The following is a 72,089-nucleotide window of genomic DNA, read 5'->3' as shown; positions in this document are numbered from 1 at the left end:
ATAAACATCATTCAGCTATAGCCAATATCATATTCAAGAGAACAAATTAACAGTAAAACCAAAATTCTTAATGGTCGAATCAACAGTCATAATTGAAATTGAATGTTTATATAATATGGACTTATCTTAAGGGAAGAACATAACTAGACATGTTATAAAAACCAGTTAAATAAGCCCAACAAACATTCAATGTAAAGATTCACGTTACATTAGTAACATACCTGAACAATTGGTTCGCACTATATATACACGAACCCGGAACAACCTTGCGCACCTTGGTCGCGCACGGCCCAGAACAAAAATAGGATGTTGGAACAGGGCATACCTGGATCGAAACGAGGTGGGCTGGACCGGGTAGAAATTTCTCAGGGGAGATTTACTTTCTCTCCTCAGAGTTTTTATTCGCAGACCGACATTTCTCACCCATTAAACATCGTGTACATAGAACAATCATCGAGGACACAAATAAATTAATCTTTGTAAAATTCAGATATGAGCACATACAAATAACAAAACCAGTAGCCATTCTTTGACACACAAACTCATACAGTCTGCCTTCATGATTTAATAATAATTAAAAAATATTTTGACAATAACATATAATATTATAACAAGGTAATGCTCTTGGCAGTATCACGGGTACATGCAAAGGGACAAAACACCAAAACACAGTAATCTATGATAGATGATAATCATAACATACATCATATAATATTATGCTTGAATGAGACAAAACACTAGATAGTACAGTCATATGATAATTATTATTATGGGAAGGCATATCATTATATCACAACATGTCAACACATCATGATTTACCAAAGATATGATTAATGAAAAAGATGATTCAAAACATAGCAGACAAATTCCATTGATCCAAGACATTGCAGCCTTATACAAATTGCAAACAAGTCATAGATTTTATTATTATTAAAATAGATAGATTCGTTCATATAGCAGATCAATATTCAGATTTCAGATCACATATTCCAATCAAGTACAAAAGGCAGGAAAAAAAAGAGGAAGAAATCAATTTAGGTATACCTCGAACGTACTGCCCTTAATCTTGATTGAGAAGAAAAACAACTTGATTGAGAAGCAAAACAGAAATATCGATAAAACAAATTAATGGCTGAGCTCGTGCTTGATAACGTGTTTTAGGAGATTTAAAGGTGAATCATGGAGAGATAAGAGGAACAAGAAGAAGAATCTTATTAGGAGATTAGAATGGAACCATTACATAGTTTCCCTTATATACAACCCTAGGAATCTAGTTGGACCGCACATTCATGGGCCGTAGGCCCTGTAACATTCCACACTATACCAGGTACTTATTGGATAGACTGGTTAACTTGGTTGTTTGAACCTGTAAGGAGTTTGTATGATGATTTAACTGTGAAGGACCTTGTTCTGTTTGGTTCCCAAATGAGAGTATCCTCTCCTTTATGTGGGATGAACATCTTAAGGATTAAGTGAGCTATGTGAGGATCAAATAATTGTGTAACTAAAGGCTCATTCCACCTCGTCGGATTATGTAACAACAAGTCTGAGACATGAACTATTCTGGATGGATCAGGAAAACTGTATTTTGGAGTTGGTGGTATCGGGTAATTATAAATCCATCTATCATACCAAACCATGGCTTTAGTGCCATATTTAATAAACCATTTATAGTGCTGCTGAACTACCCAAGACCCTGCTCTATCCCTTTCCATATCCACGAAGAATTTGAGTTATCTTCTTGCAGACGAAGGAAATCACAGTATGATGCATAATTTGCCTTCAAAATTTTAACCCACAAACGATCAGATTCTGTGTAGAGTCTCCAGGCTAGCTTGATCATTAAAGCATTATTAAACTGTTCCAAATCCCTAAACCCAAGTCCTCCCTCATTTTTGTCTAAGTTGAAAGACTTCCATGCCAAAAAATTTATCCCCTTGTTGGCTTTATGTCCCCACCAGAATTTAAGCTGAATGGAATTCAACTGCTTGATAATGTTTTGAGGAATTTTAAAATTTCCTATATAATGAGAAGGAATTGTATTGAGGACACTCAGTCCTACTTGATTAATTTCATCAGTTTATTGAGGATATAAGTAAATTTTTGTACACTCAGATGAATCCTTCAGTGCTCACCGGGATAGTTGAACTTTTACGGTGGGATTTTTTCCCCTGAAACTTGTTTAACAAAAGTAGGAAAATTTACATTTGCAAAATAGAATCCCAAAAAAAGAACTCATGCCAACAATAATAGAAAGCAAATCCCGGAACTTCGTGCAAGCAATACAGTTAACAAATCTATGATCGACGAGCGTCAATTTATTAAGGATACAAGTCAGTACTAGTAAATCAATACATTCTACAACGCACACCCACATAAAGATATGCCAAACTCGGACAAATTCGGCTTCGCCGTAAATAGAAAAAGAATCTCAATCTGAATCTCGCCGGTTTGGGGTGGACCAAAGCTTGTATTTACCTCGTTGGCTCAGAAAATACCTTAACCCTCTTTTCTCAATCACCACCTTAAATTAATTCCAAGTTCAAATTGGGTTATCAATGAAGCTAGTCGACTTTTCTGTACTGGTATGACCATGGGTATTAGATTGGATTTGAATCCATCAAATTCAAACACTATGCTTCGTAATTTTATTCTAATTGATGGTCCTATCATTAAGCAAATGGATATTATGCATCAGAAAGACAAATATTTTCTAATTATGGAGGAAGATATTGCTTTGAATATCTTGACAGATAAGGATGCAACTGCCTACACACCATTAACGGAGAAAAAAGTATTTTCTCCCCTACATCCCATTGCCTGGTCTTGAAGATTTAAGTATTTTCGAAGACGAAGAAGTGGAAAACTCAACTGATACTCTGATTCATATATCCCCTACATCCCCTATTTCAAATTCATCAACACCTACCTTCCCTCCTGGGTTTGAACCAAATGAGATAAGTAGTGAAGATAGCAAGCTCGAATTTCTCTGGTCAAACATCTCAGCAACCAGTGATTCCAAAGAAATTATTGAAAGAATGTAGAAGGCTTGATATGTCAATAGACGAGGTTGGTGTGCAGAGGACTACTACACCAAATTAAGAGATTATCAACAGTCTATTTCTGTTGCTGAACGGGGTTGCAACAATAGCTAGCTATTGCGAAACACCTTGTTGCAGTTTTTCGCAACAACTTTAGACCTGTTGCGAAATCCAGTCAGCAACTGTTTTTCGTAACTGCTCGCAACAGAATTCAACTGTTACGAATTTTTTTATTCAGTTGCTAATTTCAGGTCAAGTCTTCATTGATTTGATTTTGACCAAAATTTAGCAACACAGCGAGCTGTTGCTAATTTTTTAGCAACAAAAAAAAATATGGTCAGGCCTTCGTTGACCAAGTCAAAATTGATTTCCCCCAAATATTTCCCTGCTATAATCCTGATTTATCCATTTCAACATGCCCACATACATATATTCAACTTCAATGTTTCATAATTCACATCCAAACAACATACAAATATTTCATTGATGAATGTTTAAGTGAATGGTTCCAAACTTACAATCGTGATCTGTTAAACTTATAGATTCATATAAAATCTTTGGTAGTTCAAACCTAATATTTTACTAGTTGCTAAGTTTCTCATCATGTAAGGGATACAAAATTTGGCCTGAGCTCTATGAATAAACTTCATACCTTCACCAACTTTGGTTCCTTGGCATCATTAGTACCTTCATTTGCAGAAGAAAACAAATTTCTTGCTCCATCATTCAACTGATATTATTCTACCTGCATAAGCAGGTTCAAAGCTTCAGTTTACGAGGTTTCAGTAGACAAAACAAGGAAATTCAACTGATATTATTCTACCTGCATAAGCAGCAGTTCAAAGTTTCAGTTTACGAGGTTTCAGAAGACAAGACAAGGAAAAATTGTTCCCGTGAAATGATAAACTCACTTCTTGACATCCTATACAAGTGTTATCTTTGTTCTAGGTAAATTGTTCCTCATTTGTACCTTCACATCATCCTCTGGGATGTTAACACTAGATGCTATGAAAGGTTTAATGAATACAAACTGGCAGTACCATTGCAAGAAAAACCATTACCTTTGCACTCCAAGACTTGTTGTACACCTTCGACGTGTTCTCCGAAACTTAAGAAATGAACCTAACAATAATAAAAACATTGATTACTTTGGTTTCAGATTAAGAGGTACGTGTTAAATCTTCTCAGAACTCAGCAAGAAGTAAATCACACAATTCATAGGTTTCGGAAATGTTCTCAAAGCAGCCGAATTTGACAAACCTGAGGTGTAGTGGCGAACACTTAGGTTTAAGCGACCAACAACCTTGATCTTATTCGTTGCTTCAGTAGAAAATGTTCAACAACAAAAAATTAAATGAAAAGTTCAATAAAATACGACATAACAACAGAACTCAGCAGTGAGCAGTAAATGAAAATCACACAGACTTACCATATAAATGTCACCAACAGTGTAATCATGTACCCATATCATCATTCATCGTAATACCTCAAAAGAAAGTATATTTATGTGGGTTAGTATCCATAAATAAAGCAACGACCAGCGCTAGACTCCAAATAATCTAGGTCTATATATGTCAAGCTAAACCACATTGAAATAGGACGCAGATTATTTGGTGCCTAGCACTGCCTTATTCCCAGGCGATGCTAGACTAATAAAAAATCCATCATGTATCTTCTAATTAAGCTGGACCCAAGAAATAAGCAGTGCAAGGCTCTATATAATTTCATGCGAACGATCCAAGGGTTGTTGGTCCATATATATATAAGCCTTGTTAGAGCATAGCTCGGTCGACCTCGCATGCGTTGCTATATCAAGCATGTTTGTCAATGTTAATTAGTGATCAAAACTATGAGTCTTGATTTCTAGTCTACATAGCTAAGTCTCGGACTAGGATAGAAAAGTTTGGTTGAGCTCAAGGACTTCATGCGATTCATTATACAACGACAAAGATCTACTCAAGGGACCGTGGAACTTCATCAACAAAAAGGTATGTGGAGACGTGAACTTATCTATCACTCAAAAGTTTACCTATTCTATCTCCTACTTCTTATGAGACAAAAATCGTATGCTATATATACTGGATCATACGCATTTGATACTTCGAGCTGAGTATACTCTAATTATCTATATGTGGAAATCATGTGTTGGTAAAGCGTTTCGCTTTGATCAGGTTTCTCTTCACCTAGTGACGAACGTCATAATGTTTCAATCACTTTGAAAATCGCTTTGACGAGAAATAGTGTAACAACTATATAACGTCCTCTAAGAATGTTTCAATGGTTAGAATGAGAGTTTAGGTCTATATAACCAATTATGGATATAAGCATTGTGTGGTAACACATATGTGAATAAGTCTTATTCATTAATCCGAAGTTTGCAAACTTTGTTGATTGAGAGATCGGAGGAATTGTCTTTGCCAAGTCCACGAACTGTCGGAATTTCTTGTACCGAGAGTTTCTGCTGGGATTCCAAATTCATTCGTGATGTACAACTCCGCGAACCTAGTCCGCGAACTGGCGGAAGTCTCTTTGCCGAGATTTTATGCTGAGTTTGGAAAACTCTGTCGGTTGCCTTAAGTCCGCGAACTTGTTTACGAACTTGAGTGAGTTATCATGAGCCGGTTCAATCGAATCGAATCATCTTTGTTTCAATTGTGTCTTGTGTAGTTACATAAGATCTCATAGAAATTGAACAACTCTCTAACTAGTTCATTTGAGTCAATTGAACTAGTTATGGTGAAGAAGAACAAGGTTAATATGAAATGCTCATATGGTTAACCTTTTGGGTTACTATGTTCAACCAACATACACGTACATGTTTGGGCACGGTTTTCACAAACCCAGTAAATGTATATCTCAAGTGTGTGTGACAAGCTAAGTTTTCGATCTAACGGTTGAGAAATATTATCTTGAATTTAAATCAGGTTTTTATCTAACGGTGAATATTGATTGCTTTGTACCTAAGGTAAAACCCTGATTTGAAGATTATATATAGGAGACATCTAGCATTGGGAAAAACTAATCCCCACACGTCTGTGTGATACTAGTGCGCTCGCTAGAGTCGATTCTCCTCTAACCTTTGGTTTTCTTCTATAAAACCAGGTTAACGACTTAAAGACTTCATTGGGATTGTGAAGCCATACGGATAATACTTTTATCGTACTTGTGTGATATGATCTTGCATCTTCTATCGTACGAGTACAATCATATTGATTGGCTTGAGATCGTGAGAGTTCTCCGATAGGCAAGATAAAGAAGTCACAAACATCTTCGTCTCATTGTTTGTGATTCCTCGACGTCCTCTTGTTTATACAAGTAAGACTGTTGTGAGGTGATTGATTAATCTAGGCTGTTCTTCGGGAATATAAGACCGAATTATCAATTGTTTCCTATTCACCTTGATTTCATATCATAAGACGGAACAAAAACCTAGGGTTCTTCTGTGGGAGACAGATTTATCCTTTGATATACTTTTCTGTGTGAGACAGATTTTTTTATTATCAAGTCTGCGATTTTGGGTTGCATCAACTCTTAGTTGTGGGTGAGATCAGCTAAGGGAATCAAGTGCGCAGTGTCCTGTTGGGATCAGAGGCGTAGGGAGTATAACTGTACCTTGAATTAGTGGGAGACTGATTGGGGTTCAACTATAGTCCAGTCTGAAGTTAGCTTGTAGTAGGCTAGTGTATGTAGCGGCTTAATACACTGTGTATTCAATCTGGACTAGGTCCCGGAGTTTTTCTTCATTTGCGGTTTCCTCGTTAACAAAATTTCTGATGTATGTGTTATTTCTTTTCCGCATTATATTTTTTATATAATTGAAATAATATAGGTTGTGCATTAAAGATCATCAATTGGAAATCCGACCTTTGGTTATTGATTGATATTGATTGATCCTTGAACATTGGTCTTTAGTACCGTCCAAGTTATCTCTCTTTGATAAAGACTCGCAGATTATTACACAACATTGTTATAACAGTGTAGTTGTTGAAGATGCATAGCTATAAGAATAAGAAAACAGTTGCTCTCAATCATTGTTATACAGTGGCATAGTATTATTACACAGCATCAAAGTACAATTGTATCACAACTTTGACAATAATACTATGGTGATATGTATCACTCCCCCTTAGTCAATACTTCATCTCACATGAAAACCACTCCCCCTTACATAATGATCCGAAAACCATATGTATTTGTAGTGTGAACTACACTTAAATTATCCCCCCTTTTGTCAATAAAATTGGCAAAGGTACGAAAACTAGTGGGATCCTAATGAAATTTCCATAGAGATACTTCATGACCAAAAGAGAACAACATATCAACTTTGTTTATATGCAATCATATAGACGAAACTAAATGCATTCATCAAGGAGTTTATAAAGATATAAGATGACTCCTACAATATTCCACAACCGCACTCCCCACAAAGATTTGACAGTTAAGTACAAGTTCAAATAACAACTCTCCCCCATAAAATGTCATTCCCGAAAGAACAACAAGAGCGAACTTAATTACTTTCACAAGAAAAGAATGATTTCTTTGGACATCAACAAATTACATGAAACATGAATTTGTATCCAAACTACTCAATTAAATTAACCACAAGAGAACCCCATGATTAATTTAATCGAAAATGCTCACATAAGAAAACTTACGGAGCCGCACAGTATTTACACAATGATGTGGATCAAGGAAAGACCAATATTGCGGAATATTCAAAGATTCATTCTATTTTTCATCAACATTTGCATAGAGACATATAATAGACTTAATCTTTGTAAACGAAAGTTCATCCTATCTTCCATCAATATTTGCAAAATGACATAATAGGATTAACCTTTGACATGTATGGAACAATCATAGTTCACGGACGCAAACACACATATCCCAAAAAAAATTGCAATATATGAAACCATATATAAAGATTAATACTGCAAAATCATCTTCCAAATAAACTTTAGAATTTAAATAAATAAATCAAAAAATATTGCAAGATGAAAATCGTTGGAAATAGCTATATGTACTCAGTTACTCACAATAATGGCTATTCCAAACCCTAGTTATCATTCTTAAAACACGAGAATAAATTCTCATAAGAAGTTTCCTAGACATTAAGGCCTCTAAAAAATTCTTTATCGTCCCCGAACTCCTTTTCGTCAACAGACATGGGAACATAAGGTTCATGAAGAAAGGAGTCAATTCCAACAAACCTTCTAGACTGATGCCGAACCAGGGCCTTCTGAATTTCGAGAGTCCTGGAAACAATAGCCTTTATTTCTTGAATATCCTTTCTTGTTTCCTTAAACTCTTCAAGAACCCCAGAGAACTTTCGTTGATTAGACGGAACAACTCTTGGTTTTCTCACATTCCTCCTTTTTCTTTTCAAAGTTGAAGGTACGGGAGATTTATCTTTTTCCTTCATGATTGATGGCTTAACAATCATATTAACATCTTTTCCATCAGAAGACAAAATGCTTGGATTCTCCATACCAGTATGAGATTACGAGAGGAATTCACAAATCATACTCAACAAGCAATCTTGTGACAAAAAGAAGTTTTCAGACAAGGAAAAAGGAATGTAGGGTTACAAAACCTTTATACACTCAAAAGGATTCACGTACACACACCTCACAACCCTAAAAAAGGCAGAATTGTCGATATTAACCCTTTTTTTTATTGATTAAACAAAGTAAACCCCTTTCAGTATCGATTTAGATATGAAAAGATGGAAGAATTCTAAACCGGCAAAAGCAAGACCAAAAAAGAAGAAACTAATACAAAGGAAACGTTTTCTCTTTTTATAAATCCTGAAGTGTGCAAACTCTTGTCTCTTGAACCAGGCACATGAGACAAGGTGCAAAACCAACACAATTAAGTTGTGCTGGGGTGAACAATAATCTGTCCACCACAACCTTCTTGAACGGAATTCTTAGAACCCTGTTTCTCAGACAATTTAGACCGTACTCTTTTTTCTAGAGGTATAATTATTTATTTGGAACTTAACTTCTTCTGGGAAGAGAAGAGATTACATACCACAGATGACTTCTGAACAAGTTTGATCTTGTTTGCTAATCGATTTGCTCTTCGTTGAAGTTTATTGACATATCTTATCTTATGTTTGTACTTGAAACATTTGGAGAGTTCATGACCCTTGAGAGTACAATAAGAACATGTCATTATGGAGGATGGTTCAGACGCCATAGATGTGCATGCTGTTAGACAAACGGTAGAACCTAAAAAATTAGAAATAGAATTTCCAGTGGACAATGAGAAATCCATTTCATCCTCCAAAGTGGTTGAAGTTTCTCCCGGAAGGATATCGAGGTTGATGAACGTATTGCTACAATTATCAAAATGAATATTTTCACATAGGAGTGCGACACTTGGTTTTCCGTCTTCATTAGAATCATAGTGATCAGACGTTTCATCAAGAGTTTGATGAGCACGCAAGTGTGACGCATTTTCACCCATAAATACATTAACTGGGACTCATTTTATCACTAATAAACTTGTTTGTAGGTGTTTTTGGCAATAAACATTTTTGGAAAAACCAACTCAAAAAGTTGTTAAAGGCACCCCCGGAGGGCATTTATTATTCAGACTCTCACTGTTGGTTAAGGGGCACCTTATTTGATAAGGGGCACCTATTTCTATTCACACTCAGCAGCATGATAAAAGGCACCTTCTTCTCAAATTCAAATTTCATATTTGGCGGGAAAATAGTGCAGACTCAGGCAGAATTAAGGTTGAAGTTTTCATCGTGATTCAAAGAGATTCAAGGGATGAATTTTGTTGGTATGATCATGTTATAGCATAACAGGTCTGGTATGGTCATTATGATCGTTCAGATTTGGCTGCATAATCTTGTTGGAGGAAACAAAGGTGTAAAAAGTTCACGGCGAGCTGCGGTATTTCCTGGATTCGGTTTGCATGTGTCTTACACGGATTTGGTTGCTGCTTGGGATTGGAATAATCCTGTTTCAATTAAACAGGATAATTATATGAGTTGGAATCGAATAATTCACCGAGTTAGAGAAAAAAGAGCAAGCATATAATGTGAGTTATTCTCGAGATTTCAGTTTATGGTTGGAGATTACGTAAGCTATGAGGAGATTTTTCTGCAGATTTTTATTCTCACCATGTACACATGTCTTTCACGTGTTTTGAAGAAGCAAAACTTGGTTATTTTTGATGTTTGATCTAAAACAGGGAAGAGAATAGTACTTGTGAGAGTATCTGCTATATATTCGGAATAATTGCGTGTGGATAGAGCGAGTCTTATTCTAACTGAACGAGAACCCACCGTGTTGAATGAGTTGGATTGTTAGCATACGAGTGGAGGAGATAATAATATGGAAATAAATCACGTATCCTGCATGGAAATAAAGAGAATAGTGTTGATTGATTGCTGGGATCTGATGGTCCTGTTGGATATAAATAGAGTCAGTGGAGATCAGGGAAGGCTATCGAGAGTTTAGGGAGAAAAAAAGAGAGTTGCATAGCAACTTCTCTGCTGCTGCAGAGAAGAAGAAGACGGATAACAACAGACTACACTTCTGGTATGTCGTTTATGAACTGTCGCATGTTCACAGCTTAGTGACAGTTTTTCTACGACAGTTTCCATTTATAGTTTTCTGTAACAGCAACGCCAGCAACAACATTTGAATTTCTATGTAAAGGTGGACTCTGTAACACCAAACAAGAGTTGCAAACTCGTTGTATAATTATTTTTCTCTAATAAAAACACCATTTGAGCTATGAAATATATTTTTGAGTGTGTTTTCATCATGAGCAGCTAGACCCCTACACTGGGTCAACGGAGGAATCCGAATTTCATACATGGGTAAATTTATTTTATTCTTTTTATGACTTTTGCACTTATTTTAAATTTATTTATGATTCGAATTAATTAGTTATTATTTTATTTGATAGGTCATGCTTGCTTAGATGTTTGATGTCCCATGCTTACGATTTATAACTAATATTTTGAGAATCTACCTTGGAAAAATAAGAGTCCATGTTATTGAGCTTTAATTGTTGAGGATAAATAAATTGAAACCTATGTTATGAATTCGGCGAACTCCTAGACCCAGTAACTCTCCCTTTATTATTAAATCTTTAAATTTAATCTTCAAAAGTCTTAGAGTTCGAATCCTATTTACTACAACAAATTAAAAAATCTTATCAGAGTTGCAGCAAAACCTTTGTTTCTAGTGTATTTTCTACGATTTGGACACTCATTCGCAAAATGACCAAAACCTTTACACTTGAAGCATTGTGGCATATCCTCATCATCAGTATCGTCAGCATCCCTGTTTCTAAGATGAATACAAATATGAGGTTTAACTTATGACTTAGGTTTGTCTCTGGTGAACTGTTTACTTCTCTTCCAAAGAAGATATCTAAACTGTCTTTTGATCAAAGAGACTGACTTATCGAGATCTTCATATGATGAATCAGTCTCATATAGATCATCTTCATAGAAGCCAACACTTCTACTTTTATCAAGTAATTTAGTGTTCTTTTGTGCTTGAAAGCAATATCCTTTCCAGATTTTGATACATTCTCATGATCAAAGATCTTTACCTTCCCAACCAAAGTATTTCTGGAAAGCACATCAAGGTTATTTCCTTCAATGATGGCATGTTTCTTAGAATCGTATCTAGATGGCAATGATCTGAGAATTTTCATCACAATGTCTTTTTCAGGAATAGTCTTACCCAATGCAGAAGATGCATTAACAATTTCAGATACTTTGTGATTAAACTCATCAAATGAATCTTTATCTTCCATATGAAGGTTTTCCCAATAAGAATTTAGGTTTCGGAGCCTAGCTTATTTTTAACAGGTATTCCCTTCAAATACGGTTTCTAAGATATCTCAAGCATCTTTAGACCGAGTGCACGCAGTCAAATGGTTCTAAAGATCTGGGGTAATGGCATGGATAATTGCATTCAATCCGTCAGAATTTTGCTTTGCAGCAAGAATCTCGACAACATCATAATCACCAATATCCTTTGGAACAGTTACAGTTCTTATGGTAACAACCAAAGGATTATAGCCATTAACAACGTAAACCCATGATTGAAAATCACGTGCTTGAAGAAAAGCACGCATAGAAATTTTCCACCACAAGTAATTCGTTCCATCGAAGACTGGCGGTACGTTTTTTATAGAGATATCGCCTTTGTCCATATAGTCAGATCGCTACAAACACAATTGAAAAAGCGGGGGTCGAACAACCACACCCAACATTTCTCTTAAAAATATGTATGGACAAATCCAATACAATTCCAAGAGAATCAACTAGACAGTCAGACCCAATCAATGAAAATATATTCAAGAGTTTGTATCTCGATTTCTCAATTCAATCCGTAATCAAACAAATAGGAATTTGCAATCCCGATTGAATAAGAGAAATTACTTGTACGGTATAACAAATCAATATTCAAGTGTCAATCAATTAAATCAAAAAACCAAAGTCGGATTCAAGAACTGATTGAACTTAACGCACAACCTGTGATATTTCTATTATATAACAAAATACAATGCGGAAAAGAAATAACACAAACACCAGAAGTTTTGTTAACGAGGAAACCACAAATGCAGAAAAACCACGGGACCTAGTCCAGATTTGAACACCATATTGTATTAAGCCGCTACGGACATTAACCTACTCCAAGTTAACTTCAGACTGGAATGTACTTGATCCCTAATCAATCTCACATTGATCAAGGTGAAGTCGCGTTCCTTACCCCTGTAGAACCACGACGGATTCTGCGTACTTGATTCTCTTAGACGATCTCACCCACAACTAAGAGTTGTACGATCCAAAGTCATAGACTTGATAAACCAATCTGTCTCACACAGAAAAGTCTATAGAATAGATAAATTTGTCTCCCACAGATAAACCTATGAATTTTTTTCAGTCCTTTGATAAATCAAGGTGAACATGAATCAATTGATATACCAAACTTATATTCCCGAAGAACAGCCTAGAAATATTAATCACCTCACAATAATCTTAATCGTATGGTAGCGAAACAAGATATTGTGGAATCGCAAACGATGAGACGAAGATGTTTGTGATTAATTTTTATCTTTCCTATCGGAGAATCAATCTCGAGCAAATATTATAGAAGATAGTACTCAATACGATAAAACAGGGAAAGATCAGAACACGCAACTACAGAGAAAATAGTTGAGTCTGGCTTCACAATCCCAATGAAGTCTTCAAGTCGCTAACCTACAGGGTTTCCTAAATAACCTAAGGTTAAAGGAGAATCGAATCTAGTTGGAACTAGTATCACACAGGAGGTGTGCGGATCAGGTTTCCAAGTTGCTAGAGTTATCCTTTATATATAGTCTTCAAAATCAGGGTTTCCAATCAATGCTACCTTGGTAACAAAGCATTCAATATTCACCGTTAGATGAAAACCTGATTAGACTCAAGCTAATATCTTTCAACCGTTAGATCGAACTTAGCTTGTTACACACAAATGAAAAGTGACTTCATTTATATATGAGTAACCGCACCTAAAAGTGTGCACCTTGTTGGCTCAACAATAGTTAACCGAAGAAGTTAGCCATATGAATACTTTCATATCAACCTTATTCATCTTAACCACAACTACTTCAAATGAATCAAATGAAACTAGTTATAGTGTTGTTAAATTGTTTATATTCTCATAGAAGTATACAAGAAACAATTGAAGCAAAATCGATATTGATTCACTCGAATCAAGTCGTGAACATTATAGCCACAGTTTGCTAAAGATTGCATTCCTTATTATATAAATGTATTAGTTCATGAACAAATCGATTCTAGAACTTAACCCACTCAAGTATGCAAACGTGTACGCATACTTAAGTAGCCGGACTTGGACTGTGTCCGATAGTATGCGAACGAGTACGCATACTATCACACATCCAAAACAACAATTGAATTATGCATACAAAAGTTCCCGGACTTCAACTGAGTTCGCTAGTATGCGTACGGGTACGCATACCAAGGCTCTCGGACTTTACTGACCTTCCCAGTATGCATACAGGTATGCATACTATAACGGTCTTTGATCAACATATATGCAAGTACGCATGGTATGTCTATAATCCAGTTATGGCTAAGTGTTCTAAACTCTATTTCAATCATTGAAACTTTCTTAGATGATGACAATAGTTTTTTTCAGTAACTATTAGCATTAAAGCGATTTTCAAGATATTTAAATAATTAATATGAAACATTCTCAGTCTACATCAAATGACTGTATCACACAAATCATGTAAGATCTTACCAGAAAATTTTCGCATGATCATCTTTTGACTTTCATCAAGAATATAAGATGAACTTGGTTAAAGAGAAAGCTTTTCAACACATATTTCGACAAATATGTAAGCGAGTTAACCTCAGGTCGAAATATCAAATGTGCATAATCGAATACTATATAGTAATACGACTTTTGTCTCAAGAAGGTAGATAGAGTAGAAATAGACTTTCTAAGTGATGGATGAGTTTCATTCTGCACATACCTTTTGTTGATGAAGTTCCACAAGCTCTCCTTAGTAGTTTTTCGTCTTCAATCGATGGACACCGTGAAGTCTTAGTCTCAACTATACAATCTATCCTAGTCCGAGACATTACTATAAATAGACTAGAAATCAAGACTTATAATTTTGATCACTAAACTTGACAAACAAGCTTGAGATAGCAATGCTTGCGAGTTCGACCGAGCAGTGCTCCAACAATCTGGAATCCAAAAGTCCCCCTAAAGTGTGCTTCTTCATTTGGTGTGCCGTCCTAAGTAAACTCAATATCGTTGATATGTTAATGAAGAAGGGGGTTGATAACACAAACAAATGTGTCATGTGCTCAGAAGAAGAATCCATCGATCACTTTTGCCTACAAGATATGGTTTAATATTCTCCGTAGAAAGAATTGGTCGTGGGTATTTCCGAAGGCAATGCCATATTTATCAAAGTGTTGGTCTTCAAAAGGTTTATCATCTACCAGAAAGGCAGTGTGGCAATTTATCCCTGCGGCTGTCACGTGGTCTATTTGGAACGAAAAAAATAACCGAAAATTCAGATAAAATCACAGATTCAAGGCAGAAGAAGACCTAAGTATAGACATCAAATCTCTTATACTGATTTGGGTTGTAGCTGCAAATATACAACTGCATATCATTTTTTCTGCTATTTTTTTGGATTGGGACTCTCTTTTCTTGTAACTTTTCATTTCTACATTTTTTTGATTTTCTTTTTTTTTTTCGTTTCTACCCCTGGCAGATTTTTGTATATCCTCCTTCTGCTTCTCCTTCTTTCTCAAAAAAGAAAAAATATCGCCGATTTGGGAGACTGACCATTGAAGCTCATCAACAACAGCTTAAGCCTAAAATCACAAGATCTTCATCTCCCTGTAGTAGATATTTTAACAACAGCTTAAACTTTCTCCCTGTTACCTTTTCCGAATCCGCTCATATCAAAGATTAACCATTTTGTTTGTTTTTTTTTCTCCTTTTTTTTTTCTCATTTTTGTCATCTTGAATTGGTGAGAAGAAAACACGATCGGATACAATTGCGCTGTTTTTGATGTTAGCTAAGAAATTTATGAAAATTGAGATATGGGTGTTAGGAAGTCGGAGAAAATTGAATTGAAGGAAGAATTTAAGAATCATTTGTAAGGGGAATTTTGGTAGGTTACAAGTCATTGGACAAATGGGCAGAAGTAAACTTGTTTTTTCACAAAATTGGTCAATTAACTCAATAACGATAATTTCTGGGTGAAAAAGACATGTAAAATTTGATACTGTCTAAATGGACGAGAATGTAAAAATAGTCAGGATGTAACCAGTTTCATCCTACCCATTTTCAAATACTTTTTCTTATTTTTAATTTACATCAGGATGCATCCAATTTCACCCTCGCTATTTTTTAAGTTTAAGCCAGAATGAATCCAGATTTATTCTTGCTATTTTTTTGATGTACACTTCACTCATACTAATTTTTACTCGTCGATTAGAACCATGTTCAAAAATATTTGGACAATTGAACCAATTTTTCTTGCTTTTTTAGTAGTTTTAACTTTCTTGGGAAATGATAAAAATATTGCCATCCAAAAAGGGGCCATCTTCCCCACCATAACTTCCAAGTATTTAGTATTATTTATTTATTTTTGATAGGAAAAATAATTTTACTGTGTAAAAAGAATCACAGATATTCAGGGAGGAAGTTTGGGTTTGGGATAGACTTAAACTATTCATCATTGATTTTGGTTGTTCCCCGGTGTTTTGCTGCAATACCAGCCAATTAAGTAAAGCTTCTGTTTAAGCATTCAAAGAACACTAAAAATAGCGCAGCTGGATTTTGTTACAGTTTAAACAGTGTATAGCCACTTTAGCACCACAAACATTTTCCTTTTCTTTCTCTCTCGTCCAAATTGCAGCCCCTGAAAGTGTAGGGTTACATTTCTAGCTTGCCCAGAAATAATCTTGCATCCAAAAAGATTATTCATGGACACAGAAAGTAGCTAATTGATATTCATAAGAGATGCATCCGTTAAGCTGACCAACATAGAAAAATATTTTACTATACGCACCAAAATATTAACTAGGGGTGCACATACCCTACCCATATCCGCCATTTTTATCCTACCCGTCCCTGTTCTACTCGTATCCTACCCTACCCGCCGTTTGATGGGTAGGGTAATGGTTGAAATTTTTTTCACCCGCCGTCAAACGGGTAGGGTGGCGGGTAAAGCTCGAAATCAACCTACCTACCGCCTACTCGTTAATTTCGAAATGACTTAATTATCATTGCTTTGTTTTTTTCTTCTTTGTATTTTTTCGTTATTTCGAAACATATTAGGCGTAATAAATGAAGTTGTTTGCTTTTCCTTATCTGTTTTATCTTCTTTCTTCTTCTCCCCAAACCATATCTAAGTTCGAACAGAGAATAACCTTCTTCCCAAATCAAACTCAACCCCAAATCTAGAAGTGGAGAACTCATTCAGTTGGGTCTTTTGAAGAAACCCTTTATATTGTTCTTGCTCCATCTCTGTCTAAAGAGGAATTTCAAAAGGTAAATTCAGGTTTGATTATTTTGTGAGGATTTTGATTGATTTCATCCTCTGCATGTTTGATTTTAGGAAAAGGAAGACAAACTAGTCTGAATCATCAAGTCGGTCTCATGATTTTACTCTTTGTGCTATGAAATCAAACCCTAATTCCTAAATAAGCGAGATTTTATGAAAACTTAACATGCATGTTAACTGATTGATGAAAATTCTCAAAGGAATTTAGTTTTTCATATTATTGTTGTAAATGTTGAGGGATGGCTTTCTGGATCTTCTTTTCTTAAAGGTAATGAAAAGAAATTAACAACTGGGTCAAGCAATATGAAAAAAAAAGAGAGTCATAAATTTGCATTGGTGTTGAATTGTACTTCATGATGCTTCTCCATGTTAAACCACCAGCTTCCAGGTAACTACTTCTATTAGTGATGGCTTATAGTGAGAAAATACATATTTGTTGTTAGTGGTGTTTTCTATTATTTGGGTTTCAATTGAATTGCAAATTGTGCATTTTTAATTAGGATGGTTTATTTGAAGTATTCTAGTAAGTGGGTTTCAATTGAATTGCAAATTATTCATCCGTGAATTGCAATGTAGTCAATTAGGATGTATTTATTTGGTGTTCTCAAAAATGGGTTTCAATTGAATTGCAAGTTATTGAATCCACTCTTTATCAATGTCTATACTACTTTGTTTGATTGGTTTAAGCAGTGTTGTTCGCAGCTTAGCAAAATAAGTACTTGGGGATATTTATTGGTATCAATGGTATGCAAAGTGTGTTGTATTGTGTTACTAGTAATTAACTTTGTAATTTATTTGATGATGTAGTAGTTGATGCAGAGGTGAAGATACAAAGTGTTGTTGTAAATGTTGAAGAAAATTGCCATGTCAAATGATGAATTTAGATGAAGATGGTGATCTTGTTCTACCTAGACGTACCAGTAAGTCCTTTTAAGGTTTTCCATGGATTTTCGTATGTATATGTATCTCCTACATTGTCTGATCCCAAACAGTGAATCGGCATATTGCTATAGCTCTAGTTTTAGTGCACGGCTGTCAAATTACTTGGAATGGTATTGATCTTTTCTTTAAAACAAATTTCTTATACGGTACAGTGTGTGCAGAACAGTCGAATATTATTAATTAAGACTATCCAAAATAGTATCACATCATCAATTCCAAGTGTTGGACTGCAGGTAATGCATGAGTTACACTGATTCTTTGTAGTTGATTAATGCTTGGTTCTCTCACATATTTCCTCCTCTTAGGTGTGAAAAGCAGAACTTGTATTGGTTGATTTCTTGTTGCATAATATGTTCTCTTCTTCTGACTTTGACGGAGTTGTTGCTGTAGAACTTGATGCTGGAAATTATTTCTTGTTGCATAGTAATTTAATCAATAATGGATAAAACACTGATTAGTAGATGATAATCATTGAAATTATTTCGTTGGAATACCATGTGATTCATCTGACGGAGCATGTTTAATAAGAATCAGTTGTTATTGTTCCACATTTTTTTAGGCGCTGTAAGTGAGCGCAAGTCGAATGGCTCTCTGCTTATTGCAACCAGTGGAGGACTTAACCAACAAAGAGCGGAGGTAATTAAAGCTTTTCTACAATCGTAGATGATGAATGAAGACCAAGTTTACATGAAGAACATGGAATTATGCTGGGATTCGTCGTAGCGTCAAGCCCCTGCGAAGAGCTTTAAACCTTTGGAGATTTTTTTTTGTATTTTTGTGTTAGTTAGGTTCTGCTTTACCCCTACAGATTTTGAAAAGAACGGAACATTTGTTTCTTGTGACTACAAATGGATTTGTGCCTACCAGGATGTTTTTGTTCATTTTTTCTTAGATTGGCAATACCGTTGGGTACTTATGTAGATACTTACGAAAAAAAGCGGTTATACCCGCCACCCTATCCTACCCGGCCCGCCATTTATTGGGTCGGGTAGGGTCTTACCCGTTTAATGGTGGGTAGGATGGCGGGTAAAAAATTTCTTACCCGCCATTCAGCGGGTAGGGTGGCGAAATAGACCATATCCTACCCACCCTACCCGCTGTGCAGCCCTAAAATTATTAACCATCAACAGTAGTGCTACATTATTATGCATCTATATCTCTTTTGCACGACAAACTAACAATAACATTTTGGTGTCAATTTGCGAGGCAATTCTAATACATTGTTTAAGTTTTTATACTTGTTCGCATCACGATGATTTCTAACCTACTCGAGCATTTTTCAACATAAAAAAAAAAGAAACAAAACCCATCTTTCTGCGTTCTGCCGGAAAGAAAATGTCTTTGAATTTCGTAAACATTAATATGCAAGCAATACAGTTTATTGATGATACAAGTAAATATAAATAAATCCACTCTACAAAGCACACACAGATAATCTTAGCACAAACGTTCCATCATTCTTCGCAAGAACAAAAAAAACTTACACATACAAAACAGACCTATACATTTAATTCTGGCTTCAATTCAGCTTTCTTGTACGACAATCTGGTAGTAATACTATCGCAATTATCCCGAACAGCCGTGAGATTCCAAGGCCAAGTGTCAGTAGCAAGCCACTGTTCAACAGTGAATAGTTGTTTACGACAATTCTTATGTTTACCGGTACTTGTAAGCTCAACATAGTTGACATACCAACCATGACCCCAACCTGTTCCATCCGAAGTAAGAGTCATTCCGCATATATGATGTTCGAAACAATCTCCTCTCCCGCTAAAGATATCGAGGTTACCCCTTTCGAAGTAATCGTGTCCTGGTTCCATTAATCCACCCCATGTCTCAATATTTGGGATCTCAAAAGTCTTGCCATGTTTGTTGTAAAGTGTTACAGATATTTTTGAATCTGTCCCTCCTTTGATGATGTTGCTTGTTCTGATATAAAGTGTGTGTACACATTCATCCTGCAATAACAACAACAAGAACAAATTAGAAATGGAAATTAAGTAGTTCAATTCAAGATTAAGTAAATTAATCAAGCGATGATTAACTGATCATGATTCGAAGGAATTAATGAAGTATTATTTGACTTACATCATCAGATTGGCAGATGATTGCTAAAGAGAGAAGAAGAGAAATAAGGAGAAGATGGTTGACTTTAGATGGAGCCATGTTTTTGGAGTTGGTGTTGTGTGAATGATTTGTAAATTCCGTGGCAGGTGATTTTGGATATGTTTTATAGAAGGCATAGACTTAGAAAGACAAAGAATATTCGAGACACGTGGTGACATGTAACTTGAGAAATTAAATTCTTCATTTTAAGCCGACGCATTAGAGAGGAAGGATAAGCGACTGGACTACCGAACTGTCATTGAATTTCCCCACAGTAAATTTATCATCGCTGATCTGATGCTATATAAAATAGAAGCTCCATCCGCCAGAATCAGTTTTCACATTTATATTTGCTGGCCTCGTAAATTAGCTTATGTTACGGTCAACTGATTTAATTCATGAGCTCTTCTGAACACCTAAAAATTAACTGAATGTAATTAATGAGATCTACCAAAAATGCTTAATTTAGTTACAGAAAACCAATTTTTGCGATATTTTAATAGTCAGTCAAAAAGTCCAGAATGATTTTTTATTTTGATCGGTAAAAAATATGCCGAGTGATTTCAAACCTTACTGAATTGAAATTTGATACCCAGACAAGTAGGCAACTCGCACAAGTTTGATAATGAGTTTGATTTTGAAGCTAATAATACTTAGGCCTATTTTGCGTTTCCTTCCCTCCCAAGATTTCTAATTAGCGTTTCTTCCCTAAATAGATTAAAATTAGTGAATCCTCCCCTTGTTAGGAATTCCGTCCACTACTCGGTTAGCTGAGTCAGTTGCTGTGCACGCGTGGAAAAAATTGTCCACGTGTTTACCGACCTTCCAAAAATGCCCTCGGCTAAAAACACAAGTTAGATACACGTGTAAGATATTTGGTGGATTAAGATCCGACGGTTCTGCATATGTCAGAAAATGAGCGGTGACTAACAACTCACCGTTTCGTACACCTATAGAATTAGAACACGCGTCCCTGTCTCTTCAACTACCACCTATATCAAGAGGGAAAAGACATGAGAGAGTAAAAAACCTAAAACTAGTTGCAGAGAAGAGAAACAAAATCCCCAAATCGAGTTTTGCTCAATTTTAGATTTAGATCGAATAGAAGAAGATGTTGTTGGAATAGAAAGAAGATTACTGATTGGGTTTGTTGAATTTCTTCCGATCTGCTATGAATCACTAGAAATTGTGAGTATACAGTTTTTTTTTTTTTTTTTTTTTTTTTCCCTTATTGATGTGATCTAATCATCTTTTGAGGAATTGGGTATGATATGAGCAACGTTATTGTGTTGCATGATTATATTTTTAGGGTTTGATATAGATTATGTTTTTAGGGTTTGATTCTTATGCATGATTTAAACGATTCAGTCTGTGAAATTAGGGTTTGTTTATGTTTTTCTTTGATTATCAAACTGTGGGTTGTTGATTCAAGATGCGATACTTTTTGGTGTATGATTGAAGGGTTTATGGAATTGTTGCAGATGAAGTTTCTGTTTCCCTGTTTTTTTTCTTTTTTATATTTAATTCAAAGGGAATCGGGTGTTTTACATGTGATTGATTATGTTGTTTGTTTTGTTTTGTGACAGTCCTAGGGTTTTTTATGCTGTCAAAACTCTTTATATACACTATGATGGGAAGTGGCCTGATGAACAACCAAAAGGTGGATTTACTTACATGGATTATATGAATGGGAAGGAATTGCGCTGGCCTAAGTATGATGGAGACTTATTGAACTTGAAGGACTTGTTGGATAGTGTTCATGACTGCATTGATTAATTGGATGGGTCACAATGCCTATTTCACTACTTGCAGGATGGGTTTTTGTATGATATTGACGAAGAGAGTGAGCTGTTGAAGTTTTGGAATGAATCAGACCAAGATGTACCAGAAGAAGTTCATTTGTTTATGAGTTATGATAAAGCTATCAATGTTCTGAAACCTGGTGAACAATTAGTTCCTCCTCCAGTTATTGTGACTGATGAAATTGGTGAAGAAGTAGCTCATGCTAGTGTGGATGATGAAGTTGTTGAGTCACAAACACAGACTCAACAAGAGGGACCAGTTATCAGAGATTCGGAGAGTCTTGATGAAGAATTTTGGCAAACAACTTTTAGTGAAGAAGAAGATATAGTGGCAAATGATCCAAGTCAGCACACATCACAAGTGTCACCATTACGGTAACCAAGTCAGTTTCTAATGGACATACCTAGTCAGCAGATACCTCAGCAGACACCCCAAAAGACACCTTGGAAGAGAGCTGTTTCAAAATCACCTGCAACAAAGAGGAAACTGAAGTACCAACCAACAATTGAACTTGATGAGGAGCATGACACATTGGAAGCATTGTTAGCTGATGAAGAACTTGATGCATTGCCTGGGAGTATAAATTTGAAGCAACATTCAATTCTTGACTTGCCTATTGAAGATGACTATCACAGTGGAAACTCATCAAGCTCTGATGATGATGAAGAATGTGGTGAAACTGATACTGACTTGTAAGAAGAAGAACCTGGAAGATATGAAGAAGGAAAAAGTGATCACCAGAAGTATGATGATTTGTATGATGATGAAGAATGTGAGGAAGTAAAATAATGGACTTGTGACACAGGTGAGGATGTTATTGAAGTAGGTATGACATGGCCCACCATGGATGAATACAAGAAGTGGGTGACAAAGTTATGCATTGCAAACTGTATTGAAGTGAGGAAGATAAAAGATGACCCAAAGAGACTGAGGTGCCAATGCAGAGTTACTACTTGCCCATGCAGGCTTTTTGCTCAAAGGTAAGCCCACTTCTGTTATGTTATTGAATCCTAATGGGCTTTTGATAAGAACTAACAAAACACTTTTTTTATTTCCATGACAGGTAATCAGCAAAAGATGGTCATACTATCAAGATTACCAAGTATATTAATAAACACACTTGTGTTAACATAAGTGGTACTGGAAAGAATAGAATGACAAATTCAAATTGGGTAGCAAGTGTGATTGAAGCTAATATCATAGAGAATGAACATTTACTGTAACCTAAGAAGATCATCAAGAGATTGAAGAACATACATGAAGTAGATATCAGTTATTGGGTAGCTTTGAAAGGTAAAGGAAAGGCATTGAGAAAGATATTTAGGTCATATGTAGATGGTTACAATTAGATACCTGAGGTTTTAGGACAGATAAAGAAGAATAATAGAGGATCCATAGGTGTAGTTCCAACTGATATGGACAAGGATTTCAGTTATTGTTGTCTTTCATTCAAGGAATATTTAGAAGGGTTCAAGAATGGATGCAGGACATTCATTGGTATAGATGGATGTCACCTTAATGGAAAATATGGAGGAGTGTTGCTATCTGCAGTGACACTTGATGGAAATAATGGTATGTATCCCCTTGCCATCTTCATTTGTGATTGTGAGAATAAAGAGAACTGGATATTGTTTCTGAACATTATTAAAGATATGCTATTAGAGCATCCAGCACCATTGACATTTATCTTAGATAGACAAAAGGGATTGATTCCTACTCTTCAAATAGTATTCCCTTCAAATAGAACCAGATATTGTTTCAGACACATGTATGGGAATTTTAAGACTAAACACAAGGGTGTTCATATGAAGACTTTAACATGGGGTGCAGCAAAAGCCTATAGAGACACAGACCACACTAGGTACATGGATCTCATAGAAAAAGATAACAAGAAGGCCCACCAGTGGTTTGAAGATGTACCAACAATCCAATGGGCTAGATCCACTTTTGACCATACTTCAAAGTGTGAACGTGTAACCAATAACTTTACAGAATGTGTCAATAGTTGGTTAGTGGAGTTAAGATGCAAACCCATCCACAGGATTCTTGAAGGGTTCAACTTGAAGATGATGAGTTTGATGTTTGATAGAAAGATGATATCCAAGAAATGGGAAGCTGAAGGTTTGATATTGGTCCCAGAGCTGATAGGATTATGAAGAACATAATAAATTTGTAAAAAAGATACCAGTTGTTTGGGTCAGAAGAATATATTTGGTATGTGATGAACTATCTATCATCCAGAAGATGGGAGGTTAATTTGACAGAAAAAACTTTCACTTGTTGTGTGTGGGAGATTTCTGGGATACCATGTGTTCATGTTGTTGCTGTAGCTTGCCATTTAAGAATGGATCTTAATAGGTCAGTTTGTTCCTGACACTGCTTGGTAGTCCATCACTTCTAGTATTTTTTTGTTTATCCACTAACTTATCTAGTTTATCTACCTCTTCTAGCTTGGTTGAAGAATACCATAAAGTTTCTGCATATAAAAAGGCCTATAATGGAAGGGTGGAACCATGTGCTAGTCAAGACAGATTGATTGAGGTGATTTCTGCAATTTAATTTGCATTGAATTTGAACTGCAATGAAGTTGTACTGAATATGTTGTTGTGATGCATTTAAGTTATACTAAATATGTGTTGATGTGTTACATTTAAGCCTGAAATGGAGGAAAATAGACCAAAGTTCAAATCAAAGGTGGGCAGACCTAGAACTAAGAGGATAAGATCTGATGTTGAAGGACAAGAGTCATATAAGAAGGCAAAGAGGTCCTGCACCCATTTTGGCAGTGAATCCCATAATATCAGGCGCTTCCCAACCAAAAACAATGGTAGTGCACCAAGTACCCTGGGAAAGGGCAGGTAACTATCTACCTAATATGTTGTTTGATTAAGTTTTTCATATAGTTCAGTTCAGAGGCAGGTTTAAATAATGAATTGTGAACTACATGGCAGAGGAAGAGGAACTTCTGCAGCACCACCATCAGCAGGAACTTCTGCAGCACCACCATCAGCATCAGGCAGAAGAAGAAGAAGAGGAGTTGGTGCAGCACCACCAGCAACAGGCAGGGGAAGAGGATCTAATGCATCATCACCACTACCAACAGGAAGGGGTAGGGGAGCTAATACACCACCGCCACCAGCAGGCATAGGAAGGGGAGCTAATGCAGCACAAGGCAGGGGCCGAGGCTTTGAATATTTGTTGTTTGATACAACTACAACTGCACCAACACAAGGCAGAGGTAGGTCTGCACCTCTTTCAGCCACAAGGTCTGCAACAATTGGAAATTACCAACATTTGTATGGATCCCAGCCAGATGGAATGAGAGAACCAAGCAGGCCACAGTCCCAGGTGTTCAAGCCACCAAGATGGAGGAATTAGTTCAGTAAGATTGTCATGTGGTTTAGTTCAGAGAAAAATTTTATACTCTGTTTTTAGGAATTTTGTTTTGGTTGGAAGATTAGTTATGAATGCCTTGCTTTTTATTCCATTAATAGATACTATTACGCAACAGTTTAAGACTTGAAATCCTAGATCTAAGTAATGAAATACATTTTGTTAAACATTGCAGTCTCATTTTTCAGCTTCTTTTCCACCTTTTTCTACAATCACACCTTTGAATCTCACACAAATTTCATTAAATAACTCTTCACTGACTTCTGAATCAAGGATCATTTTCATGTCATGTTTTTCTTCATGTTTTTCATCAGTTGCATATTTCCCTTTTAAAAAAAATCCATCACATCCATCAATAGGTTTCACTTGTTTCTTGGATGCAGGTGAAGCTTCTGGACAGTTTGAAACCCAGTGAGAATCACTACCACACTTGAAACATCCATCTATAGATTGTTGTGTGGATCTTGTTGGTGATTGCACAACCTGATCTAACCATTGAAATTCATTGGAGATTGGTTGATTTAGGCATTTAGGAATCTCCTTCCTTTGTTAGCATCAGTATTCCCATACCCTGCGCATACCATTACATTTTATGCATTTTGAGTATAGGAATGAGCACTTCATGGCATCATGTGAAGGTGACTTGCAAATTTGGCAGCTGCATCTACACCGAAAATGTATAATTTTATTAGTGTTTCCTCCTCACTGTAAATATACTAATTAGCATTACCTCCCCTAATGGCGGATTCACTTACCTTATAGGTGGATCTGGATGATGAATCTGCCATCGAGTCGCGTTTCCTTCTTCACTTAAGCTATTTCTTTCTTCAGATTGTACACTTTCAGAAAAAATAATGGTAGTGTATGGAATGAATCGGTCTTCTTCTTTATAAACAGATGGGAAGAGGAGATGAAGAGAAAGTGACCGTTATGCAACCAACGACACAATTTTGGAAGATTTCCGACCGTACAGATTGCTCCATCTTCGACCATACACATGTGAGATCTAACTTGTTTTTTAGCCGAGGGCATTTTGGGAAGGTCGGTAAACACGTGGACAATTTTTGCCACGCGTGCACAACAGCTGACTCAGCTAACCGAGCAGTGGACGAAATTCCTAACGAGAGCAAGATTCACTAATTTTAATCTATTTGGAGAGGAAACGCTAATTAGCGATCTTGGAAGGGGAGAAATCACAAAATAGGCCTAATACTTGTTACATTTTTCATTAGCGTTGTGGTCAGTTAATTTAATTAATTAATAGACGTGATCACCATTTACATCACAGCTGGACTAAAATATACTACCAGTATAAGAAGTCATGAAACAAAATGGAGAGTCATGGACATGTAGTTTCCTGTTTCAAAAGAACACCGACATCATGACCTGCTTTTGTGAAGAATTTATTATTCAGGGAATCAGGGCAATCAACTGAAGCGAATATGCTATGAGATGTGCATCACATGGATAGACTCAGTAACATATTGTCCAAAATGTACATCAGCTGAAGTTGAATATCTAGCTACCATAAAGTGGAGTTGGTGATATTTTTCTAGGCCACATGTTACATGTTAACTAGACCACTAAGTTATGCCATTATTGCATGTACGACGCCAAAATAGTCTACATCATGGGGACTATTTCTGAGTCGAGTCTCCACACAAAGCTTGTGGTTCATAGTTGATACAAAAAACAGAGCACGAACAAGCAATACAAGTTACAGATCCAAGATCATGTCTGTTTATTAGAGAAAGCAATTCCTTGCTACAACACACACAAATGAAAATTGCCCCATCACTCTTTCACTAGGGTTTACACAATTACATACATGTAAAGCCTATGTGCTAGCTTCTGTCTTTGATTCCAATCTACTGTACGAAAAATTGTCACCATGACAATTGTCTCTAATTGCTGTGAGATTGTAAGGAGAAGTATCAGTAGCAAGCCACTGCTCAACATCAAAATACTGATTCTCACACTTTTCATGTTTACCGGCAGTTGTGACTTCAACATAGTGAACAAACCAACCGTGACCCCAACCTGTACCATCTGATGTAAGGTCCATTTTGCACACCGGATCTTTCAAACAGTATCCTCTCCCACTGAAGATATCAGTGTTGCCTCTTTCGAAATAATCATGTCCTGGTTCCATTAATCCACCCCATAGTTCAATATTTGGAATGTTAATGTACTCGCCTTTTATGGTGTAAAGTGTTATAGATATCTTTGAATCGGTTCCTCCTTTGATGATTGAACCAGTTCTTACGTACAATGTGTAGACACAATCTTCCTGCAATTATACGAAAAAAAAATCAAGAAATTAGAATGGAAGTTATATAAAGTGAGTTAAAATGGTGAGCGCTGATTACTGAGTAGAAACTTACATCAGATTTGGAGATGGTGGCTAAAGAGATAAGAAGAATAGAAAGAAGGAAAAGAGAGATGTGGTTGATTTTAGACGTGGCCATGGAGTTGGTATGGTGAATGATTTGGATGATGTTTGTGAGGATTTTAGAGGGTTTTTATAGTAAAACGAAAATCCAATATTGTGAGACACGTGGTGATATGTATGTTCATAATTTAATTTGTTAATTGTTATACCGACCTATACATGATGACCGATGAGGTTCGTAGATACCACACATAATCGCCAAAAAAAAAGAAAAAAAATAAAAAATATAGATTACCGTGAACGGAGCATGGTTCGACATCGAGGAGAGTACTCGCGGCACACATTGATTCAATAAATAAATATAATAACGAGCTTTAGTGGTTTACCTACCTGTTAACTGGAAAAGAAAAAAAAAAAAAGCACATTTTAGTTGTATAATTCGCAGTTTTGAAATTTTATACTATAGCCTAAAAGTAGTAGAGATGACAAAAGGCCAAAAGTTATCCAGATCTCCTGCGGCTGGTAAATAGATAGCTCACTGGAAACACGTCGAAGCTTTTCAACAGGCCAGAAAAAATCTTTTAGACCCACCTATGATCACCCAAAACAACCATATAATCGAACCTGTAACCACCCATTATTATACTCTCAACGTTCTGTATCATTCGTTAATATCTTTTTTTTTTTTTTTTCAATTTGACCTCTTTCTTCTAGAAACGGGGGTATTATAGCATGAGATAAGATGTGCGTGAGTCACGTGGATGTTCTTTTGTTTGGTGAGCTTAGGTGGGTCTACGTGCTGAGTAGTTGTATAATTCAATACATAAAATATCTTGAGCCAAATAAAATGTCGGTATGCGAGAGTGAATGGACACAAACGTTTCTTAAGTAGCTTGGATACTAAAGGCATTATATACGTTATCCAATTTCACTGGGCTGGCAGTGGCACCTAGATAAAATAACAATGATTGTCACTGTTATCACAACCAATTTTTTTGGTGCTCATACGGTATAGATTGAGATACATCTTGATCGTTCAACCCCTGATTTCATTATGTCTCAGTTACTGTCAGACAATTCACTTTCAAAGTTAATAAAATTTTCCACTTTGCATAAAAAAATAAAAAAAATCTTGATCGTTCAAGCAGGAGAAATAAAAGGACAAAACTTGTAACCTATATTTTCTCGATGTCTTCCTTCCGGCATGATTAACGGGTCGCTGCATATTCATGCTACCCAAAGGTGGAAACATGACTTGCTTTAGAACCACTTTTTGGGGACTACTCAAAAATGGTGGGGACTACTTTGTGATAGAAATGTCTACCCTATATTTATAAGGGGTGTCTTAAAATATGGTAATGACTAATCTACCCTTCACCTATATATAATCACCTTCTCCCAACACCATCACCACCTATATATATAACCACTTCTACCCATCACCACCACCGCCGCTCACCACCATCACCTACCACCACCGAACACTACCACCACCGACCACATCAAATCACCACCACCGCCACCTTTATATATAGCTTAATTTAAATCATTAACAAAACAAAATCAAAATCAAAATTATAATAAACCCATTACTTTTCATTCGTTTTCCTTTGAAAAATGAGAAGTTATCATCAAAATGAATTGAAAATGAAGTTGCAGATAAAAGTTCGGCTAGGAATTATCTGAAGAACTTTGTCGAACTAGCCAAACTCAACTTTAATGGAGGTTTTTTCTTTCAGAGAAAAGTTCGGTTACGTCGCAAATTTTTTTTAATTTGGTTACGTCGCAATTTATTTCTCCTAACCGAACTTTTCTCTGAAAACCTATATATTGAGTTCGGTTACGTCGCAAATTTTTTCGTTTTATTTTCCCAGCTGAACTTTTAGTTCGGTTACGTCGTAATTTTTTTCTCCTAACCGAACTTTTCTCTGAAAGAAAAAACTCCATTAAAGCTGAGTTCGGCTACCTGTGTTTTTAGAAACATTAACTGAACTACACTTGCAGAATGAGTTAGGCTACCTGTTCTTCAAATGTTGTAACCGGACTTTGTTAACGAAACCGAAATCAGTTTGTAAATTGTTCATTTTTAGGAATGTTTTGGCCAATTCAAGCACCATTAACTAAATTTGAAGTATCCGTGAGTACCCAAAACATCATACTCTTGTTGTGCCTCTTAAAGAAAAAGATCTATATTTTTTCTTCCAAAACCCTCATCTTCATTATTATCTTCATCTTCTTCTTCTCCCTCTCTATAATTCTTTTTTTGAAAAAAATCAAATTATTAATTTAATCTCACTAATCATTAATTAACTCACTAATAATTACATTAATTTAATTATCAAGGGCAAGTTTGGTATTAGAAGAAAAGTTAGATAAGGGGTGACTCATTATTACTTCTAATATCCACCCAACACGATACATCACATCACGTCTGAATTTGTGGCACAATCCAACCTATCGCACATCACAACACGATACATCACATCACGTCTGAATTTGTGGCACAATCCAACCTATCGCACGAAACGCATGACTTCCTGGCTGGGCTGTGCCGAGCCAACACATTTTACACCTCCCGCGTATCACATTTTGGTACTGGTGGACAATTTATTTATTTTTAGCTCAATCACAAGAGTAGAGCGGCCACATGAGAGTGTCGTCTAGCTAGAAAAAAATGCGGCTAACACAATCAAGCAACAATGGGAAAAAACCATAAAAACCGGGAAAATTGGAAGAACCCAAGATATACGAGTCCCATTTTGCGCTCGTAACACAACAATTTTATTGTTTATTTTGTGCACACTTCTTTAATATATATTTCTCTACATTTTTAGTATCAACATCAAAAACAAAAACAAATAGTTATCCGAAGATAACAATTAGTTTTAACAAATTATTATGATTGTTTTGTTAGTGCACACTCTTTTAAGGAGTTTGCACAAAATTGTATTCAATATATAAGCTAAACACTCGAACCTCATGGAGGTCAAAAGCAAACAAATTAGGATCTCAAAATAACTCCACATTATATATGTAGATACCAAAAACCATGCTCGACATTTGGCGCCAAATGAAGGCCGAAGTAGTATAACATCTCTAGGATAGTCAACATAGTATCTTAGCTTAGTTTCCTTAGTTTGTAAGTAAAGGTTATATTTGTAAATTCATTTCTACTATCTACTACTTAAGAAAATATCTAAGAAACATAAAGGGATCAAATTTTATTTTATCCTTATCTTCTTCTCCCCCAAAAACTAGATCTAGAGCTCCCAAAAAACTCTTTGATGGAGTCTAGGTAAACCAAATAATTATTAGTGAAGAACAATGAATACAAGTGTGGGTGTAGCTACATGATTTTGTTGATTCAATAGGGTTCCATCGAAGTCTAGCCACTGTTAGTAACATATCTCACTGGATCTTCAAATATTAGGGGCAAAAACGGAAGTTTCAGTTGAAAATATTCATCTTCAGACAACAAATATCACCAAAACTTGAAGAAGAAAGAGAAAAGGAAGATCCATGATACTTGTTCAAAACAGCAGCACAGTACAAAATCAAAAGGATCTTCATCAACAAGGAATCAACGAAGAAGATCGAAAGAAGAGGCACAACAAAGAGAAGTGGCATAACAATTGCTCCAACAAGGGTATCGCAGAGGACCACGGACGAAGAAAAGATACTTCACTCAAGTTTACATCATCAGCAGCTCCGACGAAGATCATGGAAGGTGATGACTTTCAATAAACAACAGAAGAAGCAACCTGCGAAGTAAATCCGCTCACAATCCACGAAGGGAGAGTTTATGAAGATCATTAGAGAGACGAAGGAACCAGCACGACGAGAAGGAAGCAGCAAATACGAACTGTACTGGCGAAGCAAGGAATTCAGAGGGGAGTTCGGGCAACAACGACCTCATGGAAGATGAACTATCAACGAAGAAGCTTGATGAATATGGTTGCAGTAGTAAAACCACTTCGTAAAAGAGCACGATTAACAAAGCAAATCTAACTTCTTTTTCATTTGTTTATTTTACAGCCAAGTATAACCCATTCTCGTCAGTAACATTAATCCAATAACACGAAGAGAAGTTGCTCGCAAGCAGCAAACTTTGTCTCGTCACAATAATTGATTTCATGATAAAATTATCTTGTCAACAACGTATAGAGTCTAGCCTAGACGATCAGCGAGGAGAAGGTATGGAGTCTACTTCGGTTAAGACCCAACTGGCGAAGATGAAATCATGGCTTTGGTGTAGACGAAATGAAATCCACTTCGTGGACTGTCTTGTACTTCGATGACGAGATCACCTCGCAGAAATATATCACTTGTAAAGTACTTTAATGACGAAGAGATACTATGAAGCTTACTTCTTCAGTGATGGTCTGTCTTGTAAAAGATAGTCATTTCTTACTTCGTAGAATTACTTCGTCATCAAGCCCAGCAAAGCAGCAAAGCAGTAAGGCCTAACGTTGAAATTAAAGATCAACACTAGCTCAAGGACTACTAACAGTAGGACCACAATCCGACGAAGTAAAGCCGACGAGGCCGTTGCCTACGAAGTAAAGCCGACAAGGTCGTTGCCTACGAAGTAAAACCGACGACGACACAAAGGCGACGACGTAAGCTGCTAGCAGAGATGAAAGATGGTGCTATAGTTGGATTGAAAAGAGAGGAAGATTGAGCTTTAATGGAAACTGGTGTTGCTGCCGGGAACAAGGGAGCAACCATGGTTGATAAATCTTTAATGGACGATGCGAAGACAGAAGAGGATCTGCAAGGAATGAATAAATCTGTTACATGATCAGGAAGATTGAAGAACAATACAAATACTATGGAGTCATATTTCGTTTCGCAAACTAGAGGAAGAACAGTCGACGAGAAGTGTGTTTGCGAACAACAGGTCTCGAGTTCAATCCCTTCGTGCCACATTTTTTGCATATTTTCCTTCAGCTGCCAAGGACGAAGGCAAATAAGGGTAGGGTGTTGTTCGTTCTTTCACAAACAGAAGTTGGCACAGATGGCGAAGGGTCTGAAATGAGAGATACACAACACGAGTTCGAGTCTCACTTCAGGCAATGTTTTTGCTCCACGAATATTTACTTTGTGGAAACGGTATTTTTGCTTCGCGAATATTTACTTCGTGGAAACATTCGCTTCGTGAATAGTTACTTCGTGGAACTAAAGCTACTTCGTAGAAAGCCATAGCAAACGAAGTAAGGCAACTAAGTAAGGCCAACAGAGTTGATGCAACCGAACCAACTAGAGAACACATTAACTCGGACCCGGTTCGTCAACTCCAGTACAATGAAAGGAGGAAATCAGAGCGTACAAAAGATGGTCCCGGAAAATTCCAACATGCAAGGACACACAGAAGATAGCAAAGATGATAAAGTAAAGCGTTATCACATTGTCATCCTAACCAACTTAGGAGAAACGCCATCTTGGAAGCAAACGACAAAGAAACCAAGCATGAATCGCGGAAAATATGAGGATAAATGGAAGCGTGACGACGAAAGAAAACCGAGCTCCTCAAAGCGTTGATGACTGTTCCGGAAAAGATCAGTTAGAAAATAAGAGATATTAAAGAAGATTACTTCGGCAAAGCTTCCAGCGAGGTAAGATAGTTAACAAGCAAACAGAAAGTGAAAGAAGGCGCGCTTCGTCAGGAGTGGAGTATAACGAAGCAAAGATCGTATTATCGGAATACCATTATCCAAGGACAAGTTTGCAAGACGAGGGAAAACTCCGGCTACTCCAGGAGCAAACAAAGGAGAATGGTGATTTACGGAAGCAATCAACCAAAGAAGAAGGCGGTAACATGAGAGGCGAAGGAAAGGCTAGGGAAATCACATGGGTCAATGACGGATACGCTATGTGGAGCGTCAAGGTCTCGGTTCACGATGATTGGTAACGAGTATCCAAGGATTAAACAAGGCCATCACCCCTGCGAAGTTGATAGTTCTAGCGAAGCTAAAGCCAACCTAAAAGGGCGAAGATGATGGAAGGGAAGACGACAGAAAGGGGCGAAATCAATCGATGAGGACGACGGAATCACCTCACGAAGAGATGGGAGAGAATGACGATAAGGACGACGAAATCAACTAAAAAGGACGATTCGTGCAAACAAGGAAAGATGAAATAGTAATTACACTTCATCGAATAACTTCATTATGACCCGAAGAAGACAAGGAAGAGGACAAGGAAGGATGTGTCGATGTGGAGGAAAGGATGATTGCAATACCAAAGAGGAAACACGCAAAGCCGTCGATGTGATAAATCATTGATGAAGGGAAGAAAGGATGATCACAATACCAAAGAGGAAACACGCAAAGCCGTCGATGTGATAAATCATTGATGAAGTGGAAGAAAGGATGATCACAATACCAAAGAGGAAACACGCAAAGCCGTCAATGTGATAAATCATTAACGTAGAGGAGGAAAGGATGATGGCAGTTCCAAAAAGGAAACGCGCAAAGCCGTCAATATGATAAATCATCGATGTAGGGAGGAAAATAAGACCAGCACCTAGAAGTTATTAATCGGGAGAAATGAGACCTCAAAATAAGCAAGTAAGACCTCACATTAGGAGACAAATAAGATCCACGAAACGGTTTAAGAGAAACCTTAAAACCTTCGCCTAGGAAGGCTGGGAATCCACGGCGTTCACCCTAGTTCGCACGAAAGTGTAAGAGGCAAAGTCCAAACGCGCGTCGTGAACAACTCTCAGACAGAAATCTAGGGGCAATGATAAGACCTATCCGTTGAGGGTCCCTTTTATGATGGCCTTCGGTAAGGGGTGCAGAAATATGACCAAGGCGCCGGCATATTCGGTTGAGCTGCGGGTGCCTGGGACGTCTGAAGCGTTACCGGCCATGTCCGTCTGGCAAGTCTTGGCTACGATGCACTCGGTCCCAAAGAAACCTCACTTAGGGTGTGACTTCGTAACGAATAGCCACATCGGCGAAAGGGATAAGAAGTCACGAAAACAACTGACTGTCGTAATAACCGGATGGGAGGAACATAAAGGGTGTGACTTCGTAACCAACATGCATGTTAGGGTTAACCTCCTTGAAGGGGTTATCATGGGGAACATAAAGGGACGACATCCTCAAGATTAGGGAGTTGCGTGACGAAAAAAGACGGCAATATCATGGGGCTATTATTCATGGGAATAATTAGGCTTGTCGTATTTTCGCGAAGTAAGACCTCAATAGAGAATGTTAAGGCGAGGTTGATGGATCGTTATTCGCAATAATAACGAGCGCCTGAGACTTCGTCGACTTAAGACCCTTAATGACAGGGTGGGGCGCAATAAGACCTTAACTAGGAGGCGCAATAAGACCTCGTAGAGTAGCAAGGGAAACAAAATATGTTCAAGAGGCAAAATAAATAAAGAACATGAAATGAAATGAAATGAAATAAAATGGATTTGGAGGCAATGAAGTGATGCAATGCAAGAGATAAAGTTGAACGAAGTCGTGGATGGAGCGAACCTGGAGAAAAAGAGAAATTGATGAGGCAAAGAAAATGAGCACGCAAGGAACAATGCGAAGATCAATGGACGAACGAAGAAACAAAACCATGCAACGAGGAACCAAAAAAAACACGAAGCGAGACCAATATCATCAATACTTAACGAACATAAGGCGCTAAAGGGAGGAGGCAACAAAGGAGCATCATATTAATTTTGCTTGGGATAGCTAAAGTTCCTTCACCCACCGAAGCAAAAGGAGGCACACATATAACGGACAAGGGAAATATGCTCACGACAAAGGAGATATGCTCGCTAGGACGACCGAGGAAGGAAAAGAAGGAGGCGACGAAGAGGAAACGAAGAAAAGGATCTGAGAAGGGCGATGGAAATAACGAGATGGGAAGATCAAAGATACGAAGATGAAAGGAGACAAGAAAACGAAAGGCAACGCGAAATAAATCGGAGACACGAGGAAGAGCTTCGATGAGGAGAATGAAGGCCTGACAAAGTGAGAGGCAACCATCGCGCAGAAAATGAAGAAACTTGAACCAGGAGGTCTTGGACGAAATGACGCTGATCAAAATCTTAGACATGATGAGTCAAGACGAAGGAATCATGTTCCACGAAGTAATAACGCGGGATACAAGCAAAGAAACAACCAAGGACCAAGGTTTGGAGAAGGAGCAAGCGGTTGGAGGCCCAGAGAGATGGAAAGATATCAGTGGCAGGGGAAGGACAAGAAATCGTAAGACGACGAAAGAACAAGCCGAGCGAAGAAGCTGAATCCATGAAGGAACCTGTCCGAATCATGAAAGCCGGGGCTATCACGGAGGAGGGGACGAATCGAGGAGAGGTGGAGAAGGAGGATGCTGACGAGGATATGACATCGAAAGAACCAAGTAAGACACCCCGTCGAGTAAGATACCAATTGGAAAAGCAAGCTGGAATGGAAAAACGAGGCGACCGGATGACACAACAAGGGCATGAACGCATCAACAAAGTGGTGATGGGTATCTCGCAAGAAGGAGATGCAAATTCAGAAATGATAACGACTTCGTCCCGAAAACGGATCCTATATCGAGGGAAGGACCTTATAAAGATTACGAGGAAGAAGACGAACGAGGAATGCAGAGGACAAGGATACTAGTGGAGGCGAGATATGAAAATCATAGGCTAATATGCGAAGAAGGAAGAAAGCGCGAGGATGAGAGCAAACGCAATAAGCGAGAAAGAAGAATTGGCGAGACAAGAAGAGGGACTGTGGATCGAGAAATCTTACATGAGCCACGAAGATTGAGGTACAAGTGGGAAGCTCGCAGAGGCAAGATAATTCGCAATGGACAAAGGAGGAAGGCGTGCCAGCCATCCTAAACCCGTATAGGGGTTGGAAACGACACCAAAAGGAGACCTAAGGCGGACTGACCGAAAGCAGGAAGGGTCACTGCGAAGAGATCAAAAGCCGCGAGGTGACAAAGCCGGAGGCCACCATGTGAAGAATATAAAGCCAACGAAGTAAGGATTGAACATGATGGCATGGACGTAATTAAAGACTATAAAGACGTGTTGAGGAATATCGGACTCCGCGGTCAATGACAATCAACAAAAGGAGAACATCGAATGGAACAACGAGCAATATCTCGGCAAGGGAAAGGCAATAGAATTGACGGGGCCGTTGGAAATGATGAATAAATTGCAAGAAGTGGACCAAGCAAATACGACAAAATAATAGAGGCAAGACGAGATTGCAGCATTATTTTCTCTAAAGCAAAGGGGTAGCGTTGACGAAGATATCTCGCAAAGAAAAAACGTACAAGGGAAAAATCAAAGCGAAGCAATGAATGGATCCAACAACAACTCATGATCGATAACAACAAGATCAAGGAAGGGTGCTTCTATACAACAATTAAGCTTCGGAACTTCGCGAAAGAATAAGAGGAAAGTATATACTTTTCAAGTTATTATTCTTTCGTTCGTCCCTTCAACAACAAAGATCAAAGTCATCCACTCAAGCACCACACGTCTCGCTATAAGAACTACACCAAAACGGATTATTCCTTAAGGATTGCTCTTCAAGCCATGCTTAAGGAAAAAAAGGCCGAATGTAGATACCAAAAACCATGCTCGACATGTGGCGCCAAATGAAGGCCGAAGTAGTATAACATCCCTAGGATAGTCAACATAGTATCTTAGCTTAGTTTCCTTAGTTTGTAAGTAAAGGTTATATTTGTAAATTCATTTCTACTCTTTACTACTTAAGAAAATATCTAAGAGAGAGAAAGGGATCGGATTTTATTTTATTCTTATCTTCTACTCCCCCTAAAACTAGCTCTAGAACTCCCAAAAAACTCTTTAATGGAGTCTAGGTAAACCAAATAATTATTAGTGAAGAACAATGAATACAAGTATGGGTGTAGCTATGGATTTTCCGTAGTTACAATATATGCTATCCAATTTCACTGGGCTGGCAGCAATTTGGACTTTTATTACAATTAAGGGAAACCAATGTTTTAGCTGCAACATCATTGTATATCACTAATTACTTTTGGTGCTGATACGGCATAAATCGGGATACAATTTGATCGTTCAAGCAGGAGCAGCAAAAGGACGGAACCCATGTCGCAAACTTGCAACCCGTACTTTCTCAACGTCTTTGTTCCGTTATGATTAAAGAGTCGTGCCACATTCATAACTCGGCTTATCCTGGCACCAGTCAACCCCAACGCCACAATGCAGCGCCAAATAGCTTCTCCTTTATGCACATTTCTTCGTAAAACATTGTGAGCTCAAGCCAGTTTTTGTAAAGCCCAAGCCTCCACAACTTAAATGTGTCCAAATGTTTCCAATGCGTGAACTGTTCCAGCTACTCGTGTGTCGTGATGTGCTCGATCATAACCCTTCTCGGCAACGAGTCCTGTTACGTATACTGTCATTAAGTTAGCGATATCAAAATTAGTGACAACCTTGAGTCACGATGGACCCTAGTTAGTAATTTTTCGAATCATTCCCGAATGATTCCCGACGTATCTGAACTGACCGAATCCGAATGATACTTCCGAATTACTTGAACTCCGATCCTAGTTTCCGGATTATATGGATCTCACGAATGATTCGCGAACGTATCCGAACTAACCGAATCCGAATGATATTTTCGAACTAGAACTTCGAACCTAATTCGCGCCCAACCTCGCTCTCTCATAGATAATTCTCTGACCAGAGTTCTGTTGATTGGTTTTTGTTTGATTTTGTATGTACTTTATATTTAAATATAATTATTCAGTTAAAATTTTCTATTGGTAGTGTTTTATGTATTAATTTTTGTTTAAAAGTCTATAAACTCGTTTTATAATACATTCATGCGGTTAAATTGTTTACTTTTTATTGAATAATCACGCTAAAATGTTTTTTTCCATTTTACAAATCATATACAAATAAAATTAGTCTCATAATAAGGTCATAATAATCATATATGTAAGCCGAATTTTAAGTGCCGAATTTACATTTTTAAAACGAATATGCACGTACGTATGCCGTTCCGAACTACTGTCCGAACAACGAATCGTTGACCGGATTTTTGACCGAATCCGACCTATCTGAATCTGTATAATTCCCATAGGTATGCCGTCCCGAACTACTACCCGTACCCCGAATTGCTTGTTGGAGAAAATGAGTTTTAATAAAAGTATTTATGGTCTTGGTGTGGTTTGATCTAATGACCTAAGGGTCTACGAATACTCACTCATTTTTTGAGTGAATGAAATGGAACCTTTAGTCCCACATTGTGGAAAACTAAAGAGGTGCTCCACTATATAACCATATTATTATGGATATGTTGTAAAACAATGGGGCGAAATATACATTTTTCGACCCATATTTGTGCACGTAATCCATGCACCAAGTCACATATTTAATATAATTTATTTTTGCAAGTTTTTTCTTTAAGAAATTAATTATTTTCTTAAGATATTTAAGGAAAAACTCTTTTTACGTGTTTAACTTGTTTTTGAAGAAAACAAATATCTAACTTGATTTGCAAGTATCTTCTCCTTTAAATATAACTCGAAAATTTGTTTTCAAACACACCGAAAAATTATTCCTTCGCTCTAGGGTTTTTCCATATGTTTTATTTCCATCCCTGTTGCTAAGTTCAAGTTTGGGTATCTTGCGTTGTGCTAACACGAGCTATATCGGGCAGTCTTATCCTGGACACATCTTCGATGTGAGGGGTTTAGCATTACTCAACTCGAATATACCCGCGAACTGTGTTAAGGGCAACTTGTTGAATCTATGATTCTGCCCTCATCAAGATGTTTTGATAAAGTTGTTTTGGATTAGTTCTTTACATATTATTTTTGATACATCTAATGTGTTGTTCATTGTTGCAAGATTCCAACATTGCTAACTAGGAGATGGACTAACATGTTGTATCGTAATATTCAATCGTTTAGCACCAGTATTCCAAATTGGAGAGACCATAGGACACTTGAAGAAAAGGTGAAACTCAGTTTCAAAATTACTGTGACATGAAGGACAATCAGGATGATCCCATGCTCATCTATAAAGGGTTTCTCTAGCTTTAGCTCTATTATGAGCAAGTAACCACACATAAAAGACGGAATCTTTTGTGAACCGTTGGACTTCCAATTTTGCTACCCCAAACCTATGACCTCCTTATTATATCGATCCCATAGATTGACACAAAAAAATACAATACATAGAAAGCTCTTTGTTTTCCTTCTATATAAAGAGCAAATTAATGGATTGGAAGACAAGTTTACTAGAAGTAACTTCCTTCACAACAAGTGTTTGGGCTTGTTTGTGATTAGTGTACCTGAAACTCTCAAGTTAAGTTTCACATGAAACTCTATCAGTCTTGTTGGGGCTATAAGTACAATCACACGTTGTAGGTACTTGTTAACTAATTTTTATTTTTATGCGACCAGAAAAAACATTAGTAAAGCTTCGCATGTCAAAAAAGAATACTAGATATCTTAATAAAGTTCACTGTGAAATCATGGAGCACCAGAAAATAACATTTTACCTATAGTTGGACCGAACCATGATCTACCCAATACACTTGTATATTGATAAAATTAATAGTTAGGGAGAAAATATTGGTTTATTAAAGATTTTGAGGTCATCTAGTTTAGGACGGAGGGACTAGGGAGTACCTTTTTGCCTCCTATTATTGCTTCACCAATGGGTGTGGCAAAAAAAACACAGCTATTCCCGCAGCATGCCAACTATGTAGCAATGACTTTTTGTCACATAGTTTGTCTTAGCTATGGCAAAGGTTTTTATTTACACAAAATATGGGTGCTTGGTGCATGACATGTTGCAATATATTACAAATTTTCTTGTAGCAGAGCCATGTTCTCATGTATAGTTTTAGCAGCTAAGCTAATAACCCAAATTAAGATAATTCAAAATCAATATATGATGTTTATATTTTTCAATAGATTAATTTACTTCACTAGACAAAAACCTCCTAAATAAAATCTATGTTTTGTTATGAAAAAATATTACACAGGTCACCAAGCATTACATCAATATAATACTAATAAACTAGGTAAGAAGCAGAGTAATTTTAATCACTTATAAATACAGAGTATGTCTTGCCCAAACTTTTGTCATAAACACAAGCTTATCTAACTAATAAGTACTGCTATCCTCTTCTTTCAATCTCTGTCTCGATAACTTTCATTTTGAGGTTGTAATGGAGTTGAATTCCATTATTGAGTATCTTGATAACAAGAGCATCCTTGTTACTGGCCCAACTGGTTTTCTTGCTAAGCGCAAGTACCCCATGCATGTATGTGTTATTTGTTTTTTATGTCTCGATGCATATATGTGTTTTCTCCAATTACTGAAACAAATATAACAGTAGTCTACCACATTGTTTTGCAGTTTTTGTGGAGAAATTGCTAAGAGTTCAGCCTAATTTGAAACAACTCTTTCTTCTCATAAGAGCTTCCGATTCTGCCTCGGTTACTCAACGTTTCCATAACGAGGTACGCTTGCATAAATCTTAGTTATAGTCTAGCTTGTTAGTTGTTACACATTGATAAATAAGTCTTTTCAATTACATTAATTAACCGCTAAAGTTTTCATGTACAAAAGTTTTCTGTACGCGTAAGTTTACAGTATTGTCAATCATTCGTAGGTGATAGAAAAGGAGGTGTTCAGGGTCTTGAAGACAAAACATGGGGTTGGGTTCAACTCATTCCTTCCGGAAAAGGTGACACCAGTAGCCGGAGATGTCACTTTAGAAAACTTAGGAATCCGTGATCCCGAACTGACAAGGAAATTGTGGAGTGAAGTCGATTTTGTTGCAAACTTTGCTGCAACCACCAACTTTAATGAGAGCTAAATAATTAAGGCATCATGGAATCAAGTAGAAGGCATTACAAGAAAACCTTATCTACTTATCCTATGAGTATAACTCTTCCTTTTTTGTGATTGGTAATTAAACTAGATATGATGTTGCATTTGATACCAATACTGTGGGAGCTAAGAATGTTTCGGAGTTCTGTATGAAATGCGTAAATCTTAAGTTGCTTCTCTACGTATCAACAGGTAAAGGAATTTTCTTGGGGTTTAAATTGCTTTAATTAGTTAGTTTAATAAATCTAAATTTACAGCATATGTATGGGGAGAGAAGTCCGGATTTTTATTAGAGAATCCTCTAAGGAAAGGTGAAACACTGAATGGAACGACTTCGCCGAAGTTGGACAGCCAAATAGAGATGAAACTGATCTCCCAGAAACTGCAAGAACTCAAAGATGAGCAAGTTTCATACAAAGAAGAAACGACAGCCATGAAAGAATTTGGCCTTCGAAGGTTTATCATGTGAACAACTTCTCTTTTGATTATGAAATTTTACTCTTAGTCTTTTAAATAAATGATGAATTAAGCAAAAAACATAAACACAATACTATTAATTGATAAACTTAAAGGATATAAAAAAATTTAAATTTTTTGACTTAGGTAAAAGCAGAAGCTAAATAGTTAAAATTTAATTAGAATCTAAACAGTTATATTCTTGTGAAAACAGGGCAAGGTTGTTTGGATGGCCTAATACGTATGTGTTCACAAAGGCAATGGGAGAGATGGAAATCGGTGTCTTGATAGAAAGTCGTAATGATCTTCCAGTTGTTATTCTTAGACCCACCATGATCACCTCAACTTTTAAAGAACCATTTCCTGGATGGATTGAAGGCATCAGGTTGGCTAACATGTACATCCCTGTTACTGTTATTATTATTATCACTAAAAAGTAATTAATATTATTACCAATTGTTTATTTTAATTATTACTAAGCAATTAATGGCAGTATCCTCGCATATAAAAATAAAATAAAAATAACATAAGGTCAAATTCAATAGATATTCTTCAGATATTATTTTTCGATAGGAAATGATCCTAATATTAAAATTAATTGACATTGGTACAAAGTTTTTTTTTCGTCTAATAAGAGACTAATTATACCCAAGTCGGAGCAACAGACTCCCCCTAAATAGTAAAGGAACTACTATTTATTTATTTATTTTATTTATTTTTTTGAGACTAGCAGCTAAACTCATGGGTTCCCCTTGTGGGAGGCCCGCTCCAGGACCTTGTTAGTTGTTACTTAGCACGATTTAGAACTTGCAAGTACGCTGGTCTGAGTTGATTGCTGTTCCAATTAATACAGGATTATTGATAGCGTTATCCTTGCTGGGGGTAAAGGAAAGATTAAATGCTTTCTTGGAAGGGCTGGTCTCATTACGGATTTGGTAAGTGTATCAGCACTGAGGTCTGCGGCTTTGCGCTAAAGAATAGCCTAAAAATTGTAATTGCTTAGGTTCAGTGGTCCGCAGAAGAACATTGATCACTCGAAATAACAGTCATCTCTATATAGGGATTAATGATTAATATTAACAAATGATACACAGATCCCAGGGGACATGGTGGTGAATGCAGCAATAGTGGCAATGGTAGGCCATGCAAATCAACCATCTGATAATCGTCAGCCAATCATATATCAAGTGGGTTCATCTGCAAGGTCACCATTCGAATACATTAAGCTCAGAGGTTACCTGTACAATTATTTTTCGAAGAACCCTTTAATCTCATCACCCACTAGCAAACATAAGGGAAAACCTATTCAAGTTTCTCATCCTTATGTTTTCCCAACCACGGCCAGCTTCTTTACTTTCCTCTACATAACTCACATGTTGCCTTTAAAGGTTAGTTATATCCCTATTTACATACTAATATGTGTTCTCTTTCCAACGATAGTAATTTAGCTACTCTCACCAAACTATTTCACTGTTTTCCCAGGGTTTGCGCTTGGTGAACTCCCTGCTTTGCGATTATTTTCGTGACAAATGTAATGATGCTGAACGGAAGATAACCTTCATAATGAAATTAGTCAAATTCTATGAACCTTACATATTTTTCGAAGGAATGTAAGTAGCTCCATACTCATCCCAAGTACTACTAAAGGTAAAATTAGTTATTCTCATTAACCTGAATTAGCATTGTTGCATCTATCTTTTCAGCTTTGCCGACTCGAATACAGAGAGGTTAAGAGCATCTGTAAGAGGGAATGCAGCTGAGGCAGATACATTTTATTTTGATCCCAAATGCATCAATTGGGACGAATACTTTATGAATACCCATATGCCTGGTCTAGTAAAATATGCTCTCAAGTACTAATTGCTTAAGTGATAAACTGGAGTTATGTATTCTGAAGAACGCAGATAACTAAATAAGGTGCCAAGACAGAACCCTCAAAAGTCATTATTGTACTTGAAATGTGGTAGGAACTTATGAGTTCCTTTCGCTTGTTTCTTTTGAGAATATAATAGCATTAGTAAATAAGTACAATTTAATCACTCATAGATATGAAGATTAGTCTTGCTCAAACTTTTGTCACACTCACAAAGTTATTATGTGAAACAATTTAATTACGCTCAAACATCAATGTATTAATGTATCGTTATGAGCACTATAACTATATCATGTCACTAAGTATTTCTGGTGCTGCAATATCCAAATACAGCTTTATTGTAGAAATTATAAATATCACCAATTACTTTTGGTGTACCAAAGGACAGAATCCATGTCGCAAACTTGCAACCCATACTCTCTCGACGTTCTCCAGTGTGATTGACGAGTTGCTACCACATTCATGCCATCCCCAATTTTCCAATACGTGAACTATTCCAGCTATTCGCGACGTGCTCATTACCCTTCTTGGCAACCAGTCCTGTTGTATATAAATTCACAGTGTTGTGCTAAGTTGGCGACATCAAAACCAGTGATAAATTTCGAGTTAATTCAAAAGCTTTATGATTACCTCGCAAGAATGAATGTTTTGGATTTCGGGGGAACCGTCATTGCCTGCATATTAAAGTAGATGCAGTCTTTTGTTAGCGATATATCTGTACACGGTTTGTTTAGTCTACGAGGTTTACTAGGTTTCCCAGTTTACTAGTTCTTTCCTAACTTAGTCTTACCTAAATATAGTTCTTTCCTAGAATATCTTTATTTCTTGTAACTTATTATGTAATCTGATTCACTATATATATCAAGAAGAATAAACCAAATATTCATAGTTGTGAAAACCATTAAACACTGTCTTCTAAATACAAATCCAACATGGTATCTTCGTTCTAGGTTTTATCTCCCACAAACTTTCCTTCACAACATTGTAACAGCCTCAGTTGCTTCAATCTACTGAGAAACTTTTCCTCACCTGCCGAAAACAGTTTTTCTTCACAGCATCGGCATCAGCAAAGCATCAGTTGCCGTGACAGCCAATACTCCTACACCGGCAGCAATCATTCTTTTTCTCTCTTCACAAGCTTCAATGGGAGACGTCACTGATCCATCACCAACCAACAACACCACTGGTATTGTTGATTCTAATACTTAGCTTCATCCATCTAGTACATATTATGTTCATCCAGCAGACAATCCTACAACTATTCTCTATCAACCGGTTTTCACAAGTGAAAACTATGCCACTTGGATTCGCGGTTTTCGTAAGGCTTTGAGTGCTAAAGCCAAACTTGGATACATTGATGGCACCATTGTTAAGCCAGAAGTTCCAGCTGATATACCTTACTGGCAACGCTGTGATGATCTTGTTGGAAGTTGGGTTTGCAACTCCTGTGAACCAGAGATTGGTCGTAGTGTGATGTCTTTCGAAACTTCTCATGAGATGTGGATGGACTTGAAGAGTCGTTTTGCTCAGTCCAATGCCACAAAATTTTATGCCATCAAGCAATCGATTTCCACCTTGAAACAGGAGCATAACTCTGTTGCTCAATACTACACCCAGCTCAAAACTCTTTGGGATCAATTGGATTCTTTTCGACCTCCAACACCTTGTATTTGTCATGCTGGTAAGTCTATTATTGAACAACATAATCAAGATCGTGCTATGGAGTTTTTACAGGGGCTTCAAGATCGTTTCTTTGCCTTGCGAAGCCAACTCCTAGTCACTGAACCGTTACCATCGGCTGCCAAACTGTACAATCTCGTACGCCAGGAAGAAGACCAGCAAGGCATCAACTCCGCTGCTGTTCCAATAGTTGAATCTGCTGCTTTAGCTGCTTCTCACACAGACGCCAGATCACAGCGTCCTTCCTCGCAATTCCGTCCAGTTCCTGGCAACAGCTCCTATGGAAACAAACGACCCCGGCCCTTTTGTGATCACTGTAACCGGCATGGTCACACACGACTGCTCTGTTGGAAGCTACACGGCTATCCTAATGACTCTTCAAAGTCCGCTGCTCACAATGTTTTAGCCACAGTTGCTACACCTGCCTAGCTTTCCGCGGCTCCGTCGATCACTGCTGAGCAATACGCTCAGCTCCTGAACCTGCTCAATCCGAACAACAACAGTGTTGTGTCTCCTCCAGCGGCAAACTGCGCAGGTACGTTTTCTCCTTCCCTGTTGTCTTCTTTGCCACACGTATTTGCTTGTTCTTTGTCTACTTGGATTGTAGACAGTGGTGTTACGCACCATATATGCTCTTCTATATCGTCTTTCACCACTTATGCGGTGGTTTATAAACCAATTGACGTACAATTGCCAGATGGATCGTTTACATCTGTGAGCCATATTGGCAATATTGATTTATCACCTACAATCAAATTAATTGATGTTCTTCATGTTCCCAGTTTTAAATTCAATCTCATATCGGTTAGTCAACTAACCAAAACAACCAAGTGTTGTATTAAATTTTCTCATGATTCATGTGTCTTCCAGGACCTTCAAACGAACAAGGAGATTGGATGGAGTAGGCGCATTGCGTGCCTATATCATTTTAGCTTCCGTCCTTCTGTTTTTTCTTTTATTGCAAATAAGAAGCCAATGGATATGTGGCATTGCCGTTTAGGCCATCCCAGCGAGGATTGTTTTCGTTTATTATCTCGTACTTTTAATTGCATTGACTCCAAGAGTACTCACTCTTGTATTGTATGTCCCTTGGCTAAACAAACAAGGTTATCATTTAATAAAAGTACTTCTTCATCTTCTTATGCTTTCCAGCTAATTCATGCTGATATTTGGGGACCATTTTCCGTAGCATCCTGTACGGGTGCCAGATACTTTCTCACTTTAGTTGACGATTACACTCGATGCACTTGGGTTTATCTCATGGTTGTAAAATCAGAAACCCTAACGTGTTTACAAAATTTTTTCCAATTTGGAATCCGGAAATATGGACACAAGATTGCTACCATATCTTTTGGGACTCACACTAAATTCATCCCTCAACTTCAAACTTTTCGTTCTGATAATGGTTCTGAATTTAAATCTAAAGGACTACAATCTTGGTTTCACCAGAATGGTATTTTGCATCAGAAAAGCTGTGTCTACACGCCTCAACAAAATGGCATTGTCGAACGTAAACATAGACATCTACTCAATGTAGCTCGAGCTTTACGTTTTCAGTCTAACGTTCCATTGAGTTTTTGGGGTAAATGCATATTGACTGCGGCATATTTAATAAACAAAATGCCGACCCCAGTTTTATCACACAAATCTCCTCATGAAATGCTATTGTCTACATTACCATCTTATTCTCATTTACGGGTTTTTGGTTGTCTTTGTTTTGGACGAAACTCACGTCCATCTCACAAATTCGACGCCCGTGCTAAACCAGACATTTTTGTTGGCTATCCGTATAATCAGCAAGGCTATGAAATATATGACCTGGAATCCAAGTCAATTTACACATCCAGAGATGTTGTATTTCATGAAACGATTTTTCCATTTCATGATCTAGGTTCTCTTCCGCAATCAACTACCACTCAACATATACGCGACTCTGATATTGCTTTCTATGAATCCATTTTACTTCCCCATGGAGATAACTCTAGAAAACAATATGTTCTTTCAAAGACATCTCCAGTCCCAGTGGGACAGGATTCTACTATACATTCTCGACCTGTCTTAACTAATGCCCAAACGCCATCCCCAGACAATTCTGTGATGGAATCCACATCCTCCCATTTGCAAACTGGCAACAATTCTTCTTCACTATCACATTGCAACTCACCATCATCTCCTGCGCCGAATATATCATCATCACGGCCAGTCCGTACAAATTCTGCTCCTTCGTACTTGAAGGATTATCACTGCACTCTTCCAAAATGCAATTCCACTTCAGTTTATCCAATGACTGAATATTTGTCATTTGGCAAATTTTCCCCTGCTCATAAAGCTTTCCTAGCTAAGGTGATTCTTACAGAGGAACCCAAAACATACTCACAGGCCAAGCTATTCCCTAAATGGAGAGCAGCTATGGCCAAAGAAATTCTTGCTCTACAAGCCAACGAAACTTGGATTCAGGTCGATCTTCTACCGGGTAAAGTGGCAATAGGCTGTAAATGGGTGTTTAAAATTAAATTTAATACGGATGGTACAGTGGAACGATATAAAGCTCGCTTAGTGGTAAAAGGATATACCCAACAAAAAGGAATTGATTTTTATGATACTTTTGCTCCTGTTGCTAAACTAGTCACAGTGCTTGTGCTATTATCCATTGCCGCCATTCGAGGCTGGTCCCTCCATCAACTTGATGTCAATAATGCATTTCTTCAAGGAGATCTTGATGAGGAAATATACATGAAATTACCACCTGGTTTAGATTCTGAGGGCCACTCCAAAGTTCTTAGATTAAAAAAATCTTTATATGGGCTGAAGCAAGCTTCTAGGCAATTGTTTGCCAAATTTTCTTCAGTGTTACTTGCTGAAGGTTTTCAAAAATCATTATGTGACAATTCTCTCTTCACATATCATAAAGGCAACACATCCATCTTTGTCCTTATTTATGTAGATGATATAATTATCACTGGTACTGATAATATTTTCATCACCTCTCTCAAATCAAGACTTGCGTCCTATTTCTCAATCAAATATTTGGGAAAATTACAATACTTCTTGGGAATAGAAGTTTCTCGTTCTTCCAAAGGAATTTTTCTCTGTCAACGGAAGTACATTCTGGATATCTTAAAGGATTCTGGACTCACTGGATCGCGCATCTCTTCATTTCCTATGGATGCGCACCTGAAACTGACATCCGAGAATGGTACACCTTTGCCAGATCCTAGTATTTATCGGCGCTTAATTGGTCGTCTTTTATATCTTACAGTCACACGACCGGATATCACTTATGCAGTGAATTATTTAAGCCAATTTATGCAACGTCCTCCTTCTTCTTAGCTGGATGCTGCTAATCATGTTTTACGATACCTTAAAGGTACTATTGGTCATGGAATATTTTTGGCCTCTTCCAATCCTTTGATATTCAAAGGATATACCGACTCTTATTGGGCAAGATACCCAATGACCCGACGATCCACTACTGGCTATCTTGTTACTATAGGTAACAGCCCAGTTTCCTGTAAATCTAAAAAGCAACCAACGGTTGCTCGATCATCTGTTGAGGCTGAATATCGTGCCCTTGCACTTTTAACTGCAGAACTACAATGGCTTCGTTATTTGTTTCAAGATTTGAGAATTCCTTGCATTCTTCCAATCATTGTTTCCTGTGACAGTTAGGCAGCTATTCACATTGCTCAAAATCCAGTGTTCCACGAGCGACGAAGCATATCGAAATTGATTGTTATTTTGTACGGAAAAAACTGCTCAACGGCTTAATCAAACCACAACATCTACAGTTTTCTGAACAACTTGCAGATTTATTTACAAAACCTTTAGGTGTCAAGCAATTTCAGCATTTGGTTAGCAAGTTGGGTATTCGATCTGGATCGACTCCTCCAACTTGAGGGGGGGTGTTAGCGATATATTTGTACACGGTTTGTTTAGTCTACTAGGTTTACTAGGTTTCCCAGTTTACTAGTTCTTTCCTAGCTTAGTCTTACGTAAATATAGTTCTTTCCTAGAATATCTCTATTTGTTGTAACTTCTTATGTAATCTGATTCACTATATATATCAAGAAGAATAAACCAAATATTCACAGTTGTGAAAACCATTAAACACTGTCTTCTAAATACAAATCCAACATCTTTACGCATAGTTTTTAAGTTCCCAATCCATGGAGGAATTTGCGAAAATGGAATGAAGAATGTCCCTGCCGGTGCATTTCTCTGATCGTCGTCACTAAATCCGTTGCCGACCAACCACACCTGCTGCAAACATACATTGTTTGATCATTAACCGAAAATGTGTGTTTTGGACAGGGTGTCTTCTTGTACCTTATTATGAGCATGATTTGTAGTTGTTGAGAGGATTAAATTACTGCTATAGTCGGATGTTAATGACATTGTGTTCTCCCTCATCATTGACTTAAACTTCATTTTGAGCTTTTCATATTCATCTGTACTTGTGACAATTACTTGATAACCTCTTTGACATAATATGAAGGCAATTGTATATGCTACTTTTGTGAATTTCCCTATCATCATCACTTGTTTGGCTCCTCCCGGTATGATGTTGCTGATGCTGTTGACCAACAGAGAAACAGTTAAACTACTTCCATCCAGAACTCTAATCTTCAAATTTGGGTGTTTTGCTACATATGCCTCAACGTTCTCGTTCACCCCTTTATCCTGAATTCAACATTAGCATATTAGCAAATGATGAATGCTTGAAAGTTACAAGTCGGGATTATGCTAGCCCATGGTGTTCTTAAGGGTCCAGATAGAGAGTAACTTGCCTGATTCAAGAGACCTAAGCTGATAACTTTAACACCAGCCTTTTCAGGTTCTAGTATGGCTTTCTCAATCAAGACATTGATCGTCTTTCTTTGCGAGGTTAACTTGTACTGCAACAGCATCGCCAAATGATACTAAATTTAGTTACATGATTATGAGCAGAGTTTCTACCTAAAAAAAGTTACCACTTAAAATGCCACAGAGAAAATATCAATTGTGTTAGCCTTGGTCATCAAACCTTTATGACATGTAGGACGTGTACCCAAATCTATGTACACTTAACCACACAAGTCACTAAAAGAAGTCACCAAAAGTTGTACTTGTTACTTACTTGGTAAGCGTATTTTGGTAAAACCCATGTCTGTAGTTTTAGTCTTCCATTGAAATTGTTCCCCTCAAGAACAAAAGAACCGATGTAACCAAACAAGATTGTCCACATATATGTCACTGGCCATGCCAACATCAAATACCATTTGGTACTAATACTATTAGGATTATACGGCTTTGATGCACAGGAGGCGAGACCTAGCTGCAGATGATAGATTGAGTCGAGTGTTGTTGGATGCGTTAGATGAACAACATCTAGCGGTTCAGCACTCCTCCTAAGTGAAGTTTCGTGCAACTTATCAGTGCATATGTCCATGGTTCCATATATGTAATCATAGATTGGCATGAATAATGAGTAATTTGTACGGAATTGAGTGTGGCGAAGGGAATGGAACCTGTTATATATAGCGAACAATCACAAATTACACTATGGCCAATTGCTTCCTCAACTTTCAACAGAAATAATTTGAGTGACTAATGATACAAAGCAAATCTAAGGTGATGACTTTCGGGATTAGGTCACGGGTAAATCATACTAGTAACTCCGAAAATAAAACTGGGTAACCCGGTCAGAAATTATAAGTTACAAATAACAGACTTACGATGGAGTGTAGAAGAGGTACTTGACGAAGGGAAAGATGTTGAAAACCGATGATATCGTGAAGAACTCGAAATTGCAGTGACCCAAGTAGTTCATGAAATCACTATAAGTGATGTAACCAACGATAGCTACTATTGATGCCGTCCCAGTGAGAATCCCTGTTATGATTGGTATAAAAAAGAGTAGAAAATAACTGACCAGCTCCCCAAATGGATGTATAACAGCTGCATCAAGAAATCATAAAGAACAATTTTCGTCAGAAACCAAATTAACAGTACACAAATATAAATTGGCGGGGGTTGTGATATGAAATAGGCTGTGTGCTAGCTGGAGTAGATATATTGCGATAATACACTTTACATGTGACTGGTTCAGTGGCAATGGAAGAGTGATGATGATAGTGATAGCGAGAGTAAAGGAAATGATGATGTAAAGCTCTGTGAAGCCAGTAGTACAGGAATTCAACCGGACCCATATGAATCAGGATTGTTGTGACGACACCATCTGTTCTCCAAAATGGCATTGGTGAGTTCTCCTTAGCTGCAGCAGATACCCATTTACAACCCAAGTAGAATATAACTCCATTTAATATGATATTGTCATCCCAGTTACTTTCTCTGTCAACTTGTTCAAATTCAATGGGCTTGTCAACAATCCTGTTCTTTGCTTTTGCTGTTCTAAAACGAGCATAGCTAGTCCAGATCTGGGCATGAATTATCCTCCACAACAGAAGTGGCAAGATGATCAAGTATATCCTCTTGTCGTCGTTGCTGCCGCTTTCTTTCTCATCTTTTGCCAATTTTGACGTGATCACCATCTTCCATGCAGTATACATGCTATCCAGCACCCACGGTGCCAATACTATGTACTTTATCATCATCACATCACAAATAATACAAAACACATCAATATATGTCTATAAGCCTAAGAAGAGATTATATGGTAAGTTAATATGTAAAGTACCTTGAATCTGTTTCCAAGATGTTTCCATGGCCAGTCAGTGAGGATGCCTGGTTTAGCAGCCATGTGTTTCTTCTTCCTTTGCTTACTTTGGTGGCAACTTGGTGGCTGCTTACTCCTAGCTGATTATTTGTGATCTAGTGTCCTCGTTTGCGTGTATTATATAAAGAAAATTATTTTTCCCTCTGTGCCCCCTGGTGCTTGTGAAATAAATAATACGGAGTATGTCTAAAGCAACAACAACCCTTCTAAATGGGCCGAGAAAACGGGACTCCTCTGTCTCACAGATTTGTTAGTGGAGTTCATATTTCTCCGTTCATAGAGCATTTTGCTTTTTGTTTTTTTCTTTTTTTGCTAGGAAAAAGAAAATGGTAGTTGGTATTTAAATACGGTATTATTTGGAGCATTTCCAACTAGATTCTTTAAACTTCCTTCTTTTATAGTTACGTACAACAAAAATCATTCGCCAAAGGAAGCGTGTGTTACTATGAGACGTTAACGAAGATGATCTTGTTGGCTGTTTTGGATGGACGAGCCATTATCTAATAAATACTTTTAATTTTTATTTTTGTTTTATTTAATTTAAATCTTAAAAAAGGTAAGAGATGAATAATGAAATTATTTTGTTTTGTTTTTGATATAAATGTCAATGTTATCGAATTTTAACTGATCATCCAACTAACGAAAAACTTAACTCTCTAGAGCAAAATCATAAATTTTGATCCATTTGAATAAATTGAAACCATAGCTTTTTCTCTTTCTTCAAAATTGAAACCATGAATTGCTTCTATGCGAAAAACACTAATATTTTTACATTAAAATTTCATCTATAAATTAATTTTAAGTCTTTTTAAAGAAGTCTAATCATAAAAAATTATGATCCAAATCATAGAAACTCTCTCTCCATAGAAAAAAACACTCTCTCTCCATAGAAAAATTATGATCCAAATCCGTAAATTTATTTTAAGTAAAGAAAAAACACTCTCTCTCCATAGAAAAAAATACCATTAGAAAAACTAACACCGGTTGATCCAAATCTGCTCAGATTTGCTCCTTATGAAATCAGAGCAGGAAATCTCGATTCAAATCGTCTCAAACTTCTATTTGCTTTGCAATCTCTTCTTTTCACTATTTTAGGTACCCAGATTTAGTTAGGGTTTGGATCTGTTTGATTTTAGATCGATCCTTATTAGGAGTTTCTCTTTTCTTTCATCAAGTCTAATCTAGATATTAGTTTTACTTTCTATTTGGTTTCTGAATTTAGGGATTAACTGATTTTAGAGATTTTCAGTTGGCTTTCTTTTTTTATGATCTTCATCAACGTCAATGGAACTCCAACATCAGCAACAGCAAGAACACCTCCATCAGTAACAAAGACACCTAAGACACTAGCAACACTGAAGAGACCTGCAACAAATGGATACACAAGACTGAGTCAGACGAAGTTTCAGATCAATCCAGCCCGATTCAGCTTTAAGAAAACCGATTTTGGTTACCTGTGTTCTTGTATACCTGTATCTTTGATGAAAACCATGATTTTTGGTGGGATCTATGGATTCTACTATAGCGGAAGTCATTTGTGTTACTGTGATTATGAAAAAAAACTAAGAAATGGTTGGATCGATGGATCCTAGCATCTCTAGAATATGAAGAATTTTTGAGAGGTTTGGATGAGTTAATCTTATTCCAAATCAGGTCATTTAAACTTGTCCCTATACTTAGGAATCAACATGGAATGGTTAGAGATCTTCTTCGGATTATGGTATGTATCTATGTTGTAAGTATGTTTGAAAATGTATGTTGGATGGTTGTAATATGTTGTCTGGTTGAGCTTGTTAGGTATGATGAAAATACCCAAATCAGTCATGTAACTCTGCCGGTTCCCAATCTGTTTATTATGAATGCTAATGTTTGAGGCTAAAAAAAAAAACATAAATTTTATTCTTTACAAGTGTCTTTAATTTGATTGAGATTTGAGAACTTTTTTTATCATTTATTGATAGCCATAAGCAAGCAAGCAAAACAAGAAACGAAAGAGGAATTAAAGGGACTTAGTTACACCACTTATAAGAAAATGTCCCCCACAAATGAACATTATGCTGGAATTGGATAACATATTTGACGAGTTCCTTTTTTTTTATAGGAAAAGATTAGGCCTAGAAAGGCACTAAGAGCAGTACAAAGAAGTTGTGTTGGATATGGCTGTGGTTGCACCACTCAGCCTGCCAGCTTTGTTCTTACATAAAAGAGCTAATTTAAAAGTCTTCATATTTTGACTACGATTGACAATACTAAGATTTAGTAAAACAAAAGATATGGGAGTGATGTCCATATTTCTACCATTATCTTCTTGAGTGTTTCTTCTTTCATAGTAATTTAGGTGAAATCTTCCTTGAGAAGCTTCATTGTAGAGGGACTTGAAACGATCTAGAATGTCCATAGATTCAGCAGATATTGCAATGTTTGTGTGCTGCATATCTTTGGCCCACTGGAAAGCTAGGTCTTCTCCTCCTGTGACTCCCCCTTCTCCATAGTGTCTTGGATGTCCTCTAGAGCCAATGGTGTTTCCTGCAAAATCTTTCATAGTTAGAGCAGTATAATATGCAGAGTTCTCAGAATCTTTTAGTGTGCAGATACTGATATGTTTTCCAAATCCTGCTTTTGCATTCCAAGTGTAATTGGTATTGACTTGTTGCAGTGCAGTGTCAGCTTCCTCTGGTAAAAGAGGGAAGTTTTTCATGATATGATCTGGCATCGCATGTATTCTATTGTGAGTGCATAAATTCTACTTAATTATGAGAGTAATAACTCCCACATTAGGCTGAATTTGTTTGAATATAAAATCACATCTAGCTTTTCAGATATACCAACATGTGGTGGCATAAATGCTGCAGTCAGTGTTTCCAAGTTGAAACCAGGAGTTCATCAAGTCAATGAAGATGGTGTTGTTATAAAAGAGAGTATGAGAGTTGCCAAGAATTTCCTGCCACACTAGAGTAGCAGTAGTGCAATTCAGAAACAAATGAGACATGGATTCTTCTTCTCCACTATTGCAAACAATGCATAAAGCATTGATGTAATGAAGTATGCTAGCTTTTTTTGCATTTGTGGGAAGAATTTGATGTGCACATTTCCAGATAAAAATATTGATGACTAGAGACACATACATGTTCCAAATGGCTTCCCAATTGCCCGTTGGAGTATCATTTCTGTAGAGATGATCATTTTTTGCCTTGTGCAGCTCTTTGACAGAGAAAAATCCTGTATTATTGAGGTTCCAGATTATTATGTTCTCTTCATTTGGGTGTGTCTTCAGAGTAACAATCACAACAGCTTCCTCCATGCTAAAGAGGGTAGAGACTTGAATTTCATCCCAGTTTCCATCTGGAAGAATCAAGGATTCTATCTTATCAATGTAATGAGGGCACTGTTGTGGTTTTTGAAGTCTTGTGTTGGTATTTGGGAACCATAAATCTTCCCAAATGTGGATCCTTCTGCCATTACCAATTCTCCAGGAGCAGTGTTGTTGTATGTTGCTTATGCCTTCTAGGATTCCTTTCCATATCCAAGAGTCCCCATCCTTTGATTTTGTATCCATGCTGAGAACATTTCTGCCTAGAAGATATCTGACATCCATAAGCTTGTACCATAAAGAGTCTTTATCCTGCTCAAGTCTCCAACCAATTTTTGTTATCATAGAGCTATTGAATAGTTACATATTCATGAATCCTAGGCCTCCCAATTCGTTTGGCTTTCAAACTGCTATCCAAGCCTTAGGGTAATAACCATAGGCATATTCTATATTCTTTCCCCAGAAGAAGTCTCTTTGGAGATTGTTGATGTCTTTGCAAGTTTTCTTAGGAACCTTAAAGTAGTTCATTTGGTAAATGCAAGATGATGAAGTTACAAACTTGATGATTACCTCTCTGCCAGCAGGATTACGTGGATTATGTTTCCATCCAGTGAGTCTTACTTCAATTTTTCAACACCAGGCTTGAAAGAATTGATTTTGCTTCTATGTGTGAAAAGTGGTGATCCTAGATATTTATCATCTAACTGAAGGACTTGAACTCTCATAGAATTTCTAATTTGAGGAATGAGATCTGGATTTGTGTTTTTGCTGAAGAAGACTCCAGATTTATGAAAGTTGATTAGTTTCCCAGAAGTACTTCCAAAAGTCTGTAGAAGCTGCATGATATTTTGAGCTTCAATAGGGTTTGCTTTGCAGAAGATCATGCAGTCATCAGCAAAGAGGAGGTGACTGATAGGAGGAGCTGCTTTGCAGATCTTTATCCCTTTGATAATGCTCATCTCCTCAGCATGCAGAAGAGTCCTTGAAAGAGATTTCATGCAAAATAAGAACAGGTAAGGTGGCAGGGGGTCACCTTGCCTTAGGCCTCTAGAGGGTTTGAAGAATTTATCAGGAGAGCCATTGATGAGAAAAGATGATGTGGAGGTTGAAATGCATTGATATATCTTGTTTCACCGTTGATCATCAAAACCAATTTTCTTCATAATTGTCATTAGAAAGCTTCAGTCCACTCTGTCAAACGCCTTTGCCATATCAATTTTTATTCCCATGGAACCATAATTTCCTTTTTTTCCTCTTTTAGACCTCATGGTGTGAATAATTTCATGAGCAATAGCTATGTTGTCAGATATTTTCCTTCCAGGAATGAAAGCAGATTGGTAAGGAGATATGATTTTATTTAGTAAGGGCTTCATTCTTTGAGCTAAGAGTTTAGAAATGAATTTGTAGGTGGTGTTGCAGAGACTGATAGGTCTGAAGTGACTAGGGGAAGTAGGGTTATCCACCTAAGGGATGAGAGCTATAAAGGTGGCATTCATATCCTTTAGCAGATGACCAGAGAGAAAGAAGTGTTGAACCATTGGGACAATATCATTATCAATAATATCCCAGTTGAGTTTAAAGAAATATGGTGGGAATCCATCTGGCCTGGAGCTTTGTCATTTTTCATACTAAATAAGATAGCTTTAATTTTTTCAGGATCAGGTTTTCTGTTGACAGTGGAGTTATCTTCAACAGTAATGGTAGGAGGGATAAGGTTGATGATTTCAGAAGAGGGGTGGGTTATTTCAGCAGTTGCCATATGGGAGAAATGATTGGTGAAGCAGTCTTTTACCTCTTGATGTTCAGTAATCCAGCTACCTTCTTCAGTTTGAATAGAATCTATTTTATTCCTTCTTGCTCTACTTTTTGTGTCTCTGTGGAAGTAACTTGTGTTTTTTCTCCCATCTTGATGAGTTGATCCCTGCTCTTAGTTTTCCAGAATTTCTCTTCTATGTCATGTCAGTTTTTGAGCTGCTTTCTAGCATCTGCTAGGGCATGTCCTATGTCAGTTCTGAAATAGTGAGTATGTAACCAAGTTAAGTGTTGCTTGCATTATTCAATGTTGGTTTTGATGTTTCCATACACTTCCTTGTTCAAAACTCTGATTTGTATTTGTTATCTTTAAGTTTTCTGGCAATTGAGTATGCACTTGAACCTGGAGTGACCTTTTTCCTGCAATCTGCATGATCTAACCATGGACCAAAGAATTTGAACGGAATCTTACCATTCTTCCAGTGAGGGCTTAGAATTTAATAAGATGGGATGATGGTCAGAACCAATGGATAACATATTGGTGATAGTGGTGTTTGGATAAATATCCAGCCAACTATAATTAGCTAGACCTCTATTCAGTCTTTGCTCAGTAAGAGCATGACCTTTTCTCTTGTTAGACCAAGTGAAAGGGCAACCAGAGAAACCAAGGTCAATGAGATCTAAATTTTGTATCTTTTCATTGAATATTGAGGCTTCATTAGCATCAATGGGGTGGGTACTGAACTTTTCTGTATCATGAAGAATGAAGTTGAGATCTCCAATGACCAGCCAAGGTAATTTATAAGAGATAGCAGTTTGCTCAAGGGGTTTCCAAGATTTTAACTTGGATTGAGTGTCATAAGTATTAATATGGTTTATAGACCAATCTAAGACTTCCAAGTTTAGATTTCTTTTCCATAATAAGGCTAATCCACCAGCAGTGCCACTTGCCCCTCCTGAATTAACATACCAGAAATTGTTGACTCCTAATTCATGAAATTTTTTCTTGAGGTATATTTTAGCATCCCTAGTGCCCAATCCTTGACATTCCAATCTAAGGAAGTGAAGAATTGTCAAAAATATGACACTGCTGGATACTTTGAGGTAAACCTTCTAATAATACTATCATAATTCTTATGAAGAAGAAAATGCACAGGTGAATTAAGAAAAAGATCTAAGTAATAGAAGCAAAGGACTAGGTTGAGATTGTATACCCTTGTTCCAGCAGCAGAGCAATCCAAAGAGCCATTATCCAAGGAGTTGAGGTGGTTGGCCATCTGCTCCTGAGTAGAGTCAGTCTGATCCTTGTATCTTTTTGCACTTGTCATATCCATATTGTTTAGAGCAGCATTTTCAGCATTTGGAATAGCCTTCTTTCTCTTAGTATCATGAAAAGGGGTAGAGGAGGAGCTGAGAGAAATGTCATTAAGGTTCTCAAAGATATGATCCTTTTTCTTAGCCTTCCAAGCAGCTTTTTTCTTCTTACATGCTTCTTCTTCCATAGTTGCCTTGATCTGTGCTAAGATAGGAAGAGAGTGAGTGGGGAAGAACTTTGGGGTATTTATGTCTAGAAGATTGTTCAGCATCGGCTGTATCCTCATCATTTTTACTCAAGATGTTGTTGTTGTTCGAAGTAGTTCTGGCATCTGCTTTCCACTTTGGTAATTTTTTCTTGTAAAAGCCAGCTATCTTTTTTGGCAAATCTAATCTTTTGTGTCTAATTTGACAAGCTAAGACATTTGGGTGAGGAAAATCCTGAGCTTCAGTAATAATAGGCTGATCTGCAGCAGTATGTGAATGAGCTCCAAAGATGATGTTACTATTAGATGTAGATGATGTTAATGGGAAGATCAACAATAATGGGATGATCTGCAGCAATATTTGACGAGTTCATGAGCAGTAGAATTGTAAATCTTTGGCTTTTCTGAATTTTCCTATGATCATTATCATACCATTACATGAATATTTGTTTTTCATGGATAATCTGTTAATTTTTTTCTCTCTTTTCTCAAATGGGAAAAAAACCCATCAACTTTTTTTCTTTTTTTTTTGCTCGGATCTAGTCCTTTAGGGGCTAGATCTGAGCAAATATTTCTTGTTTTAAGTAGTATTTGAAAAAGCGGGGTCTAACAACACCACCCAATATTTCGCTTAGCAATCTGTATGGACAAACTCCAATATACTTTTTATGAGAATCAAATAGACAGTCAGACTCAGTCAATAAAAAGGTATATCAAAGATTTTATATCTCAATCACTCGATTTGATCTTTACTCAAGCAAATAGAAATCTGCGAGTCTTTATCAAAGAGAGATAACTTGGACGGTACCAAAGACCAATGTCCACTACACCATTTTTCCAGATTCGCAACTAAAATTCGTAACGGCCCAGCAGTCGTTACGAATATTTCTGTTACAAAAAGCCGTTACAACCTAGTTGTAACACGCTGAAGCCGTTATAAATTTTTTTATGATTCGTAACAGATGCTAGCCATTACGAATCGTAACAGGCTAATTTTTTACGCGTGCTGCTCACACGCTTGGTCACACTAGACTCGGGTAACATGTGTATTTGCGCGTGTGCCATTCAGCCATGTGTCATTTTTTTCCACCCAACATGAATTACACTAGAGGATAATTTCACCCTTAAAGATATGATTTTATCCCCCTCTCATCGAGTGGTGAACTACATTTCTCGTTTCCCTTCCTCTTTCTTTTTTTCTCCCCCTTCTCATCGAGTAAACCCATTTCTCTTCTCTTCACCATGAATACGGATTAACCACATCTGATTTTAGTTCTTCTCAACTGAAGATCTCAGTTCTTTAATCATCATCGTCGTCATCATCATCAGTTTAGGGTTTCGATTTCAGTTTTATCATCACCAGTTTTAGGGTTTTCTCTAATCTCTTACCAAATCATCTAATCTTTGAAGAATTGATCTTCAATCGTCTGTTAAGCGAGTTTAGGTTTTCGATTTCACAGATCTCTGTAAGTATTTATCATCTGTAGGATTTCGGTTTGTAAATTAGATTTTAGGGTTTCAGTATTTCAATCGATTTTAAGGTTTCTTGCTACTCGTTGATTTGGTATTGAAATTCTTACGATTGGGTTTGATTTTCTACAGACGAAGCCATATTTAATTAAGGTTTGATTTGAATCGTCGTAAACAGACTAGAAACCTTCTCAATATGATGTACATAGTTATTATTTATGAATCTGTTATTATTTATGAATCTGAACTGAGAGCATATTAGATTTCTGATTCTTATTTACGATTTCAGTTGTGGTATGTATTGTTCATTGCAAAAATAAGGTTTATTGTTAAGTTTATGTCTCTTTAATAATTATACATGACAGGTAGGGTTTAGTCTAATGGAAATAAGTTTAAAAGTTTTCATGTAACTCATCTTTAAGAATATGAATCAAGTATCCCAACTGCGTAGGAGGCCCTAGTTTGATATAATGTTGTTGGGGCCCTTTTGCCTCACTTACTCTGTGTTGACTATACTTGACTGGGTCAGGGTGAGTCTAATAGGCAGACACACTAATAACCAATCTCAATTAGAGTCTTACTATAATTAGCTCTAGCTTATCATTCTTTCTATAGTTTCATTACTTTCAACGGCGTCTTTGTTTTGAATGAAACATTTATTATGCTTTAACTGTATATTTACAAGGCAAATGAGGAAATTTCATACGTAAATGGATAGTTTGCGTCTAAATATTTCATTGATGTTAACACCTTAGAGATTTTTGGTTGATTTCAGAAGTGTGGTTTGGTCGGACGAGCTATCCAAGTTGAAGATATCTGTTTCTCAAGGGTGTTACCTCCTACCCAATGACTTCAATAAATTTATAGTGCACAATGTCAAGGAGCTCAAATTGTTGATGATGCACAACAGGTAAAACCACTTTCCATTTCATCTCCCTTGTAGTAAGATTTACCATGTAAAGATGAGTTTTCACTTTCCTCCAGCCTTTCTCTGTGCTTAGGTTTCTCTTTTTCTTCTCTATGGTATTGGTATTGATTTTTACTTGTCACCTTTATCTTACCTGATTCAGGACTTTTTGTGCTGAGATTGCACACAACTTTTTTATAATAAAGAGGAAGGATATTGTTGAGCGCGCATATCAGTCGTAACTTGTATGTCTGTGTTTCCAACAAGACAGCTAGGTAGCGCAACCAGGAAGACGAGTATTCTGATCTTACTTTACTATCCAAAAATCCGTTTTTGTTACAAGTATAACTTGGATTTGGGATCTGAAATTTTTTCTTGGTGAAGGTTGGTCTTGCATCAAATATCTTGGTAGACTTGCCTGACACAGTTGGGAGTTTACGGTATCTTAAGGTACTCCAATCTTCTTTTTTCCTACCATTGTCAATTATCTGAATCATATCATCATTTACTTAGTGGCATGTTTTGTAGGCTCTGCATCTGAGTAATAATGGCCTCAAATCCCTTCCTTCGACGATATTCAAAATGTGCACCCAGCTCTCGACTCTTGATCTTCATAATACAGAAATCACAATTGATATTCTCAATCAGGTATTGACTTTTGATTCTTTTTTTTTATCTAAAACTTGTGCAAGAGGTGATAGTCTTATGTATCCAAGTATTATGTCACACAAGCAGCTTGAAGGGTGGGAAAGTTTTGATGAGCGTCGTAGATTAAAGCATCAAAAGCAACTGGATTTCAGAGTTGGAAGTTCTGGTGTGTTTGATGAAGGTGCTGATAAATATTAAAAAGGTACTCGATCTCTCAAGTCGCACATTGCCAAAGTATATGAATGCAGTTCCATATACATTTCAGATGATCAATCAAAGATAACTTATATGTTGAATGATCAAATGTTTGCTTTCTCTGCGTAGTTTGGCTGAACATGCCAGTTGTTTCTCCTTCATATTCCTAGTATTTTCTTCTCAAAATATTTAGAAATGAACTTTCTTGTCATCAGGGTGTTCCTTTAAGAATTGAAATTGGATCTCGCGATATTATATGAGTCATGTTTTTGTAGATTTGTAGGTTACAATTCCTAAAAAGAGTATATGTCATGGTTTGTGTAGTTTACATTCTCAGTATATCTTGCGTCTATCTTGTGGGGCTGTAGCTGGGTTGTTTGGTCAGACATTTACATACCGGCTAGATGTTGTTAGGAGGCGGATGCAGGTACCTCTTGGTTTTTTTGTGTCCGCATATTCTATCTTAAGTATTCGTAAAAGCATTCAGTTTAAACTTGCTTTCTTTATTACTCAACTTAAACTTGCTTTCTTTGGTCTTTTTTCTATGCATATTGTTCCTTCACTAACTATTGTATTCAAGGCGTACGACATGATGAAGTCTTGGCTACGAGTTTCTTTACTAAATTTCTACTGTGTTTTGTATCAGCAAGGATATGTGATCAAACAACAAGAAGCACAAAGCAATCTAGTACGAAATCGCCAAGAAGATAAATCTGTATTAGTAAGTTACAAACAACTCAAAGTCTTTGATTTTAAAATTCAACCTGCTAATTATTTTCCTGGCATGTTGATCTTACAAACTGTCTTAAAATCCTCTTTTTTTTCTTTCAATGTGCAGGTTGGCATACATATTTCTGGATAGATTTAGTTCCCCTCTTTGGTAATCCCTCGAGCTCTTTATACATGTTTTCATGATTTCCTATTCCACCAATCTTTGCTTTTTGATTATGTTATCGTTTTTGTATTGTCCTATGTGTGATGTTATGTGTTATCTCTAACCAACTAAATTTGGTTTACACTCTTGCATTTTCCTAATTTTCTTGTCTAACAACGTTGTTGTTTAACCGTTGTTAACAGTGTTTTGTGTCTGCAGGTGAAGTACTGCGTAGCTGCTTCTTTCTTGGTAGAGAGATCCTGTAAGAGCAATGGCCATTGGATTGAAGATGCATAGCTGTTGTCGCGTTGGATTCCATCATCTTTGTGAATCCTACTTCAGATGAAGCAGTCTGCGACATGAGAAGGCTTTTATGTGAGTCGTGTTTATGTTCCTGTTAGCATGTGACATGGGAAAACTTAGATATAAGTTATGAACTTAGAAAGTTTTTTAAGTTTCTATGAACTGAACTTTGGAACTTAGTAAATTTCTATCTATGTATTCCCTCAGAATTTGATACTTAACAAAAAAAAATTGATACTTAGAAAAATTTGTGTTTTTTATATGAATGTGTAGATATGAATTGATTGAGTATAGTATGAATTGATTGAAACTATTGTTAGATATGGATGATCGGTAGAATGAAATGTGTATTTATTTGGAATTCCAGCGTATCCCGGTCGAGAATGAGCTGCCGGTCAACCTTGATCCGGTCAAAATTGGTCATTGCTGACTGATTTTGACCAGGTCAAGGTTGACCGACAGTAATATTTTTACAGTTACAAAAAAATTCGTAACGGATTTAACTTGTTACAACGTCCTGTTACTAAATAAATTCGTGACGGCTTGAGCATGCTACGACGGTGCCACGTATTAACGGCTCTAAGCTGTTACAAGGGCCGTTACGAAAAAAATTCGTAACGGCTAGTGGGCCGTTGCGAAAAAATTGTAGCACCCCTTTTCGTAACGGTCAGGAACCGTTACAACCCCGATTCGTAACGCTCAAAAACCGTTTCGAATCGGAAAAATAGTGTAGTGGTCCAAAGATCAATCAATATCAATCAACAACCAAAGGTTGGATTTCCAATTGATGATCACGAACGCACAACCTTTATTATTTCAATTATATAAAATATAATGCGGAAAAGAAATAACACAGACACCAGAAATTTTGTTAACGAGGAAACCGCAAATGCAGAAAAACCCCGGGACCTAGTCCAGATTGAATACACACTGTATTAAGTCGCTACAGACACTAGCCTACTATAAGATAACTTCAGACTGGACTATAGTTGAACCCCAATCAGTCTCCCAAGGTACAGTTGTACTCCTACGCCTCTGATCCCAGCAGGATACTACGCACTTGATTCCCTTAGCTGATCTCACCCACAACCAAGAGTTGATGTAATCCAAAATCACACACTTGATAATAAACAGATTTGTCTCACATAGAAAAGTCTATCGAAGGATAAATTTATCTCCCACAGATAAACCCTAGGTTTTGTTCCGTCTTAAGATATAAAATCAAGGTGAACATAAACCAATTGATAATACAGTCTTATATTCCCGAAGAACAGCCTAGATTAATCAATCACCTCTCTAAAATCCTTCCTGACTACACAAGTGGTTTGTCGAGGAATCACAAAAAGTGAGACGAAGATGTTTGTGCCTTCTTTATCTTTCCTATCAGAGAACTCTCACGATCTCAAGCCAATCAATCGATTGTACTCGTACGATAGAAGATGTAAGATCAGATCACACACGTATGATAAAAGTAGTATCGGTCTGGCTTCACAATCCCAATGAAGTCTTTAAGTCGTTAACCTGGTTTTAGAGAAGAAAACCAAAGGTTAAAGGAGAATCGACTCTAGCGAGAGCACTAGTATCACACAGACGTGTGGGGATTAGTTTTGCACAATGCTAGATGTCTCCTTTATATAGCCTTCAAATCAGGGTTTTGCCTTAGTTACAAAGCAATCCTTATTCACTGTTAGATGAAAACCTAATTTTGATTCAAGATAATATTTCACAACCGTTAGATCGAAAACTTAGTTTTTCACACACACTTGGGTATACGTTTACTGGGTTCGTGAAAACCATGCCCAAACGTGTATGTGTATGTTGGTTCAACATAGTAAAGGTTAACCATATGAGCATTTCATATTAACCTTGTTCGTCTTCACCATAATTAGTTCAATTGACTCAAATGAACTAGTTAGAGAGTTGTTTGATGTGATTTTTGATTGTCGTTGTAGTAATAAGGATTCGAACTATAAGACTTGTGAAGACTGAATTTAAAGATTTAATAATAAAGGGAGAGTTACTGGGTCTAGGATTCCACCGCATTCATATTATAGGGCTCAATTATTCATTCTCAACAAATACCGCTCAATAAATAAATAAAACATCGACTCTTGTTTTTCCAAAGTAGATCCTCAAAACATTAATTATAAATCGTAAGCATGGGACATCAAACATTTAAGCAAGCATGACCCATCTAATAAAATGATAACTAATTAATCAAAATCATAATTCTATTTTAATTAGTGCAAAAGTCATATAGAGAATAAAATAAATTCACCCATGTATGAAATTCGGATTCCTCCGTCGAACCGGTGTAGGGGTTTAACTCCTCATATTGTAGACACTCTTAAAAGATATTTGTATAGCTCAATTGGTTCTTAAAATGAAGAAAAGAAGAGAAAAGACTATAAATAGGGAGTTTGCAACTGTTGTCAGCCGTTAAAAAAGCCCCCTTACAACTTAAGCACTTGTTACAGTAAACAATATTCGGAAACTGTCGTAGAGAAACTGGCACTAAGACCAGAAAATGTGACAGTTCTAAAATGACAGACCTACTGAGTCGTCTGTGTTCTTCGTCTTCTTCTTCTCTGCAACAACAGAGAAGTTGCTCTGCAACTCTCTATTCTTCGCCCCAAACTCTCGATGCCTCTCTGTGACAGCCAAGGCTTGTATTTATACTCACAGGACCCTCAAATCTTCGAGTTAACGCCCCATATTTTTGCTTTAAAGTCTCAGAGATTTTATACTTCTTTCCTTCCTTTCACGCGTCAACAGCAGTTTTCAAAGCTTTCCAAAACTGGCTGATTGATATTTAGAATATTCAGAAGAGATAATATCTCTTTATCCTCAGCGATAAACCGAACATAAACCAAAATCCTGAAATATTCCTTCTCTGCATGCTATGAAGATTTTGTATCCATTTTCTTCTCTGCTTTTGTATTTTACGTGCTTAATTGCTTCCAACACATTTCCACTCGTGCAATATACAGTTTAGACATAGTCAAAACTCGTACAACACATTATCTACACGTAACTTCCCGTGAAAACAAACACCGAGTTTACCCCCTTTTCTGTTTTAACCAAACTTGTCGTAGACTGCCTATTTTTTCGAATCTGACCAACCTACCATACCTGTTTAATCTCTACCGGTCATTATCAATCCACAACAGAGACTAAAACCAATTAAAACTCTCCCGAGTCGAATAACAGAAGGCCGACAATAATTCTCCCCTGTTTTGCTTGAACCGAACAAAATCTCCCTATATTTTCGAAATCACAGCTCATACCAACCCTGTTTTAGTCTAACAGGCTAATAACAATCATACCTCGCGATTAAATCTCATCAAAACTCGACCAGAATCATCACAGAAGATATCGTATTTTCTGTTTATTTGAAGCTTACTTTTCCGCCAAAATCAGTAAACACTGTTTTCTTCAAATCTTGACATTCCAGCCATTTCTAGACGAATCCAAGACCTTTACCAGCTCTGTTAAGCTCAATCAAAAAGACCCACCAAATTTCAGCGATTGAATCTCAGTACAGCACCTTCAAATCTCCAACCCTAATTTTGTTGCATTAAAAACAATTTCCCGCCAAATTTCAAAAACTCAAAAGGTTGAAGATGACCTCCCCTTATCCAGTTCCGGTGTCCCTTTAGCAATTTGGGGTACGAATAGTAATTTATGGGGTACAAAGAGTGATTTTGGGATGTAAATAGTGAAAACCCTTGGGGTGCTTTTATCACATTTATGGGGGTGTAAATAGTAAGGAAGGTGCCCCTTATCCGTTGAGATGCCTTTAGTAATTGAAGTGTCCCTTAACCAAAACTGAGAGTCCGAATAACACGTGTCCTCCGGGTGCGAATAACATTTTTATCGAGCCAATTCTCCACAAGAGTTTATTCTTCCAAAAACAACTAAAACAAATTTATTAGAGAAATAATGAGTCCTTGCTAATGTATTTATGGGTTAAAATGTGTCGCACTTTCGTGCTTATCAAATTCCCCCACACTTACATTTTGCTAGTCCTCGAGCAAAACAGAAGAAGACCCGCTACACAACTGGTCATAACCCTAACAATCATGTTTTTTTTTTTTTTTTGAAGACCCGCTACACAGCTGGTCATAACCCTAACATCTGTAAAAAAAAAAATTCTTTTAGACCCGCTACACAGCTGGTCATAACATGAAAGAACAAAAAAAAAGAGAAGACCCGCTATACAACTGGTCATAATCCTAACAACGACAACTTTTTTTTTTTTGGTAGACCCGCTACACAGCTGGTCATAATATGCAAGAAAATTCCTGAAAAAGAAAAATAAAACGTTAACCACTCCCCCACACTTAAACATTACATTGTCCTCAATGTAATTAAGTCATCCAATGCAAAACTTAAGACGAGAAATCCATAAGATGCAAAAAAGTAAACGAAAGTATAAAAATGAAAATAAAAATACACTTACTGGAATGTACAAAAAGAATCCTCATAAACTAATAACCTGAAAACTTGGGGATCGACCCAAACTACAATATTTACAAACGACAGCTTCACACTTATATCATGAAAACGCGGAGACACTGAAACCATCAAAAACCAAGATTTACCCCTAAACCAAGTTTTTACTGCACATGGTACTACGTAAAGAACAAAATATGTGGATTCAAGTGAGACTGGGGAGTTATCAATCGGCTCATGCACTGTATCAGGAATAGGCAAGTCCTCTAGGTACTTAGATGCAAAGTAATCCAACAACACTCTAGAAGCACGCAATTCTAACCCTAAATTAGGCAACTTTTGGAAGTCTAGGGGTCTAGAAACATCCTCTAAGTTGGGTGAATTATCTTGTGGGAAGGATTCATCTATGGAATTAGGCAAATCATCAACACAATCATCCACAGGGTCATCTTCAAATTCTGTCTGGAATAGAGAGTCACTACAAGACTGATCATCATCATCATTAAATAATTTTTGGCATTCCAATAATCTCAGTTTTTGTTCCAAACTAGGTGGTGTGTGTTTATAATACTTCTCATATATCTCTAGAGGGGATTCTTCACTTACCTCATGTGGAGCAGAAACTCCATACCATTGCCTACGCTTATATTCAGCAAGCGTCATCTCAGATGAGGTTTCCTGATAATTTGACTTTGTATGCTTATATTCCGCCATCGTCATCGTAGGTGACGTCTCCTCATAAGAAGTCATCATCCTCAAAATGTCCCTGACAAGAAATATAAAAAGAAACGCATAAAAAGGAAAAAAAATAAAATCTAAAAAAAATGAAAATACTGTACAAAATTAAAAAAAAAAAACAAAAATAAACCTAAAAATTAATCTAAAAACAAATCCGCGTCGGCGGCGCCAAAAATGATGTGATTTTTGATTGTCGTTGTAGTAATAAGGATTCGAACTCTAAGACTTGTGAAGACTGAATTTAAAGATTTAATAATAAAGGGAGAGTTACTGGGTCTAGGATTCCACCGCATTCATATTATAGGGCTCAATTATTCATTCTCAACAAATATCGCTCAATAAATAAATAAAACATCGACTCTTGTTTTGCCAAAGTAGATCCTCAAAACATTAGTTATAAATCGTAAGCATGGGATATCAAACATTTAAGAAAGCATGACACATCTAATAAAATGATAACTAATTATCAAAATCATAATTCTATTTTAATTAGTGCAAAATTCATATAGAGAATAAAATAAATTCACCCATGTATGAAATTCGGATTCCTCCGTCGACCCAGTGTAGGGGTTTAACTCCTCATATTGTAGACACTCTCAAAAGATATTTTTATAGCTCAATTGGTGCTTACAATGAAGAAAAGAAGAGAAAATACTATAAACAGGGAGTTTTCAACGGTTGTCAGCCGTTACAAAAGCCCCGTTACAACTTAAGCACTTGTTACAGTAACAATATTCGGAAACTTTCGTAGAGAAACTGGCACTAAGACCAGAAAATGTGACAGTTCTAAAACGACAGACCTGTTGAGTCGTCTGTGTTCTTCGTCTTCTTCTTCTCTGCAGCAGCAGAGAAGTTGCTCTGCAACTCTCTATTCTTCGCCCCTAACTCTCGATGCCTCTCTGTGAAAGCCAAGGCTTGTATTTATACTCACAGGACCCTCAAATCTTCGAGTTAATGCCCCATATTTTTGCTTTAAAGTCTCAGAGATTTTATTCTTCTTTCCTTCCTTTCACGCGTCAATAGCAGTTTTCAAAGCTTTCCAAAACTGGCTGATTGATATTTAGAATATTCAGAAGAGATAATATCTCTTTATCCTCATCGATAAACCGAACATAAACCAAAATCCTGAAATATTCCTTCTCTGCATGCTATGAAGATTTTGTATCCATTTTCTTCTCTGCTTTTGTATTTTACGTGCTTAATTGCTTCCAACACATTTCCACTCGTGCAATATACAGTTTAGACATAGTCAAAACTCGTACAACACATTATCTACACGTAACTTCCCGTGAAAACAAACACCGAGTTTACCCCTTGTTCTGTTTTAACCAAACTTGTCGTAGACCGCCTATTTTTTCGAATCTGACCAACCTACCATCCTGTTTAATCTCTACCAATCATTATCAATCCACAACAGATACTAAAACCAATTAAAACTCTCTCGAGTCGAGTAACAGAAGGCCGACAATAATTCTCCCCTATTTTGCTTGAACCGAACAAAATCTCCCTATATTTTCGAAATCACAGCTCATACCAACCCTTTTTTAGTCTAACAGGCTAATACCAATCATAACTCGCGATTAAATCTCATCAAAACTCGACCAGAATCATCACAGAAAATATCGTATTTTCTGTTTATTTGAAGCTTGCTTTTCCCTCCAAAATCAGTGAACACTGTTTTCTTCAAATCTGGACATTCCAGCCAATTCTAGACGAATCCAAGACCTTTACCAGCTCTGTTAAGCTCAATCAAAAATAACTACAAAATTACAGCAATTGAATCTCAGTACAGCACCTTCAAATCTCCAACCCAAATTTGTTGCATTAAAACCCATTTTCCCGCCAAATTTCAAAAATTCAAAGGTTGAAGATGACCTCCCCTTATCCAGTTCCGGTGTCCCTTTAGCAATTTGGGGTATAAATAGCAATTCTTGGGGTACGAATAGTAATTTATGGGGTACAAAGAGTGATTTTGGGCTGTAAATAATGAAAACTCTTGGGGTGCTTTTATCACATTTATGGGGTACATGTGTCCTCCGGGTGCGAATAACATTTTTATCGAGCCAATTCTCCACAAGTGCTTATTCTTCCAAAAACAACTAAAACAAATTTATTAGAGAAATAATGAGTCCTTGCTAATGTATTTATGGGTTAAAATATGTCGCACTTTCGTGCTTATCATTGTGCAATTGCTATGAGATCTTATGTAACTACACAAGACAAAATTGAAACAAATATGATTCGATTCGATTGAATCGGCTCATGAACATTATAGCCACGGTTTGCATAAAGCATTCCTTAGTAATTTAATGTTTCACGTTCAGAGCATATCTTTAGATTATAACCTCTTAAGTTCACAAACAAGTTCGCGGACTTAAGTTAATCGGTTGAGTTTTCCAAACTCAGCAGAAATTCTCGGAAAGAGAACTTACGCCAGTTCGCGGACTTAGCACACAAACGAGTTTTGGAATATCCAGCAGAAATTCTCGGTCGAGAACTTCTGACAGTTCGCGGACTGAGTCTGCGGACTGGGTTCGCGGACCTGGCAAGCCAATTCAACAATCCTCCCGATTTCTCTTGATCAACAAAGTTCGAAAATTTCGGTTCAAGGAATACATGGTTATGTAATCTAAACTCTCATTTCAATCATTGAGACATTCTCAGAGGACGCTATGTGGCCGTTATTCACAGACCGATTCACGTCAGAGCAATTCTCAAAGTGATTGAAACTTTTCATGACTTTCTTCACTAGGTGAAGATAAACTTGATCAAAGCGAAACGCTGTACCAACACATGATTTCGGGATAAAAGATAAGCAATGAATACTCAGCTCGAAATGTGAATTGTGTATGATCTAGTTTATATAGCATACGACTTTTGTCTCATAAGAAGTAGGAGATAGAATAGATAGACTTTTGAGTGATAGATAAGTTCAAGTCTCCACATACCTTTTTGTTGATGAAGTTCCACGATTCCTTGTATAGATCTTCGTCGTTGTATATTGAATCGCCATGAAGTGATTGAGCTCAACTACACTTTTTTATCCTAGTCCGAGACTTAGCTATGTAGGCTAGAAATCAAGACTCATAGTTTTGATCAATAACATTGACAAACATGCTTGAGATAGCAACGCATGCGAGGTTTACCGAGATATGCTCTAACAATCTCCCCCTTTGTCAATTTTAGTGACAAAACTATTAATACATATGGAATACAAAAAAGATAAACTTTAGTGGCTCCTATTCCATAGTCTAATCTTCAACTTTCCCTGAAATCTTCGTCCTTCCAAGTACTCCAATGATCCAAAAGGTTGTAAGTTTAGCACCACCGTTGTTGAATATCCGTATCTATAACAATGAGAGAAATCGAGATTCTCGATCATCATTATACAGTGTCACAGTATTATTATGTAACATCAAATTCCAATTGTATCACGACTTTAACAATAATACTACGGTGATATGTATCACTCCCTCTTAGTCAATACTCCATCTCTATCATGGAAACCACTCCCCCTTACACAATGATCTTAAAACCATATGTATTTGTATTGTGAACTACAATATTTCTCC

At 37.0% G+C, this 72,089-nt stretch overlaps 3 protein-coding genes, 1 non-coding gene and 1 pseudogene across 4 annotated transcripts; 2 read left to right on the top strand and 3 right to left on the bottom strand.

Annotated features, from left to right (window-relative positions):
- Nucleotides 1-19,397: 19,397 nt before the first annotated feature.
- On the bottom strand, nt 19,398-20,273 carry LOC113336163 (PLAT domain-containing protein 3-like). The gene is made up of 2 exons (XM_026582152.1): nt 20,161-20,273; nt 19,398-20,030 (listed from the first exon to the last, which is right to left on the bottom strand). Exons 1-2 carry the CDS (start codon nt 20,236-20,238, stop codon nt 19,572-19,574), a joined length of 537 nt encoding a protein of 178 aa, XP_026437937.1. The 5' UTR covers nt 20,239-20,273; the 3' UTR covers nt 19,398-19,571.
- A 6,756-nt stretch (nt 20,274-27,029) lies between these two features.
- On the bottom strand, nt 27,030-27,893 carry LOC113336202 (PLAT domain-containing protein 1-like). Its single transcript, XM_026582187.1, has 2 exons — nt 27,759-27,893; nt 27,030-27,664 (listed from the first exon to the last, which is right to left on the bottom strand). The coding sequence occupies exons 1-2, from the start codon at nt 27,840-27,842 to the stop codon at nt 27,212-27,214; spliced, it is 537 nt and encodes a 178-aa protein (XP_026437972.1). The 5' UTR covers nt 27,843-27,893; the 3' UTR covers nt 27,030-27,211.
- Nucleotides 27,894-40,953: 13,060 nt separating this feature from the next.
- Nucleotides 40,954-44,148, top strand: LOC113335922 (fatty acyl-CoA reductase 3-like). The gene is made up of 10 exons (XM_026581933.1): nt 40,954-41,032; nt 41,145-41,248; nt 41,401-41,601; nt 41,711-41,813; nt 41,879-42,077; nt 42,292-42,462; nt 42,931-43,012; nt 43,172-43,465; nt 43,560-43,687; nt 43,781-44,148. Exons 1-10 carry the CDS (start codon nt 40,954-40,956, stop codon nt 43,935-43,937), a joined length of 1,518 nt encoding a protein of 505 aa, XP_026437718.1. The 3' UTR covers nt 43,938-44,148.
- A 165-nt stretch (nt 44,149-44,313) lies between these two features.
- LOC113335872 lies at nt 44,314-52,369 on the bottom strand (annotated as a pseudogene).
- Nucleotides 52,370-61,077: 8,708 nt separating this feature from the next.
- On the top strand, nt 61,078-61,167 carry LOC113336210. The gene has a single exon (XR_003353648.1). It is a non-coding gene; the product is annotated as a small nucleolar RNA Z101 (small nucleolar RNA).
- The last annotated feature ends 10,922 nt before the right edge of the window (nt 61,168-72,089 follow it).

The sequence above is a fragment of the Papaver somniferum genome, unplaced genomic scaffold (assembly GCF_003573695.1).
Source record: "Papaver somniferum cultivar HN1 unplaced genomic scaffold, ASM357369v1 unplaced-scaffold_150, whole genome shotgun sequence".
In the NCBI taxonomy this organism is placed as follows: Eukaryota; Viridiplantae; Streptophyta; class Magnoliopsida; order Ranunculales; family Papaveraceae; genus Papaver; species Papaver somniferum.
The sequence above is the reverse complement of the archived record's forward strand: the minus strand, read 5'-3'. Positions and strand labels throughout refer to the sequence as shown.

Excerpts from the sequence above, each read along its gene's own strand:
- LOC113336202 (XM_026582187.1), bottom strand. The coding sequence starts at position 27,842 with ATGGCCACGTCTAAAATCAACCACATCTCTCTTTTCCTTCTTTCTATT. Across the intron at positions 27,665-27,758 it reads CCACCATCTCCAAATCTGAT|GAAGATTGTGTCTACACATT; the intron begins GTAAGTTTCTAC and ends GTATAATTGCAG.
- LOC113336163 (XM_026582152.1), bottom strand. The coding sequence starts at position 20,238 with ATGGCTCCATCTAAAGTCAACCATCTTCTCCTTATTTCTCTTCTTCTC. Across the intron at positions 20,031-20,160 it reads TCATCTGCCAATCTGATGAT|GATGAATGTGTACACACACT; the intron begins GTAAGTCAAATA and ends TTGTTATTGCAG.
- LOC113335922 (XM_026581933.1), top strand. The coding sequence starts at position 40,954 with ATGGAGTTGAATTCCATTATTGAGTATCTTGATAACAAGAGCATCCTT. Across the intron at positions 42,078-42,291 it reads AAAGAATTTGGCCTTCGAAG|GGCAAGGTTGTTTGGATGGC; the intron begins GTTTATCATGTG and ends TTGTGAAAACAG. Across the intron at positions 43,466-43,559 it reads CTCACATGTTGCCTTTAAAG|GGTTTGCGCTTGGTGAACTC; the intron begins GTTAGTTATATC and ends CTGTTTTCCCAG.